General features: G+C 40.7%; 1 protein-coding gene across 5 annotated transcripts; it reads right to left on the bottom strand.

Moving 5' to 3' along the window:
* Positions 1-14,184: 14,184 nt before the first annotated feature.
* On the bottom strand, positions 14,185-35,863 carry LOC147615565 (uncharacterized). Of its 5 annotated transcripts, XR_015262867.1 has the most exons (11): positions 35,662-35,863; positions 35,150-35,343; positions 34,524-35,047; positions 34,373-34,445; positions 15,798-15,878; positions 15,617-15,680; positions 15,336-15,423; positions 15,117-15,219; positions 14,928-15,018; positions 14,680-14,755; positions 14,185-14,635 (listed from the first exon to the last, which is right to left on the bottom strand). XR_015262867.1 is itself a non-coding variant. In XM_086779671.1 (9 exons), exons 2-8 carry the CDS (start codon positions 35,036-35,038, stop codon positions 14,929-14,931), a joined length of 1,014 nt encoding a protein of 337 aa, XP_086635797.1. In that variant the 5' UTR covers positions 35,039-35,047; positions 35,662-35,862; the 3' UTR covers positions 14,185-14,755; position 14,928. The 5 variants fall into 5 exon arrangements, 2 of the variants coding, with proteins under 2 accessions (XP_086635797.1, XP_086635798.1); XR_015262866.1 differs by lacking the exon at positions 35,150-35,343 and having other exon boundaries at positions 34,524-35,118; XR_015262865.1 differs by lacking the exon at positions 35,150-35,343 and having other exon boundaries at positions 35,662-35,862.
* Positions 35,864-72,089: the final 36,226 nt, after the last annotated feature.

Here is a 72,089-nt window from a genome sequence, read left to right on the forward strand (position 1 = left end):
TCAAAATGGAACCAAACCGAATCAAAAAGTAACCAAACTAGGTCCAAATCTAGTCCAAATTCAACCAAACTGACTTGGAAAATTCTAGAATCAGTTTGTTTGGTTAGGAGCTCAATTTTTCCTATAAATAGAAGCCTTCCCTTGTTGAAAAAAATATAGTGTCTTATGCATTGTTACTCTACTCTACCTAAGCCAAGAACTGTGAATTCTTTAATAATTCACTAGTTTTTGACACTTCCCTCTTTCTTCAATCACCATTGGTGGCTCCATCAACATACTAAACCAATTGATTGTTTGGGGGCCTCTACCGTGAATAAAGAATCAAGAAGATAAGTATAGTGAATTTTGATCTTTTCTATAATTTCTCAATGATTCTCTCTTCTCAACCCCTCTCAAGCTTGAGAAGCTTAATTGGTATGGTTTTTGAAATGCTATTGAAGTTAATTAATTAATGATAGTAAAGAATTACATAAAATTCTATTTATATTTAATTCTAATGGTTCTTCTCTCTCTCACTTAAGAAATGGTCTTACTCATGACCCTTTTCAATCCAAATGAAGCTTTTCATAAGGCTTTTCCTTAATCCAAGATTAAGCTATGCTTGAGGCCAAATTAATGGCTTTTTTCTATGCTTTTAGTTTATGTATATCGATGATTCAATCCATTATGGATTGATGATCCAATTAGAGACCATTCTAATTATTTCCTTAATGATGATCCAATTAGAGACCATTCTAATTATTTCCTTAATGATACGCTTATCCCTTAGAAAAAAATTGAGATTTATCAGTCATAGTAGCGGAGCTATGGCAAAATTTTTATAGAAATTACGCATAAAATAATTTCATTCAAAGCATAAAAAGAGGACTTCCTACCATATTCTAGGAACTATCATCCTAGATTAATTAAAAGAATATTATTATGCATGGAGATATGGATGATTTGCATGTAGATGTAGAGGTATGGATGTGAGTGTGAATGTGGAGGTGGATATATGCATGGAGATGTGGATGTATGCATGTAGAAATAGATGTGTAGATGAGGATGTAAATGGAGATGTAGATGGATGCATGTAGATGTAGATGTATAGATGTAGATGGGAATGGAGATATGAATGTATGCATGTAGATGTAGATGTATAGATGTAGATGTGAATGGAGATGTGGATGTATACATGTAGATGTAGATGTATAGATGTAGATGTGGATGTGGAGGTGGATGGATGCATGTAGATGTAGATGTATAGATGTAGATGTGAATGGAGATGTGGATGTATGCATGTAGATGTAAGTGTATAGATGTAGATGTGGATGTAGAGGTGGATGTATGCATGTAGATGCAGATGTATAGATGTGGATGTGAATGTGGAGGTGGATGTATGCATGTAGATGTAGATGTATGGAGGTGAATGTGAATGTGGATGTGGATGTATGCATAGAGATATAGATGTATGCATGTAGATGTGAATGTACGCATATAGATGTGGATGTATGGATGTGAATATACGATATGTGATGTGAGGGAATCTGAAGTGATGAGATGGAAATGATGTGATGGGATGAGTATACATATAAATGGAATATGGAATAAGTAATGTAGATTGATGAGGGATAATGTGGAAAAATGAAAGTTAAAATAGAAATTGTATTGTAAACTATTTGTAAATGCTGTTTGTAAATGATTGTTTTATGTCAAGAATGCTGGGGGGAGCATTTTGACCGTCTTGTGATTAAGGTCGTGATGATAAAGTTGCAACTGCTGACGGGGAGTCAATGAAGGACGTCTCGCGTAGCAAGGTCGGTCGACGTCTTGACCAGCCTCGGTGCGATTAAAATGGTGAGCTTCCGGTACGGTGGATGAGGGGCCAAGGAAGCAGCCTATGAGTGAAGCGCTAGGTCACCTGCGAAGGATCCTAGAGGGTGCTGACCATACGGTGCTCGGGCTCTGGGTCACCTAGGATACCCACGCGTGCGTCGAGGAAGATATTGGAACAAGAGTAGGAGTTGTTTTCTGAAATCGGGCATGGATCTGGTTGATTGACCTTGCTGGTCTTCAATGGATGAGTCCATGGCTCTTTATATGGATCTGTTGGTTGATCTTGCTGATCTTCAATGAGAGTCCATCTTGATAAGTGATTATATTGCCGAGTATTATGGGCTAGGGATTAGGAAACGGCCCCTAAGTGGACAGGTGGTGAGCGTCCTAGTCGCCAATGATGCCATAGATACTCTGATGAAGGAATGATGAGAAAATTAAGAATCAACTGGATAAATTGGAAGATGGTGATCAGTGATACTATGGTTTTATTAAAGGATTGTTTTAAACTGGTTGAATCTGTGAAAAGGCAATTTCATATTGGGTGTGTGAGTGGTGTGACTAGTTTTATTTTTGCATGAACATCCGGCTAGGGGGCCTTGGAACTCTTTTCCTTAGTACCCGGGACAAAACCTAAATTCTTAATTGGATCCCATCACTACAGTGGTTGGGCGGTTGGCTAACCCATGGGATCGGATGGGGTTAGGCTGGACTGATGGATCCATAAATCGAGACTCAAACTTTTGTTTTTACGATAGATAAAATAAATCCCGGACAGTAACTGTTCTATGGATAGGAGTCAACGGCTGTGCCTCTTGAATGGGAAAAAAAGCGTTGATCCCAATGATCCAAGTGCAAGTTTCTTCCTTGATCTGACCAAGTATCTTATAGATGTAATTGATCAGCTCGATCAGAAATGATCTTGACTACGTTAGAGTAAAAAGTTATCCTGGTGGAATCGCCCGTGCTTTCCGGTAAAGGAAGTTTTTCCGGGTTCGGTTTTGGAACAACCGACGGATTAGTCTCTTATCCGGATATCCGTGGGTGAGGCCCCGAGTGTGGGACCCCTGTCTCCCGTGCGAGAAGTGCTACTTCCGCTGCTAGTACCGAATCCGTTGCTCGGTGGGAACAGGGGGATCTTACAATTGCGTTGAGCACCCGGACACTCAATAGTTCCCAGTTTAGACACTAGATATTAGCCATGTGTGGTTGGATGTACCATGAAATTACCATGCCAAGTATCATGGATGCAAGTGCAAGCTCATTGGCCACACTCTTGGGTAGAAGGAGATCTTCCCATAACACCTTTTCCTTGAGTTACATGGCCGATGGGTGTGCCACCTAGATAACCTCAGATAATGCGTGTTGCAATGTGAGACCATAGGTCTCAATTGTGGTTTATATGGTCATAATTGAGTAATGTGGGGTCAGTTGTTTGGTCCATTTGGACCAATTATAGAGGATGGCCAACATAGTCCAATCTATTATACGAGCAACTTTGGATTCTATATATAGACTAGTTCGATAACCTCCTTTGTCATATTGAGATCAATAGCTTATATATACCTTCAGTGCATTGAGTTCCCTTGTATATGCATGACATCCTCTATCTAGAGTCTTCTTAGATTTCCATTAAAGCTCCCTTGTATATGCTTGTATATGCATGGTATCCTTTGTGCATAGTCTACCTTGTATGTGCATGACATCCTCTATAGACAGTCTACTTAGAGTGCGATCAAAGCTCCTTGCCAAAGCGCAAAGAGGTGGATAGATGATGTCATCAGTTTGTAACTTTGGTTTGCAATAGTAATTCAATATTATTCTCCATCCCTCTTGCATCAAGTTCTTTTGTCTTGTGACCAACTTCCTTGGATTATATTTTCTTACATATTGTGCTTGTTTTGGTGGAAGGTTGTACCAGATGGTACACAAAGGTGAACTGCATAGAGTGGGCCAGCACATTGTTTCATACACTGATATATAACTCAAAAATGGCATCCACATCCATTATCATCTCCTTGAATATCTCCATCAAATCTCTCCATATCACTCCACCTCCGTATGATTTTCTCAACTAGCCCATGTGGGCTCATAACATCATATAGCTTGCATCACATGGAATCTACCCATTTTACCATCTTTACATTCACCTCTCTCAAACTACCTTTGAGCTAATATTAAGCCTTCCACACAAATAATGTGGAGAACCTTTGACTCCCCTCAATCAACAAATGGAGACCTCAAATCGCAAACTCATGATGAGAACCCTGCCTCACACCAACAAATGCATAACCATAAATTTCAACAATTATTTCTACTATGAAATAGAGTGGTGAAAGTTAAAATGAAAGAACTTACAGTGGATTATAGCAAAACTTAAACTCCATATTTGATTGAGAAGACAAGCACACTTAATTATGATTAATGGACTCAATGCTAATCACAAAGAAAGTACTAACCACACAAATGAGCATTGGGAGTACATCATTATATAGCTCCATGTAGAAGCATCGAGATCCATAATTAACTCCACCAATCACTCCTTGTTTCTCCCCACCTTTTCCTATAATATCAACCCCATGTGGCTCACCTTTACATATCATTGCGTATGTCATATAGGATCTACCATTTCTACTTTTTATTGTTGAGAAGTGTGCTGCCATAGAGCACATGTAGAGGTAGCGAGTGAGTAAATGAGCATGAAACCATATGGCTAAATTGGACTATCCCACATGCGTAGGACAAGAAAAGATATACTCTACCCATATAAAAGGGGTCATTTTCAAGCAATGAAAGTACAAGCACTTGCACACATCTTAAGTCTCTCTACGAGTCCAAGCTAATCTATCTTGGAACCTAATTGATTTGAGTCTATTGTACACACATATCATCATGTGTGTAATTAGACACCATCCACCTTAGCTTAGTGTGTAATAATTCATCATTAACATGTGATTAGCTTAATTTACATGGATTTAAACATGGTATCAGAGCTTCCCCTCACTCATGACCTTCTCTAGCCCTCCATTACATTAATCTTAGCTTATATTAGCACTAATATCCCAGTAGCTCCACTAATCATATCTTATCCTCTTCTCCCCTCTTTGTGGCTAATTTTGAGCTCTTTATTCTCCCATTTCTCTTCACCATTTCCCAAGAAACTTTAGGGGCCTCTCGATTAGTCCATTTCTAAGCTCTACCTCAAGGGAATTAGTCAGTTTTGCCGCCAGCAGCCCACAAATCATGAAAAAGTGCAAACTGGTCTTTCACATCGTTTGTCATCTGTGCTCACAATTAGGGCAAGCCCTCTTAGATTTGGTTTAGCATACCGTATGAGGACCCTATATAACAAGTTTCATGCCAAATGGTCCACTGGTTAAGTCACAACAAATAAAAAAACCAGTCGCCTAATTTTTGTCAGATTTAGGGATTTTTTGGTATGTTGAGTTGGTTGTTATTCTTGGGCCACTCAATCTCATCAAGGAAAAGAGTTTTATGCAAAAGCCTCATCAAATTTGCATTCTCCAAGCTCAATTAAACACTCCAATTTTTTAACCTACTAATCACTGTATTAGGCACTAATACACTCAATTAAACACTCCAATTTTTTAGCCTACTAATCATTGTATTAGATTCTAATCATGTAATTAACAAGAAATTTACAGTAATTGGGTGTGATTGGAGATAAAATTAAGCAATTAGGGATTTAATTTAGTGTGTTTACACATCAAAAGCACTAATTTTACGTTGGGGCTATCCTCATGAAGCTCTAGGAGCAAAAATTAAAAATTGAAAGCACATGCACTACGTGCAATTCATCTTGTTAAAAGCACCCACATCTACCAAGTTGTACAAGAATAGACACTGCCAATTGAAGCATCATAAGCTCATTGTGTAGTAAGACCTTCTCATTATGGCAACATCAACAAGCATCACTTCGCATGTAGAGTTCAATGGGGAAGGGTTTCACACCTGGGCTACATAAATGAAGTACCTTCTAATGCATAATAAATTGTGGAAAATCATTAAGGAGAATATGCCAGATGAACCAAGTAAAGGGTGGATTGAAAAATATGAGCAATCATTGTCACTTATGGTTTACACTTGGGCGCTAGTCTTATTCATCGCGTTGACTCTAGGAACACGCAAAAGATTCATGGGATACATTGAATCTCGTGTTTGGAGCTAAGGCAAAGAACTAGGAAATTCACTTAAAGATTGAACTCTATGGTCTACATATGAACTTTAATGAGTCTTTAGCTCAATTTGTCAGTAAAATGAAATGCATGATGACCTAGTTAGATGGCATAGATGCTAAGATTAGAGATAAAGATGCAGTTGCAATAATCTTAAAAAGCATGCCAAAGGAATATAATGCACTTGTCACAACCTTGAAGAATTTGCCAGAGCCAACATTTGATGGATGTGTCTCCTCTCTCTTGGAGAAAGAGAATGTGAACACAATGCTGATGCACTAGAAACTATTTAGGGGAGCGGATGCAGCCAGCAACAAGCAGGAACCCCCAACCCCAACAACAATGCGAACACACTTCCACACTAGATGTTACATTTCTTTGGGCATGGAAGAGGTGCAATGCTAATGCACTTTGTGCAATCGTCACCATCATAAGTGTTTATGTTCTAAGTGATTCTGTTCTTACTCTGATTCAACACACAACTAAGGCATTAAACACCTAGATCATAAGTGTTTATGTTCTAAGTGATTCTGTTCTTACTCTGATTCAACATACAACTAAGGCATCAAACACCTGGATCATATTGAGAAATCGATACGAGACCCAAAATCAAAACAAGATTTAGAACCTAGAGAATCAGCTTGCTACTACTGTTGAGAAGTTTACTAAAGGAGAAGGTGTTGAAGCATTTATCACGTGAATCAAAAATCTATGGGATCAAAAATCTCCGAGATTATAAAGACCAGTGAGAAGCTAGCCTAGTGGTACATTCAAATTCTTCCACAAAAGTATGATGGCTTTGTTTTACAACACTAAACACACAGGGGGGCTAGAGTGCCACCTCTATCGTTTAAAGAGTTCAATGCTATGTTGCTTGAGGAGGAGGTGCGATGGGCAGAAGACCCACCGCGATCGGGCATGATGTTACATTTTCAGCCAATTCTAAAGTCAAAGGTGTGATATATTCTGATAATAAGTAGAAGCAACCAAAGAAGTAGAAGTTTTAAGGGATTTTCTATCACTTTGACAAGAAGGGTTACGCTATTAAAGATTATAGAAAGAATCAGACTGACGAGAAGAATGGCACCTTAAAGTTTTCATCAAAGAGAAAGGAGATAGTTAACAATACCGAGCTTGAAGTTTGGTCGCTATTGAAGAGGTATGGTCATCGTCTTAGGCTCCAATTTTTTTATGATTAATGGATTTTGAATTGTGGAGCATCCCGATACATGACCAGTTTAAAAGGGCTCATATAGTTCCCAGAAGCCTCTACGTATAGTTCTCGGAAGCCTCTACAGGAACCCATTAGTGTTGTTATTGGAAATAATGCCAAATGTCTAACTAAAGGGTCTTTAACGATCTCTTTTAAAGCATATCTATAGGTGAAGAGAAAAAGCTAGTAGACATGCTCTATTACTGAAGAAAAAATTCTAGATACTAATGGTAAGTTAGTCGACAAAGGAGTAACTTGCAACAATTTGTATGAGAGTTGAATGCCCTTACAATAGCAAGACTACAGATAAGAGCATGAGTAGTCTTTAGCATGAGTGATGTGATCACATCAGATTTACAATGCTAAAGAAGATTTTTTTTAAAAAAAGAAATAGTAGCTAATTCGCCTGCATTTTCAGAATTGTAGGAACCATGTGAGACGGCTCGCATGATGGGCAGACAACAGCGGAAGGCATTTCCACAAGAGAGTAGAAAATAGAGGAAAAATACTCCTCTAAAGCTGGTACACGTTGATCTTTGCGGTAAGATATCTACTATTGCATTAGGGGGATCATCTTACTTTATGTTGTTCGTCAATGATTACAATAGGAATATGTGGGTTTATTTCCGTCGAGATAAGGCTAAAGCTTTTGGCAAGTTCAAACAGTGGCATAAGCTTGTGGAGAATGAGACAAGAAAGAAGGTGAAAAAGTTTCGTATAGATCATGGAGGAGAATTCCTTTCAACGAAATTTAATAGCTACTACAAGGAGAATGGCAACAAGTGCCAACTCATAATTGCTCACACCTCAGCAAAACACTGTTATAGAATGCCGTAATCAAACCGACGTGTGGAGATGGCTCAATGCATGCTAAAAGAGAAAAGGTTACAAGACACTTTCTAGGCTAAAGCAATAAGCATAAAAGTTTTCATCCTTCTCAATTAGAGCTGCACAACAGATTCTCATAGCATTTGGGATGACTGTGACTACAAACTTGTGTCAATGTTAAGGGATTGACGTCTAGCAGGAATCAGGTGAGATCTTCATATCACAACAGATTCTCATAGCATTTGGGATGACTGTGACTCCAAACCTGTGTCAATGTGCCTATGGAGGTGAATGTGATTTTTTGAAGAAATCTTCAGATTTTCATCTTTCGAATGGTCTTTTTCGGAGCTCCTTTCGGGAAGAGGAGAACCATTCTTCACCATTAGTAGACATCAAAAAATACAAGAAGAGGGTGGGAAAATTAATTTTTCTCACTAACATGAGACTTGATATTCGCTTCATAGTTGGTGTTTTGAGTAGGTTTTCCAACAAGCCACCACGGGAGAGTCATTGGAAGAGCAAGGGATGCAAGTACTTAGGTACATCACAGGTACTCTTTAGTATGACATCACTTACAGTGCACATGACACTATTTATGGGTTACTATGATTCAAATCGGGTAGGAGATTGTGATTCCAGGAAATCAATTTTTGGATATTATTTTTTCTTGGTTTTAGTGCTTTATCTTGGACCAATAAGAGGTAGCCCTACAATGGCACTTTCTTCTGATGAAGCTAAGTACAAAGGTAGCTTGTTTTGCTGCTTGTGAAGTAGTATGGCTGAGGAAGATTTTAGTGGACATGGGAGTTCAAATTGCTGGGGCTATAACCTCACAATGTGACAACTAGAGTTGCATGGCTATTACCAAGAACCCAGTGTTTTATGCTCGAATGAAGCACATTGAGATTTGGTATCATTGTGTGTGTGAGAGAGAGCTGGTTGAGGATGAGATAGCGGAGCTCAAGTATTTTGTGGACTATAATTGCATTGATATCTTCACCAAGGCTCTTGAGAAGGATCAACTCACTTGGCATCTTTATCGACTTGCTGTTGGGCCAAGAACATAATCTGTCTTCAAGTAGACAATGAAAGGGGGTGTTAGTATACACTCAATGGCCGCCTCTCACCATGTATCTCACATCTATGTTTGATGCTGCACCATTATGAGGAGAAGCCATTGGTGCACGTGTCTTTGGTGAGGGAACCCTGGCTTACACACACGATGGGGGTCATTATTGTGACCATTAATGGGTTAGGAGATGGTCATGGATTCAAGCATAGCTGGGTCCCAGTGTAGCACCCCAATGCTGGCCACCCTAGCACGGTTGCGGGGGTGGGAGCCCTCGGCCCGACGGTATGGGTTCATTATGGGCAGAGGGGTTGGTTGGCTATGTTTTGAGGGTGGTGAGACCGTGTCTATGCTGTGTAACTACCTATGTTGTATACATGTCTACCACACCACCTGTTGTGCAGCACTATATATGGATATAGTTATCACAAGCTAAGGTATCCAATTCTTTTAAGTATCCACACCCTCTCTACACTTAGTACTTCCTTCATCTAGAGTCTATCTAGATTGCCATCTAAGCTCTACTTGAGAGCGCATGGGTGGACAACACCATCACAAAGATCTATCTCAGATTTCTAAATTCCCTCTCTATTGCATTGTCTGTTGCATTTTGTTTTGCTATCTGGCTTTTCGTTGTGCTATATTCTTATAGAAATCACCTACATCTCCAGACAACCTTGTGTCTACTCATGGAATTGAGATTGGATTTAAGCATGTCATTCTATACTTGAATAACATGTCTAAAGCATACTGCCCTTTACAAAAGCCAAACCCTATCGTGTGATCTAATCACCTCTAGCCTCGAAAGTATCATAGCTCACCCAAATCTTTCATCTCAAACTTCTCCTTAAGAAGCATATTCACCTGAAGAATGCCATTAAGAAGCATATTCACCCAAATCTTTCAGTTCAAACTTCTCCTTAAGAAGCATATTCACCTCAAGAATGCCACCATCATCATCACCTATGATAATCAAGTCATCTACATAGATGACCACCACCACTAGCACCTAGCACAATCCCCTTGTCAACCTTGGTCACATAAAGTGAGAATGCAGCATTGGATATCTAATAGTGACAAGTTAGTCACCTATCTTGTCTAATCATGCTCTAGGTGCCTACTTTTAAGCTATACAAGGCTTTGTAAAAAAATTGTGTGTGTATGATTCTCATACCTTGGTGGTGGCTGCACCATGTAAACATCCTCTTGTAAGTCACCATATCAAAATGTTATTTTTAGATCTATTAGATGTAAAGACCTCCCTTACCTACATTCATATGGGAACCCATAACTGATGAGTTGAAAGAACATTTTTTTGGATTGTTTTGGGTTTATATTGTAGAAGAGGTTGATGAGTATTTTTTTTTCTAGCTTTTTGAGATTTAAGTTCTGAGCGTTGCCTTGAGCATTAACGTAGCCAAATCGGAGTTATCACCTTCATAGTAGCCTTGGGCTACTAATAACTGCTTCTCTACCCACCATTAGATAGCCTTGGGCTTCTAATGACTTCTTCTCTACCCACCTTTTAATACCATGAAGATATATTGACATTGACTTATGAGGTGATTTTTTTATTTTTTTTTTGTGGGACAGAAGGTTTGGTACCCTTCCTAAAATTTGCTTGCAATGGAGCAATGACAATTGTTGGTTTAGGCACCATATGGATGATGAGGCTTGGGTCTTGTTGGCAGCCAACCAGCCTGTTTGGCCACTACCTAGGTTGCCGCCCAGATTGTCCCGTTTTGTAACAAACTAGGGGTTAAGCTTTCTTGCTTTGTAACAACTTTGTAACGGTTTCTTGCAAACAGGTAGTACCCGAATGGATGTAAGCAGTAAAGGGGATTATGTGGAATAGTGGATTAGAGGATAGAGGGCTGAATGTATAGTGGAGCTCACGAGTTCATGAGCCAAGTGATTGCCACAGTATTGTACTGTGAAAGTCCAAGCTAAATTGAAGAACGTCTCATGGGTTGGTCTCTAACTTGTCTCTGTTCTCTACACTCCATAGTTCTATCTAATCTTTGTCCATTTTGTGTTAATTGCATTCTTGTCTGGATGCTAACTCCTATCCGGAAATATGGACCTAGGAACTAACTGCTTGTAGTTCACGACTAACTTCCCAAGCTTAGGCAAATCGAAAGCTCAACGCGCCAGTGTTGGCTTGTCGCATTAGGTATAGTTGCATTAGTTTCTACTCTTTAGGAGCCAACTAGGTGGTCTGGAACCATGTAAGTGCTGGGTATTGACAGAAAACCGACACTTTTAGTGATCTTGCTTGGGAGTGCTACGCCAAGAAGGGGAGTAGGAAGGTAGAGACTAGTTTTGGGATTAGTTCTGCACAAGAAGCCTATCTGAGTTGCACATAGCATGCATATTCACCTAGAAAATTTCTGACATAGAAAAGCTACTCGAGGTAGATCAAGAGAGGAAGTGTGCACATCCTTGTGTCATGTATGTACACAAGGGAGTCATAGGAGTGCAATGGACAGTGCACGGGGAATGAAGAAAGCTCAAGCAAAGCAATACGGTATCACGGCAGGCAATCCGAGGCCTTGGGAAGTGAAGGGCGACCGCATTGTCCAAGAAGACATCAGGAAGGGATTCCACGCCAAAAAGAACGGTGAAATTAGAAACCTCATAAATCAAGATGGAGAGCAAGAACACCAAGAGCTTCAAAATAGGAGGCAAGAAGATCAAGAAGAAGAAGAACCAGTAGCTGTGGGAAGGATGTCTCTCAAATACCCGAAGTTCAAAGGCAAGAGTGAGGACGATCCAGATACTCACATCTTTGCCTTTGAGACTATCTTCTTGGCCACCCGAGCTCCATTGCCACAAAAGACAGACTACTTTGTGACAGTTCTAGGTAGCAAGGCCACCATCTAGTATGCTCAATATGGTATGGAGTACTTCCAGACGTTTGAGGAATTAAAGAAAGTTTTCCTGAAAAGATTCAAGAGAGATAAGACCATCACGGAAGTACTGGAAAAGCTACAAAGGCTGACTCAAAAGAAGAGACCAATAGAGGATTATGCATTAGAATTCAGAGCACTACTACTGCGTCTGTATCAACCCAACAAACCTGCACCAACCACACTGAGTCAATGGTTCATGAGAGAACTAAGGAAAAAGCTCTAGACGACGGTAGCCTCATATGATTTAGAGATCCTCACCTTTGAATAAGTGGTGGGCAAGAGCAACCAAAGCCAAGGGGATCTTAAAGCAGACAAGCAAAGACCCCAAGAAAGAAAAGAAGGAAAAAAGAAGGAAGAAGAAACTTCCGAGTCGGATTCTGGTGATAACACCTTAGAATCATATTCCAATCATGAGTCGGTCTTGGACGAGGTGTCTCCCCTGTCCATCTCCCCTCGTCCTTGGATTTCCTACTCATGTGTAAGGCCCCTAATAAGGCTACAGCCAAGATGGGTAGCGGAAGGAATGGAGAGAGTGGAGGTGCCCCACATGTCAACATCTCGTGGCCAAGATGATGAAGTATGTAAGGTTGCAAACAAGTGGCATGGTTTCATTGGGTACCTACCTTGATTTTGGGATTTTAAAACCTTGTCCGATGTAGAAAAAACACCTAAAATGAGACTTCCAGCAATTGAGACAAACAACCTCGCACAAGGTTCATTGCCTCTAGCACAAGACTAGTCTTGTCTAGCATGCTACCAACTTTAACAATTATGTAAGGAATTCACTCCAACCAGCAAAACAGTTGACTTATGAGGCTCATCCCACATGGAACCCTCTTTTGGGCAAATACTACTCCTTTGTGGTACTTGAATGTTCCAACTACTAGGAGATTTTTGGTCTTACCTACTAAGACCTTGTGTTCCTCTCACTTATTCAATAGCTGTGGCCTTTTACTCAATGTCGTGGTAGGTTGTATACTAAAACATATTACAAAGAGGGATAAAGTGAAGGTTATATCTTTAAATATCGTCATTATAATATACATTAACAAGGATATGAGAAGTTCTTCATCAACTTGTTATATTAAAACAGGTTCTTTAGAGAGAGAGAGAGAGAGAGAGAGAGAGAGAGAGAATGCACAAAATCAAAACCTTACACAAAATCCTCTGTTTGCTAGCTATCCTTCAACCACCTCAAAGATCATAGGAGTTTGAGCAATCCTTGGAGTAATTTCAACCCTCGACATTGTGATGCAAAAGGCTGCCCATAAGTTGCGCCCTACTCAATGTGACTTGTTGCATTTTTGGCAGTGACGTGAAGCGATTGGAAAGCATTTCATCACAAGGTTGCATTATATCTTGACAAGTAATCTCTCTCATAATCAGCTCAAGTAGCATTGAAAAATTGGATAAGAGTAACAACTCTCGTACACTAGAAAATTGGAGGTGCAGTACATTTGTCTATTTGTCATTTCAACTTAAGGGGAAGACCTCAACTAGGTACAGGAAGAATGAAGGATGCTCAATTACTCCACTCTTACGGATCTTCAAGGTGTTCATCACTTACATTTGAAACGCGTAGAGAATGTGCACCTTCAGAAACTTGTGCATTTCCTCGCGAGACAATGTTCTACACCAGAAAGGGATAAAATATTGCACGGTAAAACTAATGGCAGGGAGAATAAGATGAGATGCAATTACAGCATAAGCAGCAGACAGTTTGCAAATCACAAAACGAACTGACGCAATGTGGATTTTGGATGCAGCCCATATAAAGGGTGCACGGACTATATGCAGCTATTGTTGAATATGAGACGCTTTTGCGTGTATATACAAGATAACTATACGAAAAGTATCCAGAACCAGCTTTTTTTAAGCTACTAAAAGTGAACTGACTTTGAAGGGAAAAAGAAAGATTGTGAGTGAGTTGACAAAAGTAGCTTCAGCCTATTCCAAAGTACATTTAGTGCATGGCTCACCTTTATTACACATGAGCCAGTAGATAATCTGCAAAGAATGCAGTAGTGTTGTAGTCTACTGACGTTTACAAGTAGATAAATGTACAGACAAAGAATGCATTAGTATTGTAGTGTACTGACCTGCAAAATTGCCAGATTGCTGACCTATCACCCCTAGTGCAGACCCAATGACTATTTTCAATATACAACTTATTGATAGAAAGTAACTTTTGAGTTTGCAGAGGACAAGGAAACCTCAAATCAACTGCATACCAGATATGCAGATCTTGTCTGAGTGGTTAGCTCAAGACACCCTACTCAAGAGGTCATGAGTGTAAACAAGGACACCTCCTGGAGGTCTATTATAAGCCAGCCATTTTCCTAAACAAGGCATCAGGTTTTCACCAAGAAAAAAGGGATACAAAATCTAGCCTTTTCTTGCAGGCAAACCATTCTAAAAGAAATCAATGCCTCCTAACGATACTATATATTCCTTTACAGAAGTTTGGCATCTATAATTTGTACAAATAGTGAGTTAGCATGCAGCAACATACTGTACACTTCCTTATGATTGCCACACAATAGTCACTTAGGGATTCTACTCTGCCCGCTTGCAGAAGGACAAAATTGTAGCCAAACCTTACTAAGGTCGAAAAGGATACAAGAGTGAGCTTGACAAGAGTTCATATAAATTGACAGTTGAAAGTGCCCAGGAGAGTTGGTTTTCCACTTCTACGAGTGCAACATGCTTCTCACTTTCATGCCTACAAAAAAATACATGGGAGCATCATATGAACCTTAGATTTTCAACCACTTAACAAAACCCAACCCCCCCCCTCCCCCGTCCCCCCTCCCTCCCTTCACTTCCCTTTCAAAAAAGGTGGCATTCACATGCGCACACAAACATCAAATCCAATAAACATTCTAGATGCATACATCACCATCTGCAAATGCCTGGACCTTCCACTGGAGTCTGGTACAAGGCTTTCTCAGGCACATATTTGGATGTGTGGGCGAAACCCCAGAGCTGGTGAGCAATAAATACAGTACATTAGATATCTAACAATTTTTCAAAAGGAAAGTATCACTAGACGGAAAAAAAAAAACAAGTATATTTGTTATTACTTGTTTGAGAATAGATACCTCCACATGTCTTATTGTAAATTCTTCTGTATGAGCTAAGCAGCAGTTCCCAAAGGTCTCACTATGCCCACTTGATCCATGCAAACTTCCAAAAAAAACACATCAACATATGGCAAGTGTTACAAATGCCCTTAGTACAAGATTAACAATTAAATTCCACCTCCTCTGAATTGGCCCACATAGTAAGTTTGTGGCACTTACAGGTCCCCATCCAGGTGTAAAGCAAAGGCACCTCCCCCTCCGAATGCTAGCATTTCATTTGTACAAAGGAAAAAATATCGATTCAACCCTGGCATTGTACCAACAAAGAGAGTTATGCCCAAAAAGGGCAGAGGTAATTGAAACAATAAACAAGTTAACTTCCCAGTAGCCAGGGACCCACGGAGACACACCGCCACAGACCAACAAGGACAGAAGACGAGGCTTCAGGAAATATCCACTAGATGAGAACAAATATACCAGTGTGTGGTAGGTCGTGTTACCTGTTGGATGGAAAAGGCTAAGTTTAGTGGAGATATTTGTGAACACGAAAGTGTCATTTGTTCCCTGCACAAGATAAAACCCAATGTATGAGCAAGCACAATCTTTTCTTTTGAGTGTATATTTGAAGTTGATTGCAGCTAGCTTTCAATTGCTTTGTATTGAGTTGAGGAGAAGTCCAACCTGAAACTTGGTTTTCATTGTCGGATTCAAGGGTGACAATAACAAGCCACCAAATACAGTGCCTCTGCTATCCTCAACAACCTAAGAACGTGTAGTGATCAGAAATATACCAATGATTATTTCCCAAACTTGACAAAAACCAAAGTGTACTCTTCCATGAGGGTCTACTCACAAAACTTCAAATCATCGACTCCATGAATGGAAGACAATGTGCATCGACTCCATAAATAGCAGAGACAACGTGCTATGACATCCTCTTTCATGTCACTAGTGACTAAGAGTAGGTGCAAATCCATGCATAAAGATATGTCACCTTCATAGACATATCTTCTTAGATAAACCATCAAACTCAGTGCACAACGCACTTGCATGCCACCTATCTGATGACGAGAGAGAGCACCAGATCCAGCAAAAGATTGCCACTTCGATAGCAACCAACACAACCCTTCCACCTCCTTTCACTGGATATGAGTTGTTTATACATGTGATTGTACCTCCATGAGGAGCACACTCAAGTGAGGCAAACAAACCATGCTGAGAAGTAATGTGCTTGCTAGCACCCCTATCAAAGTACCAAACATGTGCATTTGTTCACAGAAGGCAAGCTTGATGGAACAAACTACTCTCTGGAAATTCAAAATCAATGCCATTCTAGACTCTTAAGAGCTTCTAGAAATTGTTCTAGGAATGGATGCAAAACCGTTGGGAACCCCCGACCCCAACAACTGACTGCGCGCGAATACACTTCCATCAGATGCTACACTTCTTCGAGCATAGAAGAGACACAATGCTGATGCACTTTGTGACATCTTCACCAGTGTAACTGATTCTATTCTTACTCTGATTCAACACACAACTAAGGCATCACAGGCCTAGACCATACTAACGAATCAATATGAGACCCGGAATCAAACTAGGATTTAGATCCTAGAGAATCAGCTTGCTCCTATGAAGTTTACTAAAGGAAAAAATGCTAAAGCATTTATCACATGGATCAAAAATCTACGAGATCAAATGGTTGCTGTGAAGATTACAAAGACCATGAAGAACTAGCCCAGACATGTATCCGAATTCTTTCCCAAAAGTACGATGGCTTGGTTATGACACTTGTTAGAGTATCACCTCTATCATTTGAAGAGTTTAGTGTTATATTGCTTGAGGAGATGTGGCTGAAGACCCGCGATGGCAAGAATGCTGCATTGTCGGCCAATGCTAAAGGCAAAGACACAGCATCTTCCGATAACAAGAAGCCACCAAAGAAGAGGAAGTTTGAAGGAAGCTCCTAGTACTGTGACAAGAAGGATCATGCTGTCAAAGACTGTAGAAAGAAGCAAGTTGACGAGAACAACGGCACCTTGAAGTATAGTCACAAGAAACAGATGTTGTCATAGGAAACGGCCGTTTCCACCCTTAAAAACTCGTTTCCCCGTTTCCATTCCTCAAACGTTTCCGTTCCCGTTTCTCGTTTCTGGTGACTATGCCTTGAAGTCTTCATGAAAGAGAAAGGAGTCAGTTAACAATGCCGAGACCGAGCTTGAACTTTGGGTCGCCACTGAAGAGATAAGCTCATCTGCTCAAGCTCCAATTGTTGATGATTCATGGATTTTGGATATTGGAGCAACCCGACACATGACAGTAAAAAGGGTTGATATAGTTCTCTACAAGAACGCATCAGTGTTGTTGTTGGGAATAATGCTAAATGTCCAGCCAAAGGGCTTGGAACCATCTCTTTTGTGGCAGCTACTACAGGTGAAGAGAAGAAGCTGTCAGACATGCTCTATGTACCTCAAATCAAGAGAAACTTGATGTCAATTGCTGCGATGACAGATCGTGGACTTAAAGTGCTCTTCAAGAAAACTGAAGCAAAAATTCTAGATGATGCTAGTAAGTTAGTCGACAAAGGAGTAAGGTGCAACAAACCGTACGAGCTGAGTGCCCTTACAACGACCGCAAATAAGAGCACGTACAGACTTTGCTGTCACCATTTGGCCGCCCAGGTGGTTTTCCCCTATTTCATGCCAAGGTACGGAAAACCAAGGAGCTTTGTGTCGCCCGTATTGAGGCCAAGATTCCCATCATCTACGGAAGGCCAGGCCTCGTGTCACCCGTAGTGTGGCCAGGAAGTGGAACCCATTGTCAAGGATCCCAGTTTAGGCTTCCCACTTAGCTAGGTCCGTGCTCGAGAAGACCTGCTCTTTACAGCTTCCAAGAGTGGGAGATATATCCATTGCATATTGCATGTACACACATCTCTACTTGCTTGAAACTAATTTCATGTGTGCTTGCTATGACGTGTCTAGTTCATAGGCAGGGAACACCACCATGGTCATCGCGAAACACTTTTCGCTATTGAAACATTTAAGTCATGGACGTTTCGTCCAACGTTTCAAAACAGTTGAAAAGTCAAGAAGGAAGAAATAACAACGTTCAATATTGAACATTATTGTAATTTGTGCTTGCGGCTCCAAATTGTCCATGGATACAATCAACAATGCATCGTAGTTTTAAACTTTGTTTGGTTATTCGCTACTGGATTTTGGTACTTTTGTTTTCTTGATTGTAAGTATTAAAGTAAATAAGTTTGAAGGCCCAAATTTGAAATTTCAGATTTGGGCTCCCAAATTGGAAGGAAAGTTTGTACTTTCGCTCTCCAATCGAAGGCCAAAATCTGAAATTTCACATTTTGGAGGGCCCAAATTCAAAACTTGAGATTCGGGCCCCCAAATTTGGAGGGGGAAATTGCACTTTCCCTCTCCAATTGAAGGCCCAAATCTGAAATTTCCCCTAAATTGGAGGGGAATATTTCACTTTTTCTCTCCAATTTAAGGCCCAATTGTGAAATTTCAGATTTGGGTCCCCAACCTTCAGATTTTGTGTATAATCGTTCAAGTCTATCATTTCATTGTCCACCTTCCCGGCATTGAAACGTTTTGTTCAAAAATAAATCATTTCAGCAACGTTTCGTTTCAGCAGTGAAACATCTCTCGGTGACCTTGGATGCCACCCGTGAACCGTGCGAATGCCTTGTCTTTTGACTGAATTTGTCGCATGTGAACAAGTGGTAAGTATCATTTCTAACCTTATTTTTATTTGCAAAGGTTTTATGACCTTAGGAGTTCACACTCATTTTAAATACTGGGCCGCTTGTTGGCCAGTGCCCCAGGCCCAATTCCTTAACTCTTGTCCAACCAGCCTAGTGGGCACCCTCACTCCCTTTCTCATCCACGTGAGGCCATTTAATGGCTTGGGCAGTGCACACCCTATACTTTAGGGCACTACCACGTGGCAAGAGGGGACTAGACCCCTCTCCACCAACTTTTCCTCACAATTGCTCTCTCTCTCTCTCATCTATCTCACAATTTGCAACTAGCACCCCTTTGCTAACTATCTGCAAGTCGACTAGCTTGAGTGTACACTCTGCTACCCGTACAATGTACCTGCTGAACCTACTGTACCAGTAGTACCCAACTGTACCTACCATGTACTTGTTGTGCCAACACTACCCGACCATGTACCTACTGCACCAACAGTACTCGACTGTACGTGTTGTACCAGCAGTACCCGATCGGCCATGTACCTGCTTCACCAACAATATCGACTGTACCTGTTGTACCAAGAGTACCCAACCATGTACTTGTTGTACCAACAATACCCGACTCTGTATCTGTTGTACCTGCTGTAGCCGCCTATTGTACTTGTTGTACCTGATTGTGTACCTACTATATGAAAGTGCACAAAGCGGAAGAAAAAGAGCACTAGAGTGTGCTGAATAGAGAGTGCAAGAGAGAGAGAGAGATATGGAGCAACTATGCTGAATATACTAAAGCAATATAGTGTGATGAGATGTGGAGGCCCGAGATGAATGGCAAGGGCCAAGGGTGGTGGTAGAGATCTAGTTATGGTGTAGTGCATCAGTGAGACCAGAATCTCTAAAGAGTTGCCGAACCCACCGAGGTAGGCCAGCCTTCCTCTCAAAGCGTGAAGAAGAAGAAGATCCAGTTGTAGTAAAGGACGCATCCAACGCTGCCAGGAGAGAGGATGAAGTAAGCATTGGTGGGAGTAATCCTAGAGTCAAAGCAAGACTCGTAGAGGGACTGGGAGCTGTAGAAAACAAGAACTGGTGGCTGTAAAGGAGCAGCTAGCACCGGAGTTGCAATGGCAGCAGGAGGAGGAGGAGAAGTTGGATGTGGAAGAGGTAATAAGATCACTAACATCCACCAGGAATGCATCATCCAGAAGGTCGAAAGATGCACCAGGTGGAGAGGAGTCGATACCAAACAAGCTCTCATCAAACCGAGTATCACGAGAAATGATGATGTCATCAACCTCCGGATCCTAGAAGCGGTACCCTTTGGATCTCAGACTGTAGCCTGTGAAGATCATCCTCTTTGACTTTGGTGCGAGTGTGCTCCTCTTCTGATCTGGGACATGCACATAAGCAACACAACCAAAAACACAGAGATGAGAAACAGAAGGCTTGTGTTCTGTAAAAGCCTCTTTCGGGGTCATCCCCTCAACCACTTTTGTGAGAGAGCAGTTAATGAGATAAACTGAGGTAGCCACAGCTTCACCCCAAAAAGCAAGAGGGAGACCTACATGATGCAACAAAGAATAAGCCATCTCTTTTACGGTCCGGTTCTTCCGTTCCACAACTCCATTCTGCTCAGGAGTGTAAGAAACTATGGTCTGTCTGTGAATGCCGTTTGACGCAAGGAAGTTATCAAACGGTATAAAGTCGCCACCATTATCGGTCCAGAGAAAAGAAACTATACTCCCCAACTGATTTTCCACCATCGCAATCTAAGTCCTAAAACTGGCAAAAGCATTTCACTTGCGAGCCAAAAAACATACCCAAACTTTGCGAGTGAAATCATCCACAAGAAGAAGAAAATATCGAGCCCCTCCAAGAGACTCAACCTCCATGGGTCCAGCAAGATCTGCATGTATAAGCTCCAGTCTTTGGGTTGCTCGATGAGTGGCCTCCTCTGGAAATGCATCTCGATGATGCTTGCCCATCACGCAGGATGAGTAAATGTGTGAAAGAGACCTGCGCAAAACATTGCCTTTGGAACAAGCAAGGGAAGAACCTTGCCATGGGCTGAAAATGGAGCATAATGGTGGGGCAGCCAAGGATGCACATGTTTTACATGCTACTCATGCCACCAAGTATGCTAATAGTGAAAGATCGTCATACAAGCATGGAAATGTTAATGCAAATGAAAGGAGGAAACCCTTGTATAGGCCCCTACTGCATAGGACACATGCCTCCGTGCCACATATTTCACATCATGGTTAAGCAAATGCACCCAATGTTGTCCCGTTGGACAAGGGTAAGAGGAAGCTTAGGCAGGTGACGAGTCTGTTAAGTTTGAAGCCCATCATGGTAAGTACGATGCAAGCAAATCAATGGTTTTCATTGCCCAATTTGATATTGCTTTCAATGACTAGGAGTTTACAGAGACATCAAAGATTCACCATATTAGCATGTTTCTAAAAGGCTTGGCTGCCCATTGGTGGATCACATAAAAACTTTGTAGCAACCCCATCCTCACATAGGAGGAATTCAAAGAGAGGTTTTATGCACAGTTCTTACCTCCCAATGCTGTGGAGAAGATTATGAGCAAATGGGATAAAATGAGAATGAATCTATGAAAACTTATGTCAATAAATTTGTGAACATCTTCTTGGAGGTTTCACTTTTCTTGTTCTTGGGTGAAGCCAAGAAGAAGAGAAAGTTTAAATCGGGGTTGCAACCAGTCAACAAATCTCGTTTGGATACGCATCATAATGCTACTTTGCAAGACTATATCATAGCCACTCTTGCCACTGAGCAACTTGAGCATAAGTTGCAGTGTTTCGGCAAGGGAGACTCTGTAAGTGTTTCGGCAAGGGAGACTCTGTATTTAAGGGCAAAGTAAAGGGCTGGTCCAAATCTGCAAAAAGGTGGACAGCACTCTAAAGGCAATGGAAAAGATGCAAAAGTTGGGGGTAATGCTGAAAGTGTACCGCCAAAGGATAACCCCCATAAAAAGCCTAAAATTGGTTTAACCCCAGAGCAAAGCGAGCAATATGCAAAGGAGGGTAAATACTGCTAGAGCACATGTTTAGGGAATTCCCGCAACATAAGAAGAAGGAAAATGAGAAGCAACCCAAGGTAAATGTGCATGCCGTTCCCAACGTACAAAGGAATAGAAAGTATGATATGTAAAGCATGGGGACAACTCAAAGATTAGCCCGCTCTCTTTATGTTTGATGATTGTGCCAAAGATAATTTCATTTATGTGGAAATGGTGGCCGCTATGGGTATTGAAATAGGGGACATGGAACCCCAAATAGAAGAGAAATGCAAGTAACCCCGCTCATTGGGAAGTTGCGCATACATATCCAAGGTTACCTCCATCATGAGAACTTTTTGGTTGCACCACTCAATGGATGTGATGTATTGCTTGGGAAACCATGGCATCACTACATAGAACCATGTAACGAGTATAGAACCAATAGGATTACTTTTATGCATAAAGGCCGCATGCATGTTATAGATGCTGGCCATGAGGGAGACTCCATCCCAGTTGTATCTCATATCAAGATTAATAAAGCAAGGAAGACGAGTGTTTCAACTTTCCACGTACTTGGTCCTTGCTCGTTATAAGGTTGAATGTAATGATGTATGTGTGGATACTCTCACAAGTGAAAGACTAAAATTTTGAAATGCATACAAGGATTGCTTTGCAGATGCATTACTAAGAAAGCTACCTTCTAAGAGAACCGTGGATCTATTGGATCAAAGAACCACTATACTTAGTGCTATTGCAGTATGGCACCCATGGTGAGAGTGTGTTGTGTAGCATGCGCCAAGCTAGGACCGTGTGAAACAACGAGGACTTCTTTAAACCTAAGTTTAGTAGTGAGTCTTTAGCAACCCTTTACAGCAGCATACATGAATCTGAAAGATGTAGTAGAGATGACACCAGATGGAGTCCCAAATTACCCACTGAAGGGGCCCCCTCCAAGCAGGAGTATTTGCTTTATTTCTTCTTTTGGAGAACGGAATACAAGCTGAAACTGTGTCCACAAGACTGAGTGGACAAACTGACTGACTGACTAACAAATGCGAGGACAAAGCAACCAAACGTCGGGCAGCACTGGGGACAACCCCAGGTGGTAGAGGATACCGGACGAGGACAATGGCATGGCACTCACGAGAGCATGACGCTCTAGCTCGTGGCTCGGTGGGGACGGCCAAGATTGTGAGGTTCGCTCACGGCTGTCATGGTTGGGTGGCGAGTATGCTTGCACCCAAATATGTTTCTTCCACTTTGCCTTGTAGGGTTAGGGTTCGTTGCTTTGTCTTGCTTTTCATGGCTGTTTTGTAGATTTCCCTCACGGAGAGATCTCGTGAGTTGACAGTGGTATCAGAGCCTCTCCGAGAGGAAGATGCGAGCGGGACACCTTCGGGTGAGTTCTTTCAATGTTTCCTGCAGCGTACATGTGTAGGTTTATTGCAAGATAAAGAAAGAGGGAGAGAGAGAAAGCTGGCGGGTGTGCAAGAAAAAGCACCATGGATGCACGTGGTTTTTATGCCGTGGTTGCTGTAAATTTTAAAAAAAACACCATGTTTGCCCGTGATGGCTGCGTGTACACTGTAGAGCTCCTCGGGATTCATGTGACATGAACTGTCCTCGATTTGTTGCTGCGTTGCTTTTGCTCGCGTGACTCTGGGCGGGTTGGTGGCATGGTGGCCGGCCAAGCAACCTTGTGTGACCAGCAGCCAGCCCACGGCTGTGTGGCTGGGCTGCAAGGCGGCCATGTTTAGGCCTGTGGGCGGCCAGCCCAAGGCGCACAAGGCAGACAGGTGGGACGGCCAGCGAGCAACAGGCCAGGCAGCCAGGCGGCGCAAGCAGGCCGAGGTGATGGGCGCAGCCAGATCTGGAGGGGATTCCCCTCTCTCTATGGCGCAGGTAGGCAGTCAGGAAAGCAGGCGAGTTGCTTTCTCAGGCAGCAGGTTTTTTTTTTTTTTAAGCAAGGGTTTTTTAAGAAAACTCACCTGGCCATTAAGGAGGAGGATTTTTTTTTTAGGCAAGGGGGTTTTTTCCTGATCAGTCCAGCAGCGAGTGGGTTCCCACGAACCCTTTCTTCTCTCGAGTTTTTTTCTTTCCCTTGTCTTGCAAAAGTTTGGATCATTCGTCACAGATTTGGGGGTTAAGTTTTGACTTTCATCTCAAGGTGAAACAAGACAAGCTCGTGTACGGAATAAAAGGTGTACTTGCATGACTCGATGCACATGCTTTGTCGTATCCTTGATTTGAACCTGCATGTTAAGAGGTATGCGTTCATACCAGACACATGCTATATATGGAACGATAGTAGAAGCATAGTATTGTATCTTGTTTTGCTCGTATACGCAATTGTTCTTGGTACACACAGGAGTTTCTACTCCAAGAATTTTGTGGACATACACACACGAGTTAGTCATGGACTTGTACCATGCAAGACAGAGACCTAATACCCTACAGATATTGGAATGACCATTGTTTTCATTGTTGGGCTTTGATAGGCAAGACTTATCTACATATGTAGGATTGAGGAATAGTTGACCACACATTGACACTGTGGCTACACAGATATTTGATAGAGGGCATCTAGATTAAATTTTCATGTTGGGATTCATTATCAGATTGCATGACAAGATGGTTATGCGACAATACCCAATATGTACGTTTTCAGCCTTACAGTCCTTAAGGTTTTGATGGTCCTCTACATAGCAGGAGTGTACAGATATTCACGCTATTCCAAGTATACCCACCTATTCTTATACCAAGACTATTGAATCATGGTTATTCAAGAATTTGTATGATGCGCATAAGTTTTTGGAAGCAAGTTTTGGTTTCCAAGATTTTCTAGGTTTAGACAGATGCTTTGACTGGGACGCTGGTCAAGGTTGTTCTTCTTTGTGTACACAGATGTTGTCTAATCCCTGGACCGAGTTATGATCACTAGTCTCGTTTGGAGTTCTTCCTTTCGAGAACTTGTTTCAGTTTGTGGCACATGGTCAGCCATTGGCATTTATTGTTTCTGATAGATCGCAACAGATCCACAAACTGGAGTTTTGTAGTAATCGTAGCACGGGTATGGGGTGTATCATGGTGGTATGGGACGCCATGATCCATCGCATGTTACAGGGCTACGCCAGATTGTCAAGACTTTATTCATACTCTGCGCCTACAAACACAAGGCTATCTCAATATTTTTGAGGAATAGATACTTCTGATACAGATAGTTATGATAGATGCTAGCTTGAAGCATAACCAGGTCTGTTGGAACAGTTGTTCCTTTCATGTCCAAGGTACTAAGAGACTTTCTAAGGTCTGTTTGGGAAGTTAGACTTCCGAGGTGACGGAGGACAGATTGATGATCTTTTCTAGAAGATCGGTTCTTCTCTTGTTTGGGAAGAGACTACTGTTGTGTTCCACTTGGTTCACACTTCAGTAGGTTTTGGGTTTTCCCAGTTTTCTGGTTTTTTCTAGACCCGATTTATAAAGGACATCAAGATGAAAGCATGGTAGTCAAATGGAAGATACTTCTGGTTTCGGGATAACTCTTTAGGACAGTGGTTAGTTTTGTGGTTTTTTCTGCAGATTTATAGAGGACATCAAGATGAAAGCATGGTAGTCAAATGGAAGATACTTCTGGTTTCGGGATAACTCTTTAGGACAGTGGTTGCTTACCTCTGGTACTGGTAGCATTGTCAGCTTCAAGTTACCCAAATGATCCATTTGCTCAGGATTCGGCTTTTGTGACTAGGAATTGACGCTCATGTCACGTTACTTGAGCAAGTCGATCTCTTAGTCAGATTGTCCTTGAGACTATTGGTTTCGACCCATAGAGGGTGTTTCTCTAGTGTTGCGAGTGTGACAACTTCTCCTTGAGTTCTTTTTCTTGAGCTCAAGAGTGAGCTCTTTTGAGGAAGGGGAGTATGTCATGTGCACGCTAGGGGCAAGCAGATTGGCGAGCTAGAGTATGATATGTTGTGGGCGGACATGTGCTTTTTGGTCCGCTATTGATAGCGTGTGCTTTTTCGGCGTTCCTTCCCTATTTATTGGCAAGAGGGGTACCAGTTAGGCACACACCAACGGATGGAGCACAGTAGTGCAAAGCCCGTGGAGCAAGAGCACCATCGCGCAAGAGGCCGACGTCCTTGGGGGACAACCCCAGGTGGTAGAGGATACCGGACGAGGACAATGGCATGGCACTCACGAGAGCATGACGCTCTAGCTCGTGGCTTGGTGGGGACGGCCAAGATTGTGAGGTTCGCTCACTGCTGTCATGGTTGGGTAGCGAGTATGCTTGCACCCAGATATGTTTCTTCCACTTTGCCTTCTAGGGTTAGGGTTCGTTGCTTTGTCTTGCTTTTCATGGCTATTTTGTAGATTTCCCTCACGGAGAGATCTCGGGAGTTGACAATAACTCTGATTCTAATCTGATGATTTTGGGAACTAATGATGGCTTGCCTTTTTATATGGGTTCAAGGGGTTGGTTGGCTGCCAAAACAACTGTCGGCCTGCGGTAATATTGCCACGACTTGTTTATTTAGCATTTAATGCTTGTGTAAAACGTGGCTGGTCTCACACCTGGTCGACTGCTGTGACACCCGGTCGACAGCAATGCATACCTAAGCCCATAAGGACTGCCGACTGGTGGCTAGGGGTATTAGTAATTACCTACCCCTTGCAAGGCTACCCACTTCTTGGGGCTGACACTAGGGTTGGCCCCTGTGATATGAGTGCAACTAATGTCTTAAATGCAGTCTACTCCTATGGATGACATCTACATGCACCTACATGATGATCTCTTGCTGAATTCTCCAAAGTGAGTTAAGAGGACTGACCTGACACTGACCTCTATGACTTGGAGAGACTGACCTACGTAGCTTGTGCTTGACATGTCCCGGATTGGGGCTCACAAAGGGGTCACGGACTCACGGCATACGACAATATTGCACTGTTGATGAGCCAATTTGTCACCGTGTACCACAATGCAGGGGTGCACGTGACATTCCCTCCTACTTACCTTGGCAGCAGGTTCATGGCTTCAAGATAGTCCGCCAATAACTGTGGATACTCGAGGAAGAATTCTTCATCTACTTCATGGGTCCCTCGATCTTTGAACTTTGTATAAAATTGGCGAAGATGTCGTCCAAAACCAATTCAGGACATGATTAGTGTCTTGTTAGGCATCGAAACAGATCCAAGTGGACACGTATGAAGTCGGCCAGGTGTGGAGAGCGTTACTGGTGGTCGGTAACTTTTCAGCACTATTTGTCTAAAGGATCCAGCAATCAGCCAAGTCATTAATGAAGGAGATAGCACAGGCGGAAGCATAAACAGTAAACATATGAGAGAGTGCAAAGGAGATTGAGAGAGTTGGACAAGATCACCTTTTATAACAGCACTAAAGCTTTACAATGGCAATAGCTAGCAACTGAGTGTTGAACTATGTGCAAGGGAAGTGGATGAATGAGTGAATAATGGGGACCTCCTTATATAGTGTAGTAGGAACCTGGCCAACTGCCTCTAGGACTGGCCGACTGGCCTTGGACAAAATAACTAGGAGAAAATAGATAAAATACCAAATAAATGGTAGATCCCCAAAACACTGAGATGCACAAATTCTATCATAGAGTGCAAGAGTCGGAAGAAGATAAGTCAATGAAGATGCAACCATGGACCCTCCAGCACCGCCAACCTATTTCCTTGAAACAAGATGCCACCACAAACAGCAAGGAGCTTTGCTTGGCCACGAATTCCTACACAAGTGTGCAATGAACTCCAAGAATAGATGATGAGTTGTTGGACACACAATGCCCATAATCCCCAACAATGGACGGAACACATCACGTCCCAAAAAGCCTCGAACAATGAACTTGGAACAAATCCAGTTCATAATCTCTATTGTACCAAAGATAACCATATCCTGCCAGATCTCTAATGCTTGGAACTCCGAATCACGGTCCCCATGCACCAGCAGGAGGAGCTGTAATCAGCCCCCTCTCCCGCCCACAAGCCTCTTTTGGCAGGGAGCACATGGGGGGAAACTGCATGTGTACTACAGAAGCACACCATCTAGGGTCTCTTGAGCCAGAAGTGCCCTGGGAGCCCTAGAAGTGGTACTAGAATCTGTATCACTATCATGTGTCGTGTCTTTGCCTTTTCTCTGAGATGAAGCCTTGCCCTTGGTCTTGTCCTTCTTCTTGGACAAACAATCTTTGGACAAATGGCCTCATTTTCCACAAGTAAAGCAGCGACTCCGACCTTTCTTCTCAACTGAGGAAAGTGCTTGGTCAGAACTGTTGACTAACACCCCTATGAGATGAGAACGAACTCCTCCAAAAGTAGGGAGCTAAGATCATCAAAATCCAATTGAATGAATGCGACCTAGCACTGCAAAGATCGAGAAATCACATCATAGTCCGGAGGAAGCTTCGTGAAGATAAGAGCAGCCAACTAAGAAGAGGACAAAGCAACACCCATAGCCAGTAACTGGTCATGGATAACCTTGGCCTTCATGAGAAAAGACTGCATGGAATTGTTTTCAGGAAATAACAAGCCGTAGAGCTGCCCCTGCAAGGTAACTGCCCTCATCGATGAATCACATGCAAAGAGATCTTCCAATCTTGACCATACCTGATGAGCACTAGTGAGAGTTTGCATTGCCAGTGAGACCTCCTCGGTGATGGTCCGCACAAGCACAGAATACGCCTTCAAGTCCCGATTCTCCCAGTCTTGTAATTCCACAGTAAATTCATCCTCCTGATCCTGAGTCCACCACCTAGAGTTTTGAGGACACTCGGGCTTCCTTTCAGTGCCCTGAACAATGTCCCACAAACCCTTGTGGATGAACCAGATCCACATCCTGAAGCTTCCAATGAGCGTAGTTGGGTCCTTTCAACTTGTCATCCTTGTCCGTACAAGGGGGGGGAGCCATATCCACAACAACAAAGAACAAAACTCAGCTCTCAAACACTTTTCTCAAGTGCTTTCTAACGAAGCGAGGCACCAGGAACAATCAGCCCCCTCTCAAACCTAAGAGAGAAGGAGGCTGGACAGCAGCAAAACAGTCCAAGAAACCACCGAGAACCTCCTACCAGAAGGACAGGGACTCGTGGAGGAAGAAGGAAATGTACAGCCACTTGTCTGGCAACTCCACATGCAAGAGAACTCACCAAATCTGAATTTGCAGCCAAAACTCCAACGCTTGCCTCTGTAGAAGAAAACGCAGCCAAAAACCAATCCGGCTTGCCCCTGTAGGAGAAAACGCAGCCAACAAACTGGCCGGCAGCAAGAAGGGCTGGCTGGACCAGAAAACCCAGCCACTGTTTGGGGCTGATCTTCAGCCACCAGGAGGAGATAGGGCAGAAAACGCAAGGCAAAGATGTGACGGCGGGCAGATTTGCAGAGCTTGGAGCAGCTTGGACCTAAACGTATGATACCATGAAGGAGATAGCAAAGGCGGAAGCATAACAGTAAACATATCACAGAGTGCAAAAAGGATATTGAGAGAGTTGGACAAGATCACCTTTTATAACAACAGTAAAGCTTTACAATGGCAATAGCCAGCGACTGAGTGTTGAACTATGTGCAAGGGAAGTGGATGAATGAGTAAATAATGAGGACCTCCTTATATAGTGTAGTAGGGACCTGGCCAACTGCCTCTAGGGCTGGCCGACTGGCCCTGGACAAAATAAATAAGAGAAAATAGATAAAATACCAAATAAATGGTAGATTCCCAAAACACTGAGATGCACAAATTCTAACAATTAAGTGTTCCAAAGGCCTATAAAAGGCATCACACTTCTCATTGTAGATCATCTCCCCCCAAGGTGGGGCAAGTCATAGACCAAGGTCACCACGAAACGTTTCATTGCTGAAACGTTTCACTATCGAAACGATCTATTTTGGAATGAAACGTTTCAAACATGGATAGGTGCACAATGAAACGGTAGATCGAAACGATATATGCATGACAATATGAAAATATATTGCTATAATGTCACCATTGAAGAAAGGAGAGCAAAAGAGACATAAAAGAAGGGAAGTGAAAGGCTTAAAAATATAGAGAGAGCTACACCATAGAAAAAATCACAACTTTTTGTTCCACATGAAACGAAATGGTTTCAGTGATGCGCATGAAAAGTTTCAACACCGAAACTGTCAAAGTTGACAACGCGGAAGCAGTATTGCGTTAGTGAGAAAACGCTAAGGGAGAGAGGATGAGAGAAGACGCTGTCAGAGAAAGGGAGAGAGAGGGTACACAAACGCTAGAGAGGTAGAGAGAGAGAGAGAGAGAGAGAGAGAGAGAGTATTCGAACCAACACAACAGCAATGAATTAGATGAATTTTTACAATGGAGCTAGGGTGCTTATATATCCACAAATGAACTTGGCCAACCTCACTTGAAATGCATGCACAATTTTAACACCCTCTTTGCAGCTCATAGTGGACATAAGTAGGAATACCAAGTCGATGAAGAAGCTACCATGGACACCCAGCAGTAGCCAACCACTAGGTACACCTCGGATTTGCAACCACCAGCTTGTCACCACCAAAAATGCCATCCTGAGCACCAACTGCCTCAAAGAACATTGAACTATAGACCACACTACGTCCAAGAATCCCCATTCATGAACTGTGAACACATCACATCCAAAAAACTCCACAAGATAATGAACTTTGGTACACACCCTGTCCATAATCCCGAAAACAACAATGAATGACTGCAGCACATCCATAGTGTTTTATACACCATGTTGGTTCCTTGCCAGATGCCTAGTGCTTTGAATTCCGACACACAGATCCAAACACCCAAAAATTGAACTCCGACACACGGGTCCAAGTCGTCAAAACGGGAGCACATACTGCCCCTCTCTGCCACTCACATGCCTTTCTCTGGCTGAAGCACGTGGTAGCATCCTTCCACCAAGCTAGAATGCTGGAGCATGTGCCAGTGTAGTCCTCGCCACACCGGCAGAAGCCATATCATCCCTGGTAGTATCACTGTCACTGTCATCCTCGTCAGCTTTGCCTTTGCCTTTGTCATTCGTCGAGCCTTGAGCTTTAGCTTTAGATTTGCAATCCCGAGCCAAATGCCCTCGCTTTCCGCACTTATAACAACGGCTCCTAGACTTCTTATTGGATTCCGATGCAGCATGTGCCGATTCTACATCCTTCGAAACTCGAATCTTGCCTTGGGAAATGAGCACTGCTTCCTCCTCAATGAGAAAAGAGCTGAGATCATCAAATTCCAACTTTTCCTTCGTGACTTGTAAGCATAATGCCCTCGAGACCATCTCGTACTCCTCAGGCAACTTCATAAGAACCAAGGCAGCTAACTGGGTACTAGTTAACGCACTATTCATAGACGATAACTGATCATAAATAACCTTTGCCTTCATTAGAAATGAAGGCATAGAGGTCCGGGCTTCAAACTTGATGGAAACCAACTGGCCGAGAAGGGTTACTGCTCGCATTGTTGAGTCTCGATCAAACATTCCTGCAAGCTTTGACCACATTTCCTTGGCAGTCTTCAAAGTCTGTATGGCAGGGGAAATTCCCTTGGTGAGAGATTCTGCAATCGCCGACATTGCCTTCACATTGTGAGCATCCCAATCCACAAGAGATTTGAGAAACTCCTCCTCCTGAAACGTGTGAACCGATTGCTATCCCTTCGGGGACGTTCCTCCAAGCCATCAACAATGTCCCATAAGCCTTTTCTGCTAAACCATAGCCTCATGATCAAGTTCCAATGCGCATAATTGTCGCCATTCAGTTTGTCGTCCTTGCTCGAACACGAGAGACCCATCTCCTTCGTCAATCCGATCCACCTCTCCAAAAAAAAAAAACGCAACCCAAATCTCATCCAACTTCACGCTGGAAATCAGCAGCACTCCTCCGACTGAAAAACGCGATGAAAACTCTGCTAGATCCGATCAGCCCCCCCTCTTATAGCAAAAACGCTGGTCCAAGGGTGCTTCTCGCGATGAAAACGCAGCAAATCAATTGCTTTCCTGCCGGCTGAAAAACGCAGCCGAGATCTACCTTCTCCTCGCGCTCCGGTCCCCTAGGCGTTGACGTGCCTTGGCTCTGATACCATGTCAAAGTTGACAATGCGGAAGAAGTACTGCGTTAGTGAGAAAACGCTAAGGGAGAGAGGATGAGAGAAGACGCTGGCAGAGAAAGGGAGAGAGAGGGTACACAAATGCTAGAGAGAGGTAGAGAGAGAGAGAGAGAGAGTATTCGAACCAACACAACAGCAATGAATTAGATGAATTTTTACAATGGAGCTAGGGTGCTTATATATCCACAAATGAACTTGGCCGACCTCACTTGAGATGCATGCACAATTTTAACAAACATGAAACGAGTTTCATGGTGACCATGTCATAGACTAGGCATTATGTTTCCTTTTTGCAAAGGCCAAGGGCCACACAATCATGAAACGAGTTTCAAGGCCACAGAAACGAGTTTCATGGTGACCATGTCATAGACTAGGTATTATGTTTCCTTTTTGCAAAGGCCAAGGGCCACACAAACATGAAACGAGTTTCAAGGCCACCAAAATGAGTTTCATGGTGACCATGTCATAGACTAGGTATTATGTTTCCTTTTTGCAAAGGCCAAGGGCCACACAATCATGTACCTTTATGTACTATATGAATATACTAAATACACCGACACGTCTCTCTCTCTCTCTCTCTCTCTCTCTCTCTCTCTCTCTCTCTCTCTCTATATATATATATATATGTTGATTGTTCTTGCATCAAGAGTTCCTATGCAATGCTTAGGGCTGAAATAAGACTATTAGAGCTTCCGCATGTCATGGTTTCAAGGGCAGCGAGATGACTAGTCACAATGGTGATGGTAGCTTGCAAAGTATTAAGACTTTGCTACATCCATACCTGGTACCTGCCCGTAAAAAGGAATTTGCGTGGGATAATTGTGGGCTTCCAGCGGTGGAAGTCGCTGGTTGGTCCTCCATGGTAAGGAAATGAAAGGCTAAAGAGAAGATATAAGGGTGGATGTGAGAGTTTAGGAAAGGAATGCAGATTTTTGGGAGACCTAGGGCGTAGAGATGTTGCACATCAAGTAATGGTGTTACATGCATGTAGTAGCATACTTAAACATTAACTAGAAGCCTGACTAATGCTAATCACATCATGCTACAAAAAATAAAGATGACCCAAGAATGGACCTAATCTATTGTATATTGCCAAAACATGAATATATGCAATGGTGAACTTGGATCTCAACTCAGATCATGACTCCTATCATTCTAGCATTAAGCTACATGCATGAACAAAAGGTTACTAACATTCCCAGGACTTGTGCATGGCTAAGATCTGCACATTGGGGCTGCTGCTTCTGACCCAAGACTCATCGTCATGACAATAGTGAACTGGGATCTCAACTCAGATATTGACTCCTATCATGCTAGCATTAAGCTACATGCATGAACAAAAGGTTACTGACATCCCCACAGTTGTGCATGGCACATTGAGGCTGCTTCTTCTGACCCAACACTCACATCTTACTACTCCTTGCTTGGATTCTGCACATCTGGCATTTTGAATCTCATCTGTTCCTAGCCCCCTATTTATAGTTTTCTTTTAGAGCTCACCAGTATAGTACAAGTGCACATAATGCGAATTTAGCCATTACCTTCTTTACCCTAGAATAATTATGGATTGGGTTACAAGCCAAAGAAACAGACCTTAGGCCCTAAAAATGCACCCGTCTATCATTAACTTTAGGCTTGATACGTGTCCCGTGGTTCCCATTTAAACACATCCTTAAGAGTGATATGGGGATTATTATTCACTTAAATGTAAGCTATGTGAGCCATACAGCTGGATAGTGAGATGCATGTCGACCTATGTGGTCATGCCAAAAAGAAACAACCTATATGAGATCATTTATGCACAGATCTGACCACCATCTGCCATTGTACGGCAGTGCTCTCAGATGGGATTATCAAAAAGGCAGCTGCCTAGCCCAAGCAAATACATTAGCCAGCGTACAGCTGCCATGGCAGCATAATTGAGGGCTCAAGCCACACACGCGAGGAACAATTGGCCGCGACCGGGCCCACTTTTGAAAGCAAAAGGCCATTGGCCATTCCTCGACTGCAGCCGGCCCACTTTCATCAGCAAAAGGCCATTTGGCCAGCTGGCTCATTGGTCAAAAGCACCAAACACAAATTTGAACATTGACCCTATTTGAGGAAACACACCCCTCCCAAAAGAAACCAAAAAAATAGAGACAATAGCTGCACACATATTTTGAAGCAACCTTCAGTCTTTACTGTGGTTCCTACTCTTCCCAGTGTTTCTTTCAGCCCCCAGCATGCATTGCTTAGTGTCAGTGTCCGGCATCAAAGCAATACCCTCTAAAGGATACAGTAGAACAGAGCAGTTGAGCAGCCCTTGGGCACCACAAAGCTTTTGAACCTATGATTCATTGATTGAGCAACACAATACCACAAACATTGACTGAGAAACTCCATGTGATGGTATTTATACTTACCAGCAAGCATGGACCAGAGAGATAAGTGCTCCGTCGATAAAGAGTAAGAAGAGATATCCCATGCTTCCAAGTACTGATCATAACATACTGAATCAGAACAGTAGCATAAGGCACAAACCCTTCTTAAAAACTACATAACATCCAATGCTACCTGTACAGAAGCGCCCACTCACGCCCTCGCACTAGCGTTGGAAGTTGTGCACAGAGAGAACTTCTCAGACTCTCGGACAGGATGGCGGACGTATCTGAAATGCCAGGGAGAGCCATCTCCTGCTTTTCTGAATCAACCTCCTGCAGGTCCTTAGCTGTTATGATCTGCCAATCCTGCTCATCATCCTCGGGCTCAGATTTTCCCACATCAGTGCTAAGGGCTATAGTGCTTCCTTGCTGCAATTGAGAATTTTTGGCTGCAGAATGCCTAGCTCGCCTTCGACTCTTCGCATCAACTAGCCTTGAAGCAGAGACCACAGGCTTCTTGCCAACATCACCATGATCTGTGGCTGAGTCATCCGCACACCGCACACCAGATTCGGAGCATGAGAAAAAAGAACGTAGAAAAGCTGACAGCGATGAAGTATCGGGCCCATGAAGCCGCTCCATCGTGTCTTCCATTGCACGTTTCTCTTTGTCTAGAATTGGATTCGATGTCTGTTTTTTTCTCTTCATGCCTCACATCTGATCACACCAAGCGTAGTTAGAGGATGCCAAGAAGATCACATTCTATGCATTCCCTTCCGGAAGAAAGGCTGAAAAAAAAACAAAACAGAACAGAAGAACCTGGTATATATAATGTGGTGGGTTGCTTAAGAGGTGATTGATATGTCTTTCTACAGACTCTCACTCTCTCTCTCTCTCAATGGTTTTAACTTCTATGTCGGCTCTCCTCTGTAGTGGTTACGTGTCGGACTCCTAATCCATAGTGGTTATGTGTCAGGCTCCTAATCGAAAGATCCTGGGTACAAGCCCATTCCCTGTACTTTGGCGCTAATCATATGTTGTACGCTAAAAAACAAACAGACCTCTCTCTCTCCCTCTCTCTCTCTCTCTCTCTCTCTCTCACACACACACATTATTTTTCCGAAATGCCCTAACATGCAAAAACAGAAAGAAATCCATCCGCATGCACATAAATTTGTTTACTTCGAAATGCCCTAAAATGCAGAGAAACAGAGAGCAATCTCTCACTCTCTCGACCTAACACTTTGCTTTCCGATGAATTTAACAACCCTAAGATAAAGGAATACGAATACGCAACAGCAAGAGGAAGGAAACGGCAACAAGAGACCTACCCGCGCCTGCTTTTCTTTCTACGGACGCAACAGCAGGCAGGCTGCCTCCACAAAGACCTCAGCAGCCCCCGCTCATGTCATCTCATTTCATTTCAACCCTCGTCGCTTCGTTCTTGATCGGGCCTGCATTTCAATGCAACTCACACTCTCTCTCCACAAAAAGACTTGGCAACTTCCCTCGGAGCACTTTCAAAAAGTGTATATTTGACCCGTCCAGAATGGAAGGGTTGTGGCTTAATTATGATATAAAAGTATTAGAGAGAAGCATCGCTTTATCTTCCAAAAAAAAGTAGAGAGAGAGAGAGAGAGAGAGGTAATTAACGTCGGTAGATGGTATTCCTCTCCACTCCTTCACACCAATCAGAGTGGAAGTGTCAAAGGAGACTCTTGAGTGACGATATGGATCGTCAAATGTAGTCTCTCCAATAAGAGTGGAAGTGTCAAAGGAGATGTTGGACGAGATGGATCGTCAAATGTAGTCCATAAAGAAGGACATTAGCATACGCAAAGGTAGTATGCCGATCTAAAGAGATCAACTAAGGAGTTTAATGAAAGTGATATGGTTCGTGTACAACCCAAGAGAAGTTCTCTCTCCTTGGAAAAGTACCAAAATTTGTCACCCAGATACTATGGATCATATGTGATTACGCAATTAGGATTTTATTTTTTTTTTAGTAGAGAGAAAGATGGTATATCTCTCCACTCCTAAGAGGCTTTTATGACACCATAGTGCCCGATCTCCTTTTGTATAATTTTTTAATAGAACTCTCTTTTCTTCTAGAAAAAAAAACATTGAATTTTGTAACTTAATTTCATTACTTTTTATTGGGGCTTATGAAGTGAAGGGTTTCACCGTAGGCATATTGTTTTTGCTTTATTATTATCATAAAGTATGTTATTCATAACAATCTACACAGTTACATCAATTATATAAAATGATTATCTATTGCTATTATTATATTATAAAATAGTCAAAGGATAAATTTTATATAATAAGTAATCACATATATAATATGATTATTATAATTTATGATAAGTATAATGTGAGTTTTGTGATGTACTTGTAGATTATATGGTAGTGATGTGTGTGAACACACTTAAAACTACCGAGGGCACTTTTTCCCTCACTAGGAGGTTTTTTCCCCCGTGCATATGTATACCCTCTTATCTACCCATTTTGGGATGTGTACTTATCTTTTGTATCTGGCACACATTTGTTCATTCTAATCTAGTGAGTTTGTGTGCTCTCAAGCTTCTCTATCTTGTGTGTGTCCATTGTTGCAACCCTAACCCTAATTCCAATAATTGGTATCAGAGTTAACTTACTTGACACTTGATCTAGTAGTTTGCCTCCCTCCACGACCCTGTTTTTCTGTCTCCAATTGAGATACCCTCCTAGGAGAAGAAGGTATATACTTTTAGCATCCGCGGTGCGATTCGGGCACGTTTTAGGCATCGCAAGGTTTCTGCAAACGTTCTGGAGAGGCGTCATTTTGGATTGGTTCTGCTCGATTTTGGGTGATTGGGATGTGTAGCGGCAAAGATTTGGTGTGCATCAGCATCTACAGTGTCTTCAACAACATCGACCATTATACTTTCTCCAATAACACTCTATTCTCTACTGTATGTTAATTTTCATACACTTTGCAGGTGATTTGGTCAGTTGGCAGCCATCCAAGGTTGCATTCAGTAAATACTGAGTACTTGCAGTGTGTTGAAAGATTTTGTATTTGGTAGAAAGTCATGGCTGGCAGTAGTGATGTATTCAACATGTTGTCTGCTAAGGACAAACTTGATGGGACTAACTACCCATTGTGGTCCTATATGATGAGGCATGTATTGGTTGCTAAAGGCCTTTGGAATGTGGTCAATGGTAGTGAAACTCGTCCTATTTCACAACTTTCAGTGCAACCAGGTGTTGCAGGTGCATCTGAAGTAGAATCTTATACAGATAAGGCTCCTTCACATGCACCACCAGTACCTCCCACTACTGCTCAAACGAGATGGGATGGAAGAGATACACAGGCACATGCATTGCTTGCACTTTCTGTGAAACGAAGCATTATTCCTCATATTCAGTCATGTAAGACTTCAAAATAGGCATGGGATGCACTGCTGCATTATATTAGGTGCGCAATGAAGCACGTATTGTATATCTACGCAAATAGTTGGAGGTCTGATCACATGAATGAGGAAGACTCAATGGACAGCTTCTTGACCAATATCAAAGATTTTAAGGAGCAGCTTGCTAGTGTGGATGAGATATATCCTGATAGTACATTGGTACCCACAATTCTCAATACATTGCCGGATTGTTATCAGAGTTTTGGTAGAGTTGTGCTCACTACTATAAATGGGGGCGCATTTACTCTTTCAAAAGTTTTATATGTGGCAAGCATTAAGAAGATCTTGCTGTGTTCTACTGTATCCTTTAGAGGGTATTGCTTTGATGCCGGACACTGACACTAAGCAATGCATGCTGGGGGCTGAAAGAAACACTGGAAAGAGTCGGAACCACAGTAAAGACTGAAGGTTGCTTCAAAATATGTGTGCAGCTATTGTCTCTATTTTTTTGGTTTCTTTTGGGAGGGGTGTGTTTCCTCAAATAGGGTTAATGTTGGAATTTGTGTTTGGTGCTTTTGAACAATGAGCCAGCTGGCCAAATGGCCTTTTGCTGATGAAAGTGGGCCGGCCGCAGTCGAGGAATGGCCAATGGCCTTTTGCTTTCAAAAGTGGGCCCGGTCGTGACCAATTGTTCGTCGCATGTGTGGCTTGAGCCCTCAATTATGCTGCCATGGCAGCTGTACGCTGGCTAATGTATTTGCTTGGGCTAGGCAGCTGCCTTTTTGATAATCCCATCTGAGAGCACTGCCGTACAATGGCAGATGGTGGTCAGATCTATTGAGGGGGGTGAAATTTGTGGATGACAGATGTATAGTTCATGATAGAAATGATGGTTATTCTATCATTGCCTCAGGTACCTTGTTTCATGGCCTATACAAGATGGACATATTTGAGAAGTTGCAGCATGATGCTTGCTCAGTCTCTATGACTCGTGCTATGAGTGATGCAGAATTATGCCATGCGTGATTTGGTCATCTGAATTATGGCAGTTTGTTACGCCTTCAAAGGCATAATATGGTGTCTGAGTTGCCAACTCTTGAGACCCCTACTAGACATGTATGTGAGAGGTGTATTCTTGATAAAATGCATCGGGCATCATTTCCAAAGGATGGATCTATGAGAGTTGTTAAGAAATTACAACTTATACATAGTGATGTATGTGGTCCTATGAGGACACCATCTATTGGAGGATATCTCTACTTCATCACTTTTATTGATGATTACTCCAGATATAGCTGGGTGTATTCATTAAAGCAGAAGTCAGAGGTTTTTATGTGCTTTAGGCACTTTGTATCCATGGTTGAAAATGCATGTGAATGTAAAGTTGGCGCCCTTCGTTCAGATCGAGAGGGGGGGAGTATATGTCTAAGCAATTTCATGCATATATGGCTAGAAAAGGCATAAGGCATCAATATACAGTGCCATACACACCACAACAAAATGGTGTAGTTGAGAGGAAGAACAAATCTCTCATGGAGATGGCACGATGTATGGTGAAAGCCCAAGATTTGCCTCATGTTTTTTAGTTAGAGGTAACTATGTGTTGAACAAATGCCCTACCAAGGTCTTGCAATCTAAAACTCTTTATGAAGCTTTGCATGGTAGAAAGCCTTCTGTGGCTTATTTGTGTGTTTTTGGGTGTCTTGTTTATGCTCTTGTGCCTAAACAAACATCGTAGTAAGCTTGATAATAAGGCAGTTAAATGCATATTTATGGGATACAGTTCAGAAAGTAAGGGATACAGACTCTACCATCTGGTCTCAAAGCAGATTTTAGTAAGAAGAGATGTTTTTTGTCGAAAACTCAGTTCAGCCCATGCTTTCATGCAAAAAACAGCATAATGTATGCTCACACAGGACATGTTTGATTCGCTCATGCCTTTGTTTAATGGAGGGTAACCATATGTAGAGCAATTGAATGCTAAACCACAAGTACTAAAATTCAGCCTTTGTAGGTGCGAAATTGTTGAGAAATATGGTGCCAAAGAGCACAAGGAAAATATGAAGTGAGTGTGAGAAGCCACATCACCAAGTGTGAATTATCCCACATGCAAGAGAAATGCTAAGTTGTACTCTCCTCATATAAAAGGAGGACATATCAAGCAATGGAATACAAACACAATATCTCAAGCCTTTTTATGAGTACAAGTGTCCATCTTGTAACCTAACTAAACTTGAGTCTAAACTTAACTAGCACACACTCATCACAATGAGTCTTGTTCATTTTTATCCACCTTAGATTAGTGGTCATTAGTTGTAGGATTAGTATATGGTTAGATAAATGTCTTGTTATTATAGGAAGTTGTTTAGGAGAGCTCGATCCATGTTTTCAACATGGTATTAGAGCTTAGGTCCAGCTCTCTTAGCTTAGGTTTAGATCATTAGCATTTAATAAGGATTTAGGAGATGATTAGCATTTAATTAGGATTTAGGAGATGATTAGCAATCACTTAGAATTTCTTTAGGTTCTGTTTCTCTTCTCTTTCCATGCTCCATTAGGCTTCATTAGAATTGTAGTGCATTCCCAACAAAGAGAAGAGCTTCAAGATCTACAACTAGATCGTGTGGGCAAGGATCATCAATTGGTCTCCTTTGCATAAAGCCAACACAGTAGCATCAGCTCGAGTAGCAGCAAGCAATAGACATGTTGGGCAGTGCAAGCAACACAAGAGCGTGTCTCCAAGAAAAACTATAGCGCAACCAAAGCAAAGCAGCGCATCAACATTCACGGCAAGGCTGTAGCATAAGCGCAAGCGTAAGCATCCCAGCAAAAGCACAGCAACCCAACAAAAAGGTAAGCAAGAGCTTGAGAAGCAGCATCTTAGTGTTTTTTTGCAAGGCACGCACAGCAAGCACAAGCCAAGCATAGGAAATATCAAGTCACAAAGCAGCGCAAAAGTTCCAGCACACGGCAGGTTGGAAGAAGCACATCAGCAAAATAAAAGGGCGCACGTCAGAGCACTAGTGCCTATCCACCACTTGGCAAAGAGAATGTAGTGTCGGGTTCATCACTATGCAGACCAGAGAAAGGTGGTCACAAAGAAGAGGAGAAACCTCCAGTACAAATAGAGCACAAACTGCAAGAGGGTCAGTCTTCGGTAGAAGTGCACCATCACTTAGCACAACCAGACACATAGAAGAGGCATTAGCAGTAGGAGCAAGAGCGCGCGTATCGCTGTGAGAGAGCTTCGGCAGCGGCCTGAAGCACGAACAGGAAACCTGCAAGGCGTCCACCTCCACACGTTAGGCGGATATTTTATATTGTGAAAAATAAAATTTAAAGGTTAACCTTATCCTCTCTAAGCGGATGTTCACATGGCAATTATTTTGAGCCGTTCATATGGGCCTCATCTTTTCTACTTGGGTGCATCAATACGAGCATCATGGATGCCTTTGACTCCGTCATGGATACCTAAGATTTTTTCATACACATTATGCACTTCCGCATCATCATCAACTTGGGCATCACTAAATCTCACCAAAGTTTTTTTTGTCTAACCATGAGTTGAATATGATTATTGTAATCAGGGCCAAATGAGCACGCTAGTGTGTGTGTGAAAGAGAAGAGTACAACCTTGGTAAAAACGTTGCAACCAAATGAGTATGCAAGCGTAAGTGTGCACAAACAAAGCATAAGTTGCAACAAAAATGAAAGCAACAATGAAGAAGAAAGAAGAGCCGCAAAAGTCCTGCATTAAAAAATCATCTCACTACCCAATTCTTAAACAAAAATTTGTTGTATAAAATTCTTACTTCCTACAAAAAGAGCTTCTAGGACCGATGATGTACCTAAGCTAGAAATTCATCCCTCACCTAAGAGCCAAAGTAACATTAAGGGGGGGAAAGTGCCAAAGTAACACATGGACCAAAGTTGCTCACAGCATATAGAGGAATGTAGAAATAAAAAGTAAAAACAAGACTTTGTAACCAACATTTAACCACCTTAAGTAGCCCAAGATTTGGCACCAAGGGGGGGTGTTGAGAAATATGGTGCTAAACGAGAAGGAAAATATGGAGTGAGTGTGAGAACCCACATCACCAAGTGTGAATTATCCCACATGCAAGAGAAATGCTAAGTTGTACTCTCCATAAAAGGAGGACATTTCAAGCAATGGAATATAAGCACAACATCTCAAGTCTTTTTATGAGTACAAGTTTCCATCTTGTAACCTAACTGAACTTGAGTCTAAACTTAATTAGCACACACTCATCACAATGAGTCTTGTTCATTTTCATCCACCTTAGATTAGTATTGTCATTAGTTGTAGGATTAGTATATGATTAGATAAATATCTTGTTTATTAGAAAGTTGTTTAGGAGAGCTCGATCCATGTTTTTAACAAAAATTAGCCTGTAAATCAACCTTTGATGAGGAAATTATTGAGGATGTAGTGGATGGGGAGAGAGCAGCCATAGAAGAATCTAGGCGTATGCCAAAATGGCTTATGCAGACATTGAGGGATAGCAAGTTGGCAGGTTGATAGGTCCTTTACCTAGCAGAACTCGTGCAGGTACTCATCATGCAGATTATTCTCATGTGGATCATGTTCTCATTTCTACTTTATGTAATGAGGAGGAACCTATTTCCTTTGAGGAAGCACAGGATGATGATCATTGGATGCATGCTATGTAGGATGAGTATAACTCTATACTCAAGAATGACACCTGGCATTTGACAGATCTACCTCATGGCAAGAAGGCCATTGATACTAAGTAGGTTTACAAGTTAAAACGCAAAACAGATGGTAGCATTGATCGCAGACTTGTTGCAAAGGGGTATGCCCAGCAAAAGGGCATTGATTATGATGAGACCTTTGCACACCCACATCTCGTATGACTACCATTAGGTGTCCCGTTGCTTTGGCAACACATCATGGGTGGAATGTACACATCAGTTGGACATTAAGACTACATTCTTGAATGGTGATTTATATGAGGAGGTTTATGTATCATAGCCTCCTGGTTTTGATGTGAAAGGAGAAGAGTCTAAAGTATGCAGGTTGAAAAAGGCCCTTTATGGCCTTAAGCAGGCTCCTAGAACATGGTATGAGAAGATTCATGCATACTTGGTTGCAAATGATTTTTGCAACAGTCCAACAGAGAGTACCCTCTATGTGAAGAGGAGTAAGGACACATTTTTAGTCATCGTTCTATACGTTGATGACATGCTGCTCATCACGGGACCCGATATAAATCAAATTTCGACCTTTAAGACTGTAGTCATCATTTGAGATGTCAGATTTGGGACCCTTGCATTATTATTTGGGGATTTAGTTTATGCAGCGCAATGATGGCATTGTTATGCTGCAGTCTAAATATATACAGAAGCTATTGAAGAGGTTTAATCTTGAAGATTGTAAACCTGTGGGGCTACACCTATGGAGACACCTATGGAGACAGGTACTCGACTTAGTCTTCAAGATGTAGGAGACTCTTTTGATGCTAGTTTGTATCAGTAGGGGTTATTGAATCCCTTCTTTATGTATGCAACACAAGGCCAGATATACAATATGCGGTCTCACAGTTGAGCAAATTTATGCATAGCAAGGTACAAAGCATTGGCAGGCTGTCAAGCGGGTTTTTAGGGCACTCAGTATTTTGGATTGTTTTATCCAAAGGGGGGTAAGTCACAGCTACATGCTTTTAGTGATTCAGATTGGGCTGGATGTTATAACACACGAGTGTTCACTAGTGGGTTTTACTTTTGCCCTGGTGAACATGTATATCATCATGGCTCAGTAAGAAGTAGCCTACAGTGGCCACTACTAGCTGTAAAGCTGAGTACAGGGCAGCTTTTACAACTACAGTTGAGTGTGTGTGGCTCAGACGTCTTAGACTGATTTGGGTGTTGGACAGTCGTTTATAACACTACGATTTTCACTAATAGCTAGAGCACATTAGCAGTTGCGAGGAACCCAGTGTTTCATGCTTGCACTAAGCACATTGAGGTGCATTACCACTTTGTCAGGGAAAGACTCTCTGCAGAGCAGAGATAAGCTTGGTCTATGTGCCTACACATGACAACATGGTATATTTATTTACGAAGGCTCTTCCTCGTGAAAAGTTTGAAGCTTTTTGTAAAGCTTTGGGCTTATTGCCTTTTCAGGATTGATCGACCATACCCTGTACATGTTCACATTATCACTCCACGGGGGATTTGTAGCATTATATGGTAGTGATGTATGTGAACACACTTAGGACCGCCGGAGCACTTTTTCCCTCACTTGGAGGTTTTTCCCCCCGTGCGTATATACACCCTCTTATCTACTCATTTTGGGGTGTGTACTTATTTTTTGTATGGCACACATTTGTTCATTCTAATCTAGTGAGTTTGTATGCTCTCAAGCTTCTCTATCTTGTGTGTGTGTGCATTCTTGCAACCCTGACCATAATTCCAACAGTACTGGTATTATTGTCTATGATATTTGGATATATTTACAATGTAATTATTATTATTTGTGTGTGTTTGTGTGTGTGTGTGTGTGTACGCGCGCGCATGTGAAGATATTTCAATATATACTTCTAAGATGATTACATCTCATACATTCCAAAAAAAGGATAAATGACACATGTATAAGCTTTAAAAGGGCACAACATCATGTAGTAGAGACTTAAAGGTATGTAGCTTTAAAAGGGCACAACAACATGAAGTAGAGACTTAAAGGTATGTAGCTTTAAAAGGGCACAACATCATGTAGTAGAGAAGGTATGTAGCTTATTTATAATAGCTTGTGCAACACTTGCCACCATCTGTAAAATCAATATGTTTCAAAAGGATAAGAGCAACTCATCACCCATGGGCAACACCTCACACCCCTTTGATTGAAAAGTCTAGTAGAACTCAATAATCCTATTGGGCATGCATGCTATAAAGAATTTAAACTTATTCATGTCAAGGTAAATTTTGTTCAAGTTTTGAATCATTCATCCTAAATTTCTTTTGAATAGTTTTACTACTAAAGTTGAAACATTTTTTTAAATAGGACATAATTGCTGAAATATATGAGTTAAGCTTCTTGGTGAAGCCTCAGTTGAGGTGTTTTAAGGTGTTGGGGTAGTGATCGATGAGAAAGAGGAACGTGCATGAGTTAGTGTGAGCATGTGTATTAAAACAAAAGCCAATGGATAATACTACGGAGTACGATCATTAAGCACTCTTTGTTATGGCTTACCCAAACCCTCCTTAAAAACACATCCAACAAGAGATTACCTAGTGAACCGCAAAATTATCGTGAGGATCTTTCCAATGGCCAAGCTCATAACCCTTGAGGTCGCCAAGCTCTACAACTCCTTGAGAAGCAATTCCACCACATCTCCCACGAGCGTTGTCACACCACCACGTTGCACTACGTGTACTCGTCCCTCCTCTAACCTTACATCACTCACACACACTCACTAGCATGCATTAGAGAGAGATTAGCAAGAGCAAGACTCTATTTCACAATGGGAGAGTCCCTGTATTATGATAGATATATGGCCATAAGGGTTCACGCTCGGGCACTTTAGGCTCATAAGAGGCCTAATGCTATTACGATGACTACTCTCATAATATACACATGAAGTACATCACTTGGGACTTCATCCTAACTCACCAACCACACGCTCTTGAAGTGGAAATCACTATAAGTATTCCATAGGACCATTACAGGCGCCCGTCCAGTTGTAGATTTGGACACCATTGCTTCATATCTTAAATAACCTTTTGGTATATCTACCTTGACTCCTTGATATGAGATAATGGTAGTAGATCTTGTTAACCTTAAGAATGAGTTAACATTCCCCCCTCTTGATGCCTCTTGTCCTCGTGATCGCGTTAAAGATCTTTTTGTGGGGAGAATTGACAAGTTGATGGCTTTTGATGTAGAGTGATGTTCAACGGTCCTTGTTCCTCCGGAAGGAATAAGAAAGGTTAGTTAGTAAATGAAAAGGTTAGCGATTAGCATAAATTTCTAATAGGGTGGGGGGATTGGGTTATTTACAAATGATTGCATTTTTTTTATTTTTATGAGCTTTTTTTTGTTTATATTTTTTGCTCACTTAGTTTTTTGGCAATCATTAGCAAAGTTACATGGGATTTTGTATTAGTTGGGAAACTAAGAGATGTTAATAATGGGGGAGAAGAGAAGGAAGGATCCAGAGGAATGTAGAGAAAATCATCAGAGCGAGATTGTGATCCTCAGTTCCTCATCTTATTCATTGAAGCGACATTCTTCGTCTGAATAAATTGGTCTTCAATGAAGTCCCTTCTTGTGGCAGGAGGCAGGATTCTTACCAAATGTTGTTGAATAGGACCTTTTGCTGCATGCTTCTTCCCATGTGCTTTTTTTGCTTTTAGGTATATTTAAAGTGCTCTTATGATGTAGATATGCATGGAATACAAGAATTGAGTTATATAGACTCTTATATTGAGCTGCTCTTGTTGAAGTAGCCACTTGTTGGCGAGGCTTGAAAGAATTACGTCGACTTGCAAAGCTTAGATAGATATCTTCATGAAGGATTATATATCATTGTGTTGTAAAGACTCTAGCTTCATTTGGAGAGGTTTGTAATTTGAAAGAAAATTCCAGGCGATGGGTTGTACCATTGACCAGGCTTTTGCCCACCATGGTCTCCCCATCTAGAGATGTACCTAGAAAGTTATCGATGATGAGGCCTTGGTGCAAATTTCCTCCAATGCATGAGTATGGTATGTACTCATGGAGCAACTGCTACTTAACTTAGCCAAAAGAATGGTAAACTATAATCTTAACAAAGATGTAATGGCTATTGAAGATCGTTGGGAGTTGCTTGTGATATTCTACCATTTTTAGGTATTCCATATGTGTGACTCCCTTGTGTTTTTTTTTCACGCTGCAAGCAACAGGTTCTTGTGACTACTCTCCTTTTTGAGAGAATAGGTTCTTAAGTCTGTCGCATAGCTTCTGCACTCATGTTTCTCATCTCTAGAGGGGTGAAAAGAGCATTGTGAGTTTATCTTTGATGTGCTTATAAGTCTCCATTTTGCAGACGTGGGAATTGATTCTAAAATTTGTGGTTCAAGTGTTGTCGAGGTGGTAGGTACAGCTTCTGGTTTGTTACCATTGGGGTTGATTGAACACACAAGCTCTTGTGTAAATGCTAAATGCACAAGAGGAGCTGCTTGGGCCTCCATTCTTATCAAACTTAGGTGAAGTTGTTTTGGGGTTGTAGTCGGTGGTAAGGCTTTCTTCACTTTGTTCAACTTTGGCAACCATATGAAGGTATTACCATCATAATACCTTTGTTGTTGAAGCACGTTCACAGGCACCCATCTTTGATGAACGTTATAAATTGGTGGTTGATGCCTTTGGTGTTGAGGTTTCTTTCCTTGTGTAGGCTTAGGGGACTTTTTGACGCGCTTGGGAACACAAGCTTTGGTAGTACCCTTGTGCTTGCAGTACCCACACTTATTGACTTGTTGGAGTTATTTGAGGAACTCGCATGGGCTTTTGTGGACGATGTTGTGGAGTACTTTTATTTTTCCTTGGCCTTTGAGTGCTGCATTGAGGAAGGGACTTTGAGTGCTGCATTGAGGAAGGGACTTTGATGATTGAGGCACCCAAATTGGATTGGTGCCTCTGTAGTAGCCTTGGGCTACAAGTAGCTTCTTCTCCACCCACATTTTGATACCATTAAGATACCTTGATTTTGTTTATCATGGTGGAGTTTTCTTTTTGAATGAAGTGAAAGGAGTGGGGCACTCCACATCGGTTTGTGCTGAGATTGCGGTTGTAAGACTCATGGAAGTTGTTGATGAGATGAGGCTCGAGTCTCTTGTGGAGTGGCTTTCAAAGATGAGGGTTTTGAGTATATAGCCATCTCTTGTGGTGAGGGTGGTGGTTGAAGAGGCGTGGGATCCGAGGCTTTTACTTGGAGTTCCTTTTTAGAGGTAGATGATTGCGCTTGGGGAACTTTTCTAGGAATAGCTGTTGATCTCAAGGTTATAGCATTATACTTTGTTGGTGAGGATGGAGCTGAAGGGGTAGATGCTTTATTGGAGTCGGTCATTGATGCCGATGGTAGGTCATTGTGTAGAGGGGCTTTAGTGGAAGAGGCTTGTAACTTTTTACGTTCAACATCATAGAAATCCATTAGGGTTGGATCCTCTTTTTGTGGCAATAGGGTATTGTCAACTTTGTGTCGTTGACCATCATGATGACCTTATCGCGAAACAAAGCATAGTGGTGCTTGGGCAGTAATAGTCCATTTATGCCCAAAGATCAAATTTGCTTCCAACACATACTCAACCATAAAAAACATGCAAGTAAGGAGATTATATACATTCTATAAAGTACCCCAAACATGGCATGTTCAAATCTTGTGTAAATGGAATTCTTTCAGGGATGAGCTGTAAGTGTTGGTTGACCTAACAAATCCCATAATTCAAGGGTCATTAGATTCTGCTCTCATGTTGGATAAAGTTATGCTTGAATTGTGGTGATTTTATCGGAAAGTTCCAATCCAATCATAATTCTTGGGATATTCTCCGTAAGATATGTTGGAAGTTCCAACTCTTCCAAGGCCTTTTTCTCCTAGAATAGCAATTGCACAACACCTGTAGTAGTAGGAGTGTTTAAGGTGACTATTTGCATGGATTGTTCAATTGAATACAACGAGTCATGTATCTAAGTTTCACCAAGGATGATATCACACTCAAGGGAATCTGGGATAACATGGAATCTAAATTCCACATCTCCACCGAGACGATTGTTTAAGTAGCATAGCTAAAGTAGCATAGTTAAAGTAGCATAGCTAAAGTAACCTAGAACTTCAATGTTTTGTCCATTGGCATCTCTTGCAAGACCATTGTCTTTAGGGATGATTTTAGGTTGTCCCAATGACACCCAAGTGTCTATTATCATAACGTTATGTGACTATCTCAAGGGCTAATCAACGCGCATTTGTGCTTAGCATCATTGCCTGTAGTGAAATCCAACCATACCATGATAGAATCTTAAAGAGAAACCATGGATGCTTTAGTTTTTGTTTCAGCTTCAGATCCTGTTTCAATCTCATATTCCCGTTCACTTTCATCCTCTTCTTGGCTTTCAGCTTTTTCAGTAGTACCTAATATGTATAATGGCACACTCGATCCTCTAACAATTATAAGTGAAGTCTGTTTGGAAACTTGTGAATCCTCACATTCCTGTTCTATGGTATTCTTTATGTCTTGGTATAACTCATGTTTAGCTTTTAAAGTTGCAAGTGCTGATGCTATGCTGGCTTCACCCATGAGAGAAAAGTACTTCTCCAAATGTGGATTTGAGAGATTGCTTTAATTTCGTAAGGGATTCATCAAATTCCTCACATGCTTTTTCAATTGCATGATTCATGCAATCTGTCTCTAATGACTCTTTTGTAGAGAGTACATCTTTCTATTGAAAGGGAAAGTGATACTCCTCCGGGTTTTGTATTTTGGTTACTTTTTTAGGATTGGCATTATGAGGTTTAATCACAACCGGTGATCCTCTATGGCACTCAACAATGCTAAGCATACTCCCCTGAGCTTGATTTTTGCGTTCCACATATGTCATGTGATCATGATTTTCAATCTGGGGTGGTTGGGCGGGTTCTAGTTTCTTGATTGGTCTATTTGGTGCACTGAGTGACGAATCATAACTTCTTTGATCCTCACTTATTAGCGACGTACTAAAACTTGTTTCATCTTCTAACTTTCTTTAGTTCGTTATTAGGATTGCATTATGTTTGCCCATGTGACGAGAACAAACTTTCTTTTTTGCTTCTTTGTTCTCTATCTTACCCACCAGGGGCTTTGTGGTTTGAGTGGTAGCCTGTGAGGTGGATGCTTCCGTATCATGTGTAGCTTTTGGCTCATTTGGATTTATGTCCTCAAACAGGCTCCTTTTTCCTATCCTTTAATTCAACCTCGGTGTCGACAGTTTGTTGCCCCTTGTTTTTCTTGGCTTTAGAAGGTTTTGCTTTCTCTTTTGGTTTCTACTTTAAAGCATGTTCTTCTACCCATTTCAAAGTTCTTTCTTTTGCATTCTTTTTTACTGTTTCTCATGCCTTGGCTTGCAAGTGTGTAAGCACATTCCAGGCTACTGTGGACAATTGCCCGTTTTGTACACTTAAGATGTTAAGAGTTGTGGGACAGGTTGCACAGGGAAGCAACTTGCCTTGGGCAATCTTGGAGTATGTGATTGATGCCACATCTTTCACATAGGGGTTGCAAGTTGTTAGTGATTGTGGGCATGGAAGAATTCCAAACTGTGCAATCTACCACCTTGTACGATCCATGACAATAAAAACATTGAAGTGTTTGCTTAACTGCTTCCTAAGCAGTTTCTACCCTTTGGATTGTTTCTGTTTGGTGTACGAGAGATGGAGGTTTTGAGTTAATTGTAGATGAATTGGGTCATTGGGATGTGTCGTGAGATGACTAGTATAGAAAAATAGACGCTTTGTATGCACAATGAGAATTGGGATGGTCATAGTGATTGCACTGGTGGACACAAGGCATTTCGCTCATCACTTAGAGAGGCATTAAGGATGTTTGTTTTTGGAGGAGCTCATCGTCTCCTAGAGATGTCGATTGTAAGTTTTTAAGCAAGACTACATAGAAGTCAAGAAATAAAAATTCCAAGATTAAATTTTATTTAGCCATTTCTTCACTTAGTTTAGATGAGGAACATCTCGTATCATGATCATCCATGTTATCATCTAAACGTATTGCTTCTTTACAACATTGATTAAATGTTTCTGGATTGGACACAATGATCAAGTTGTGTAAGCTGTTATTCTTCATGAAACATGTCTTCAATTAAGAATCGTTTAATTTTTTTAATACCTCACATCGTGAGTCCAAGACTTTTATTGGAAGGATAAAATCTCTAATGGTTTCATTTGGTTTATGCTCAATTGAATAAAGTTATTTCACTGCACTCCATCGATCACCTTGTCTTGAAAAACCGTGGATAAAGGCTATTTTCAAAGTCTTGAAGTTTGTCTTGATTGTCGGCATCAATGTGATGAACCATCGACTAGCCTTTCCCACTAAGCATAGGTTCAACGCATGTACCTTGGTGGGGCAGTTTGGATTTCCAAAGGCTTCGCATCTCTATTCAAATATTTGTATGAATTGAATAGAATTAGTTGTTCAAACATTTGTATGAATTGAATAGGATTAGTTGTTCCATCATATTTGCCCATGATTTTGGGAATCTATATGGTCGTATTTTTGTACGAGTCACTGAGGCCGCATGTGAGTGTTAATGTGGGTAAAGACTCACTTAGTCCTTGCATAACCCCCCTTCTTAGATTAGTCAGTATATCCAAGGTATGGGCATCTAGGGGTTGAAGAGGGTTGGTACCTATAGGATTTGTGGGAACGTTAGGCAAAGGACCAAAGCCTGGTGGGATTGAAGTGACAGGGGGTGTAAATCCCGATGACACACTTGTTGTTGGCATGGAAATTGGTATTGGGAGTTGCAGTTGGGGCATGGATCTCAATGGCTCAAAGATGTCAGCCATTGGGTTTAGTAAGGGTGCCGGCCCACATAGTCCCTCTATCATTGCTATGTCTTGACGTTGCCAATTGCTCCTTTACATTTTCTTAAAAAAAATTTAATGTTTAGGTTTTCTTACAGTCCGTTTACAGCCTCAAGAGGCTTAGCGTACCCTTCATTGGGTTAAATGAGTGTCTGTTTGCCCTAATTAGCTTCGGGGTTACACGCATGTGAACGACCTCTTAGAGATAGCACTATCAATGCACTTTTCTACCTTTCTTTGGTTGAGAGCTTGATGGGCTATGAGCATGGAAAGCCTTGTTGACATCTGTATCCCCAATCTTCTCAACGGCCATAGCAACCCCAATATTTAAAGCTTCCATGGCTTTTGTAGTATCCAATATATCATCACCATTCCCACCTTTATCATCATTTTCATGCCTTCCAATATCTTCAAAATTGTCTTCGGCATCCTCATTGAATAGAGAATCATTCCCTTGGTCCTCTTCATTCCTTTGCTCTGCATCTTCAAAGTCTATAGATAGCATCCCCAACTTCTTTATCATCATCTGTGTCATTTTTGTTGTCAATATCATCACCTTCGTCTTCCTCCTCTGTACTTGGCAGGTCGTCAATGTGAAGATTTTGAAGGTTCTCTTTTTTTGCATCATCTAGTGTTTGCTTTTTTGTGCCATCACTTGCACCACACCACTCTTGCAAGGACGGGTGACCGTCTAAAAGAGCAGAGCACCTTGATTCTAATGCCATCGCTTCCAAATCATCTTTGCATAAAGCAATACATCATCTCTTCTTTAGCAAGCTCTCCTCTAGCACAACTCCACCACAATATATCTCTACAACATAGCTGTGTTCGACAAAACCCTGTGATGAGGCCATCAATAAAACCTTTGTTGATGAATTCTCTATTTTGGCCACTAGAGCCTGAGATTTGCATCATCTAGTGTTTGCTTTTTTGTGCCGCCACTTGCACCATACCACTCTTGCAAGGACGGGTGACCGTCTAAAAGAGGAGAGCACTTTGATTCTAATGCCATCACTTCCAAATCATCTTTGCATAAAGCAATACATCATCTCTTCTTTAGCAAGCTCTCCTCTAGCACAACTCCACCACAATATATCTCTACAACATAGCTGTGTTCACGACAAAACCCTGTGATGAGACCGTTAATAAAGCCTTTGTCGATGAATTCTCCATTTTGGCCACTAGAGCCTGAGATGAATACATTTTTTGTGAGAACCTTATCAATGGCCTCAAACTTAACCTTGCTTATGAAAAGAATAACAGTTGCAATCTCAATTGTTCCAGATGTCCAGGCATCATCTTTTTGTGTGTGGATCACGCCAAATTCATAGTGCACCTTTGTTGACTAGCTAGAAATCCCTTTGATAAGCATTCCAATGGTGATGAAATCAACAAAACACACAAGAATATATTCATATTGTGAGTTGTGTGTTTAAAGCAAGTGTCAACTTGGAGAAAAAATTTGACAAGAGCTGCTCCTTTGTACCATGTAGGTCCATGATTGCCAGTTGAAATGGTACATGCTCTTCACTACAAAAGGCTATAATCTTTGTCATATCAAAACCCACCCCCCTAATTGTCCAAGGAATAGACTCTTGTTGAGATTCAATACCCATAGATGCTCTATATAGGTGATTGAGTAAAGTTACTACACTTTTTGGAAGTGAAGGATTTTTTTGAACGATTGAGAGAGTCCCTAACAAAGGACTGGCTGTAGCTCCTCAATTGATTATACTCATACTCCCCTAGCTTATATGTCTCACACACCTATTCCCAAGTCATCTTTTCCCTTGTCAGATCAAAATAGAAGGCAGTTATTGCATCTTTGAGCACTCGATCTGTTTTTAGCTTCCAAGCCATCTCCTCCATATCCATTCCTTGATGGGTTTGCTTTCCCTTCTTAAGCAATATTCTCTTGGAAGTGCTGTTTGAATGTCGAAAACTTCACTCTTTTGAAGGCCTAAAATGCACCTAAACAACGTTGGGCCTAGCGTGACTGTTCCTGGTGCCTGTTTGTGCTGAATTTACCCACTCTTCAAAGTTGGAAGTTTGGGATTTTAATCAAGACCTTTAGTTTGAGTTTCGCCCTTTGTATTTGGTAGCAAGCTTTTTGCATATAGCCTCATGATCTTAACCCAATTCTGCCATACATCATCATCACATAGAAGCAAGTGTAAATCATTTTTGACAAAATTCTTATGTAGTGTGTGCTCCGTGGTCTCCACAAAGGCCTGCAAAGTTGCTAAGTAAGAAGTTAGCCCCCTTACTATAGATATCACAAAATATTAGGAGGAATCATGCATCTATGGGTTTTCAATCATTTGGAGCTTATGCTCAAACTTGAGTTTAAGCCTCACTTGCCAGTGCTAAACTAGTATATAATGGTGATGCTCGATCTTAGGTTTGAGCTTCACCTTCGTATGCAAATCTAGCACTTGCAAGTGAGGCTCCAACTTAAGTTCGAGCCACAATTAAATATGCAAGTGCTACACCATCACAGAGAGGTGAGGCTTGAAGTTCAATTTCAAACCAAACTATTAAGTTTATGCAGTTTGAGAAGAAGCCTCACATGCATCTTTCTTATGCTACTGCTATACTTGAAACTATAGATCCATAAAAGATATTATGAAAAGTAAAGAAGAAGTAATGTATGTCTATGATTTACCAAGATATAGCAAAGAATCAAAAGAGTACCTTCCAAGACTCGTCCATCTTGGGTTGATTAACACTAGGCAAAGGTTTACTAGGACGACCATTTGCATGCCATTATGCTCGAGCTTGTAGAAGTTGATTGAGGAATGGCTCCTATTGCATTGACTTTGCAACAACAGATAAATTTGCATCCTTGGAAATGTCACGAGAAATCTTGGACGGGCAATTTACAATTATCTTTGATCTCCTGAACCTAAATTGCTGATGCAATTGAGGGGTCACTTTAGCCATATTTAGAGCTTGCAAGCTTTTTGTAGCAGTAATGGAGTGTTGACCAGAGATAACCCAATATTCAATCTTCTTTTGTGAGTTTATCAAGGGGTTGTTTCGTAGCACGATTACAGGGCATCAAAATTGCAAGTATCTCCTCTTGCTTTGGGTCCTCAATAAAGTCTTGGGTCAAAATATGAACCCAATTCTTATTTAACCTTCTATACACATAGTTTGAAGGAGCAGGATAACATTTCATCACATCAATACTGAAGACCTCATTTAGACCAAAGGGATAATATCCCTTCTTTATTTCTAATGAGATTATTGCTTTGCTGCCCTTGTTTGGAGTCTCAACCTCGACGCATCTATCTCCTTTGAACCACTTGCTGGTTTTGTCCTTTGCCTCTTTGAAGAGATTTCTTGAACCTTTGTAGAGTGCTTTGCCTTTCTCTTCCTTGCAAGTGCTTGCTCCTCTTCTTGCACCTGAGAGCCTGCCATGTCTTCAGCTGCTATTGTGCTTACATCAAGGACTTTTGTTTTTTCACCCTCCTTTTTATGTTTTGGAAGAAGTTGCACCAGCATTTCTAGATGCTTCAAGTGCACTCTTCACTATGGCCCTACCTTTTTTCTCCACAATTTTCCTAACTTGAGTGGTTGTTGTCTTCTTTTCAGGTATGGACTTTTTTCGTGAATCCAAAGCCTTCTTTGCATGCCTCACCGCTTTCACAAGGTCCTCCACATTATCCACCCCCGAGTCTTCTTGATTGGAAAAGTCAATGATCTTCAATCCTAGCTTTACAATAGAATTGTCCTTTCCTAGTTTACTGCCAGTCATGTCTGCTAGGTGAAAAGTGTCCAATGATAAGCAAAACTTATTTGCTTCTCCTTTTGGCAATACATTGCATGTGAAGCATGGGTTTGCTCTTGCATCCACATCATCCTTAGCGCCTACCACAATCCCCATATCTCCATATGATGTATCACCTTGAGACAGAAACAAATGGACTCCTTTGAAGTTTGCACTAGCATCGTAGCTATCCACAAACCATTTTACTTCTTCTTTGTTACTCAATTCGAAGATTTTATCCACCTTAATTCTAGGAGTGACACTTTTAGCTTGAGTTGTTGTTTTGAGAGCATCCAGAGTAAAGATTGGTGCACCATGTGGTTGCGAGGTAGCGGGCGCTTTGCTAGCTTCCATTCCTGTGAAGCACAAAAAAAAGTTTCAAAACCTTAGAAAAAAATGGATTTAAATGCTACATATCAAATCAAAACCTATCAAACTTAAGAAAATGCATGCTACAATTATTAATGCTTCACTTAGTTTTCTTGAATAGCGGGGGCCTCACTTGCATTTACTTAATCCATACAGAAGCTCGACTTAAGCTGGGAGCCTAGATCCAAGTTGTGCACTCATATGCTAGGGGTACGCTAGTATAGAGAGGCAAGGCTCAAACTCAAGTTTGAGCCTTAAGGCAAAGTTCCATGTATGGGAGGCTTGAACTTAAGCTAGAGTCTAGATCCAAGTTGTGCACTCATATGCTAGGGGTAGACTAGTATATTGGAGCCTTAAGGCCAAGTTCCATATAGGGGAAACTCGAACTTAAGCTAGAGCCTAGATCCAAGTTGTGCACTCATATGACAGGGGTACACCAGCATATAGAGACAAGGCTCAAGCTCAAGTTCGAGCCTTAAGGCCAAGTTTTATGTAGGAGAGGCTCGAACTTAAGCTGGAGCCTAGATCCAAGTTGTGCACTCATATGCTAGGGATACGCTAGCATAGATAGGCAAGGCTCGAACTCAAGTTGGAGCCTTAAGGCCAAGTTTCATGTAAAGTTAAGCATGGAGAATGAGCATTAACACATAAGTTCCATGTAGGGGAGGTTCGATCTTAAGGTGGGGTCTATATCCAAGTTGTGCACTCAGATGCTAGGGGTGCACTAGCATGGAGAGCAAAGGCTCAAACTCAAGTTTGAGCCTTGAGGCCGGAGTACACTAGCATGGAGAACAAAGGCTCAATCTGAAGTTCGAGCCTTAAGGCCGGTGTACACTAGCATCGAGAGCAAAGGCTCCAACTCAAGTTCGAGCCTTAAGGTCGGTGTACACTAGCATGGAGAACAAAGGCTCAATCTGAAGATAGAGCCTTAAGACTGGGGTGCACTAGCATGGAGAGCAAAGGCTCAATCTGAAGTTCGAGCCTTAAGGCTGGGGTATACTAGCATGGAGAACGAAGGCTCGATCTGAAGTTCGAGCCTTAAGGCCGGGGTGCACTAGCATGGAGAGCAAAGGCTTAAACTCAAGTTCGAGCCTTAAGGCCGGGGTACACTAGCATGGAGAACAAAGGCTCAATTTGAAGTTCGAGCCTTAAGGCTGGGGTGCACTAGCATGGAGAGCAAAGGCTTAAACTTGACGAAGAAAGATAAGCAAAACTGATGCAGCTCAAGGAGAATCCGCCAGGTGCCAACATGATGCAGGCAAAAGACATGCAATTAGAAGTGCAGGATATCCTAGCAGTAAAATAAGGGCTAAGGCAAACAAATCTAAGGTGATGATAACTCCGATTGATGGTTGACTCACCAAAAAGCCACAAAAAGGCAGCTGCTGCTGGACCGCTTCGTCGGCCCTCGCCCATCGTACCGGAAGTGTACCATTTTAACTGTACCGAGGCTGGTCAAGTCCTCGGTAGGCTTTGCCGTGGGTGACGTCCCTTGATGACTCCCCGCCAGTTGTTCCAACAAACCTCCTTTAGAAAAACATAAGCCAAATGCTTCCTCCAGCATTCTGGCGTAAAACAGAGTTTCCAATGCAAGTGAGATTCCAGTTTGAGATTGGTTCCAAAGACCCTTTTTCTAATAATTCTGAGTTTCATAAAATGAGGATCCTTGATCTCTCATTGAGGGTAATCTACCCGTCATTTTATCCTTTTATCCAACTAGATTCTTGGTGAGATTTGTCACGAAAAAACTAGATTAGTTCTGGTAGTCTATTCTTTGGATTTAGTAATTGGAATTGATCACGAAGTTTTTGTCTGATTCAGATCGAGAGAAGGACAATTAGGCTTTCTGTCCGACCTCACGTAGTCTAACTAAATTCATTCAGTTTAGTTCTACCAGGATTACTTTCAACCAAACATCTAGTTTTTGGGTGAATATCCATTTAGTGATTTTACCAATTCAATTATCCAAGATTTTCTTTTTCCCACATAAATTCTCAACCTTAATTCATTAGGTAGAATTATGATGGGAAATTCATCTTTTGACATTAGAATTTAATTAAAATCCATCTTTTCTCAATTATCATGGAAATTCGTCTTTTAACTAAAATATCAATACCTATTTTTTTGAATAAATTGAAATCCTTCTTTTTCTCATTTCAATGAGTGCAATCCAATTATCATGGGAATTTCTCTTTTCCCTAAATTAAATCTTTTAAAATTCTTCTTAAAAGTTACATAAAAATAACCATTAATTTCTTTAAGCTAAAAATTCCACTTTTCTCATCTAAACATTTGAATTCCAATATAGTAGGAATTCCTCTTTTATCGATTAAACTTATCTATGCAAAAAGATAAATTTAATTAAATTTTCTCTTAAAATTTAAATAAAAATCTTCATTATTTCCTTTGCACTAGGAATTACACTTTCTTCATTTAATTAATTAGATTCCAATATGGTGGGAATTCCTCTTTCATCATAAAAATTTATCTATACAAAAAGATAAATTTAACTATATTTTCTCTTAAAAATTAAATAAAAATCTTCATTAATTCCTTTGCACTAGGAATTATACTTTCCTTATTTAAATATTTGAATTTCAATATGGTGGGAATTCCTCTTTCATCATAAAATTTTATCTTTACAAAAAGATAAATTTAACTAAAATCTTTCATAAATTATACATTATTTTAGCATTCCAAATTTATTCTCTAAATCATTGGAATACATAAATTTCTAATGTCTTGGGGATTACTCTTTTAACATAAAAATAAATTATCCAAAATTTCTATTTTCCTAATTTACTAATTATGCATAATCATAAAAATAAACTTCTTCATGATTACAATGAGAATCATTCAATTAATCTAGGACGATAATTCCTAGAACATGGTAGGAAGTCCTCTTTTCATATTACGAATGAAAATGTTTTATGTGTTTATTTTACAAAAATTTTACCATAGCTCCGCTCTGCTATTACTGATAATTCTCAATTTAATTGAGAGAATAAAGTTTAATATGATTAGTATGATTAGAATGACCACTAATTGGATCATTATCCAATTTTGGATTGCTTCATAATTTCTCTATGAAATAAATATAAAAAAGCATTAAAAAGCCATTATTTTGGCCTCCAATTAGACAAGCATAAAAATTACTTTTGGATTAGAGAAATGCTTCATGAGAAGCTTCATTTGGATTGAGAATAGGTCATAGGAATGACCTTTCTTTTGGGGGAGAGAGAGAAATGCTTAAAAACCATTATATTAAGCATAAATGGAAATTTATGCGTTTCTTTATTACAATACATTAAAACATTTCAATAATATTCAAAAGCCATTCAAATTAAAGCTTCTCAAGCTTGAGAAGAAAGAAACATTTAGAAATTATAGAAAAAAGACCATAATCCACTCTTTACCTCCTAAAATGCTTGATTCTTTAGTCACTGTAGAGGCCCCCAACCAATCAATTGGTTTGGTATGTCATAGGAGTCACCAAGGAAGATTGAAGAGAGAGAGAAGCTCCAATCTCTTCAATTTTGTAGAGGTTTTTAGAGGATAATAGAAACTAAGCTTAGTTTAGAGTAATACCGACATAGTTTAGTTCACAGATAATAACAAAGGAATGAGGGTCTATTTATAGGAGAGGGAGGCCACTAACTGAGTGCAACTGAGTTTTGGAATTTTCCAGCTTTAGTTTGGTTGAATTTGGACAAGTTTGGTTCCCTTTTTGATTTGGTTTGATTTAGGAGAGAGGAGAGATAAAAATATCCTATTATTTTTGAGTTTTAAACTCATCCAAGCATGTGAAATAGGTGCCTCCTTGAAGGTCTCCCTTTTCCTTACACATGTGTCAAAAATGAATGATTACTCCAAAATATCTCATTTTTTATTAATACACCATAATTTTTAACTAATAAACCTAGTACTTGGTCAACTCTTCATCTTATGTGGGTATTTACTCATTTTTGGGTATTTTCTTTTATTCTTTGGATTTATCTTGTCCCAACACTTGGATTAATCTTATTGGTCCATAGGAACCTTAATTGGACCATAATCAAAAAAATTTCAAAAATCCGGACCCTTAGGCTAAGGTCTTCTGATTCAATTTTAATTAATTCCAATTGCACCTTAGAAAATCTATTTTGCTTTTCTGTTTCAAGGAAACATTTTTTTTGATATTTGAAGAATTTATTTATCCAAAAATATCCCAATTTTGATTTACCACTCTCTAGAATTTTTTTATCTCACTAGGCAAAACAAGGAAAAATGATAATTTCTTGTATTCAAAATCATAGAATGATTACAAGGGATTGAAGTAGAGGCTTATTTGATATTCAGGCTGAGGAGGAGTCTTACAACCTCTCCCACTTGAAAAACGCGAGATGTCCTCATCTCGCAAAGTAAGGGTAATCCTTCGCCAACTCTTCTTCTTTCTCCCAGGTGGCGTCTTCTAGAGGGAAGAACTTCCACTTTACTAAGAATTCTCTAAGGACTATGCTTCTGAGAATCTTCTCATGAACGTCAAGGATTTCCTCAAGTTGGAGTACCATCTGGCGTTGAGTCGGAGAGATCAATTGCTCATCTCATCAAGCACGTGATTCGGGCTAGATACATACTTCTTAATCAAACTGACATGAAATACATCATGTACCTTGAGATGGGGAGGCAGAAGAAGTTTGTAGGCTAGATTGCCCACTTTCTTATACGGCCCACAGTATTTGGGAGAGAGCTTTTTGTACTTTTCTAAGGATAAGGAACTTCCTTTTGGTCGTACATTTGAATGAAGACCATATCTGATTCTTCAAACTCTCTCTCAGATCTCTTTTTATTTGCATACTGCTTTTGCCTGTCTTGGGCTGTCTTATCTTTACGGATTGATTGCATTTGCTGGTCCATGTCATCAAGCATTTGTTTGGATATTTTGACTCTGATCAGTGGGTCAAACCAAGTCAACGGTGTAAGGCAATCTTGTCCATACAAAGCTTTGAAAGGACTCATCCCAATGCTCCGATGATAAGAAGCATTGTAAGCAAATTCGACCAGATGCAAATGACTTAACCAGTTCTTGGGTTCCCTGCTACTACAGCATGACCGAAGGATATCTTCAATTACTTGATTCACCCTTTTCATCTGGCCATCTGTTTCGGGGTGGTAGGCTGTGCTGAGATCCAAGAAAGTTCCTACTGCTTCAAAGAATGCAGTCCAAAATTTCGATGTGAATTTGGGATCTCGGTCACTTACTATCCTCCTGGGTAAACCATGCACTCTGAAGATCTCCTTAAGGAAAACTCTGGCAACATCCACTGCATTTCACTAGAATCAGATGATAGGCAACTTTGGTTAGCCTGTCAACTACCACAAAAATGGAGTTGTAACCTGATTGCACTGAAGGTAATCCAATGACAAAGTCCATAATGATGCATTTCCACTTCATCTGTGGAATGTCTAGAGGTTGCAGTTTCCCTGGCATCTTGACTCTCTTTGCCTTGACTCTTTGGCACATTAAGCATTTCCTTACATGATCAAGTACATTCTTTTTGAGTCTTGGCCAGAAGAAGCTTTTCTTCATAGACATATAGGTTTTCATAAACCCTGGATGTCCAGCTATCAATCATGGGATTCTCTAGAATTCTTCCCTTTATTTTCGTATCATTGGGGATACATAGCCGATTATTATAATACATGCATCCTTCATTCAGTTTGTATCCAAGAACTCGACTCATTTCCTGAGGAGTCTTGCTTTCCTGCATCAGAAGGGTAAAAATAGGGGTAAAGAATTTGTCTTGCATGATTTTCTCCTTTGTTTCATTGATCAATGGATTTGACACCACTGTAATTGCAAGCAAGGAGGCTTTTCTGCTAAGCGCATCTACAACAACCACATTTTCTTTCCCCGATTGTTGATACTTTATTTTAAAATCAAATTCTTGCAAGGTCTGCATCCATCTCCTTTGACGCATGTTGAGATCCCTTTGGGTGAAGATCCACTTCAGACTTTTATGATCTGTCATCATCAAGGTGAATCTTTGTCCCAAAAGATAATGTCTCCATAACTTCAGAGCATACACTACTGAGAGTAACTCCAAGTCATGGACGGCATAATTCCTCTCATGTGTTCTGAGTTTTCTGGATTCATAGGCCACTGCATGATCTTCCTGCATTAGAGCACCGCCTAAGGCAAATCCACTGGCATTAGTAACTACCTCAAAGGGTTTGGTAAAATCTGGCAATTTAAGGATAGGGTTGGATATACTAAGGCTATCTTCAGGTTATCAAAGGCACTCTGACACATTGCAGTCCACTGAAAAAGTGTACTTTTCTTGAGAAGGTTAGTTAAAGGAGATGCTATCTGAGCATACCTAGGTATAAAGATCCTATACCATTCGGTTAACCCTAGGAATCCTCTGACTTCCTTTACTGACTTAGGTTCTGGCCATTCAACTACTGCTTGGATGTTTGCGGGGTTAGGAGAAATCCCATCCTTTGACACTATGAGCCCCAAGTATTCCACCTGGTCTACAGAGAAGGAACACTTGCTCTTCTTTGCAAAGAGTTGGTGTTTCCTTAGGATTTTCAGGACTTTGCGCACATCATCTTGTAAGATTCCTCCCCAGTCTCTCAGGATGTCCAGTATCTTCCCCTGTAGTCAAATCCCTCTTCAGAAATATAAAAGATCTTGTTTTTGCCTGTTTTGGTCTAGAGAGAGAAAATATTCTACAGAGAGGTTATTCAGATTTTGAATATTTTTGGATAGAAAAATTTCTCACCTTATTAAAATAAGTTCCCCTGAAACAGAAGTTCAAAAAGATTTCCAGAAGGTGCATTAGAAATCAAGTATAATCTGTTCAAGATGCCTTACCCTACGGGTCCAGATTTTTGAAAAATTTTAAATTAAAGTTTTGAGGGACCAATCAGATTCATCCAAATGTGTAGAGAAGATAAATAGAAGAAATAAAGAAAATCCCCCCAAAAATGAGTAAATACTCGCATAAGATGAAGAGTTGACTACTAAGGACAAGGTTAATAGTTAAAAAAGCGAGATATTTAGAAGAAATGATGCATTTTTGACACCTTAGTATGGGGGAATTTTCCTCATGAAGGAGGTGCCTATTTCACATGCTTGAATGAGTTTTAAACTCCCAAATAATGAGATATTTTTATCTCTCCTCTCTCCTGCTTCAACTAGATCCCCAAAAAGTGAGAAAAACTGACCTAAAAATGGTCAAAAATTGACCAAACTGATCCAGAAAATTCTAGAATCAGTTTTCTTGGTTAAGAGCTCACTTTTTCCTACAAATAGAAGCCTCCCTCTTTGTTGAAGCTTAATAGTGTTTTTTGCACTGTTACCATGCTTCTCCCAAGATCCAAAAACTGTGAATTTACTCATAATTCAGTAGTTTTTGACCTTCCCTCTTCTAAAGATTGGTGGCCACTCTTGTCTCAAACAAGAGTAGAACCCAAAAAAAATATGATGTTATGCCTCATTGAAAAAAGGCATTCCCCTCTCTTCTTTAGTAAATCCAACCATTCTTTATCCTAGATGAATGATTAATGGATAAAATCAAGTTTTTCATAATGTTTCTCTTAAATAAGTAGAAAATATTTACATTAGAATGATTTAAATACTCTTGGAGAACTTCTAATTAATTTTAGAGAGTTAAAAATTGAAAAATGGTCAGCCATACAAAGGAGGTAATGGTAAATTTTTTTAAAAATTTAGAAATAAGTATTATCTTTTATTATTCTAAAAGTGTAATCCTTATGGTTTCTATATTCTAAAAGTGTCATTTTCATGCATAGAAGATGCATTTTGGTTTCTATATTCTAAAAGTGTCATTTTCATGCATAGAAGATGCATTTTGATTATTTGCATAAAAGAATATTTTTTTATTATAAAAGTGTTACTTTTATCATAAATGATTTTTAAAAGTGTGATTTTCATCATAAATGATTTTTATGCATAAATGGATGCATAAAAGAAATTCTTTTATATTAAAAGAGTGACTTTCATCATAAATGATTTGTATGCATAAAAGATAAATTTTTTATATTAAAAGTGTGATTCTCATCATAAATGATTTTTATGCATAAATGGATGCATACAAGAAATTCTTTTATATTAAAAGTGTGATTTTCATCATAAATGATTTGTATACATAAATAGATGCATAAAAGAAAGTTTTTATTTTAAAAGAGTTATTTTCATTGGATTTAGTTTTTATGCACGGGAAGATGCATAAGAGAAATCCTTTTATTCTAAAAGTGTAATTCCTACTAAATTGGATTTATGCATAGAAAGCTGCATAAAGAAATTTATTTTATTCCAAAAGAGTTATTCTTATCAATTTTGATTTTATGCATAGAAAGATGCATAAAGAATTTTATTTTTATTCCAAAAGAGTTATTTTTATCTATTTTGATTTTATGCATAGAAAGATGCATAAAGAATTTTATTTTTAATTCAAAAGAGTAATTTTCATCAATTTTGATTTTATGCATAAATATATGCATAAAGAATTTTATTTTTATTTCAAAAGAGTTATTTTTATCAATTTTGATTTTATGCATAGAAAGATGCATAAAGAATTTTATTTTTAATTCAAAAGAGTTATTTTCATCAATTTTGATTTTATGCATAAATAGATGCATAAAGAATTTTATTTTTGTTCTAAAAGAGTTATTCTTATCAATTTTATTTTTTTTTGCATAGAAAGATGCATAAAAGATTAATTTTTATTTTGAAAGTATTATTTTCATTGAAATTGAATTTATGCATAGATAGATGCATAAAAGATTTATTTTTATTTTGAAAGTGTTATTCTCATTAAAATGGAATTTATGTATAGTAAAATGCATAAAATGTTTATTTTTAATTCGAAAGTGTTATTTTCCTTAAAATTGAATCTATGCATAAAAGGATTTTTATAAAAGTGTTATTCCTACTAAAGTTGTCTTTATGCCTAATTAGATGCGTAAAGAATCTTTATATAAAAAAAATAAAATTCTCTTACATTCTATAAATAGATGTGATGAGATGTGATAGGAATCAGATAGATGTAAATGGATGGATGGAAGTGATATGAATCAGATAAATGTAAATAGATGAATGGATGTGATGTCCTGTGAATTAGGATGTGAATGAATAGTATAAGATGTGAAAGAATGTGATCGCATGTGAATCGCGATATGAATGAATGATAAGGGATGTGAATGAATGACGGCATGTGAATCGGATAAATGGATGATGTGGTTGATGTGTGAATGATGTAGATCAATGTAGGTGGATGTACGTAGATGTGGATGTGGATGTGGATGTGGATGTGGATGTATGAATGTGAATGTGAATGTGAATGTGGATGTATGAATGTGAATGGGGATGTGGATGTATGAATGTGGATGTGGATATGGATGTGAAAATGGATGTATAGATGTGAAAATGGATGTATGGATGTGAAAATGGATGTGTGGATGTATGAATGTAGATATGGATGTGGATATATGAAGGTGAATATGAATGTGAATGTGAATGTGGATGTAGATGTGGATGTATGAATATGGATGTGGATGTATGGATGTGGATATGGATGTGTATGTATGAGTGCGGATGTGGAAGTGGAAGTGGATGTATGAATGTGGATATGGAAATGGATGTGTGGATGTATGAATGTAGATGTGGATGTGGATGTATGAATGTAGATGTGGATGTGGATATATGAATGTGAATGTGGATGTGGATGTATGAACGTGGATGTGGATGTATGGATGTGTATGTATGAATGCGGATGTGGAATTGGATGTATGATGTGGATGTATGAATGTGGATGTGTATGTAGAATAATGAATGCGAATGTGTATGTGAAATGATGTGTCGTCGATATGAGTGAATGGATGAGATGTGATGACATGTGAATTGGGATGTGAATATATGATATGTGATGTGAATGAATCTGAGGTGATGAGATGGAAAATGATGTGATTGGATGAGAATGAGTACACATATGAATGGAATGTGGAATAAGTAATGTGGGATAAGTAATGTGGAATAAGTAATGTGGAATAAGTAATGTGGACTGATGAGGGATAATGTGGAAAGACAAGAGTTCAATATAGAAATTGTATTTGTGACGTATTTGTAAATGACTGTTTTATGTCAAGAATGCTGGGGAAGCATTTTGACCATCTTGTGATTAAGGTCGTGGAGACCTAACTGATAAAGTTGCAATTGCTATGATGGAGAGTCAATGGAGGACGTCTTGCGTAGCAAGGTCGGTCGAGGTCTTGACCAGCCTCGGTTCGATTTAAATGGTGAGCTTCCGGTACAGTGGATGAGGGACCAAGGAAGCGGCCTATGAGTGAAGCGCAAGGTGACCTATGAAGGATCCTAGAGGGTGCTGACCATACGGTGCTCGGGCTCTGGGTTGCCAAAGATACCCACACGTGCATCGTGGAAGATATTGGAACAAGGAGTAAGAGTTATTTTCTGAAACCGGGCATGGATCTGGTTGATTGACCTTGCTGGTCCTCAACGGATGAGTCCATGGCTCTTTTATATGGATCTGTTGGTTGATCTTGCTGATCTTCAATGGAGATTCTATCTTGATTTTTATAAGTGAATATATTGTCGGGTACTATGAGCTAGGGACTATTGAAAAGGCCCCTGTGAGTGAACAAGTGGTGAGCGTTCTGGTTACCAATGATGCCATAGATACTTCGAAGAAGGAATGATTGGAAATTAAGATTCAACCAGATACTTTGAAAGAATATGATCGGTGACACTATGGTTTCATTAAATGATTGCTTAAAGATAGTTGAATCTGGGAAAAAGGCAATTTCATATTGGGTGTGTAAGTGGTGTGGCTGGTGTTAAATTTGCTTGAAATTCTGGCTAGGGGGCATGGGAACTCTTTTCCCTAGTACCCGGGACAAAACCTAACCAAACTCTTAATTGGATCCCATCACTACAGTGGTTGCCTATGGGACTGGATGGGGTTAGGCTAGACTGATGGATCCGTAAATTGAGACTCAATTTCTGTTTAGTTCGATACATGAAGTAAATCCCGGATAAAAATTGTTCTATGGAAAAGAATCAACGACTGTGCTTCTCAATGAGGAAAAAAGCGTTGGTCTCTATGATCCAAGTACAGTCTTTTTCTCGGATCTAACTATGGGACTTACGGGTTCGGTCAGATCAATTCAGTTAGTTAAGGCTTTTGACTACGTTAAGGAAAAGTTATCCTGGTGGAATCGCCCGTGCCTTTCTGGGCAAAGGAAGTTTTTTCGGGTTCGGTTTTGGAAAAATCGATGAATTAGTCTCTTGTCCGGATATCTGTGGGCAAGGCCCCGAGTGTGGGACCCTGCCCCGCACAAGAAGTGCTACTTTCGCTGCTAGCACCCCAGAATTCGTTGCGCAGTGGGGTCAGGGATCTTACACATCTTCATGGTCTACAGCATTCTTCGAGTATACTAAGATATCATCAAAGAAGACAAGAACAAAATCATCCAAGTATTCTCTGGAGAATATCTTGCATAAGACGATTGAATGTCGTCGAGGCATTAGTTAATCCAAACGGCATGACTGTGAACTCATAATGCCCATAGCGAGTATTGAATGCTGTCTTTGGGATGTCTTGCTCCTTGATTCTGATCTGGTAGTACCCGGATTTGAGATCTATCTTTGTAAACATTTGGGTACCACTTAACTGATCCAGAAGTTCATCAATCCTAGGAATAGGATACTTATTCTTAATTGTTAACTGATTCGGTCCTCTATAGTCAATACAGAGTCTTAACATTCCATCTTTCTTCTTTTGAAAGAGAACGGGCGCACCCCAAGGTGAGACACTGGGTCTGAGGAATCCCTGCTCTAACAGTTGTCTTAACTGCTCCTTAAGTTCTATGGTTCAGGGACTGGCATTTTGTATGCACGCTGGGCTACTGGCTGAGCTCCAAGGGTTAATTTGATCTCATGATCTACTTCACGAGACGGAGGCATCTCAGTCAGCTCTTGAGGAAATACATCTGCATACTCACTTAACCACTCTGGTTCTTTCGCCTTGCATTTTATCTCTACGGTTTCATTTTAACGACATACATAGCTTGCCTTTTTCTGAGTCCTTTTAATAATTTGGAAGTCTTGACTAATTGCATCACTGGGGATCCGAAAATTCCAATTCCTTGAACTTTATTCCCCTGAAGGTCTAGGAAAGAGATGGTTCCTTTGTGACAATGAATGTCAGCCTGATTCTTTTGGAGCCAATCCATTCTAAGGATTCCGTCATATATTCCCAGGGGTAGGACTCTGAACTAGCACTCTATTATGTTCCCATCTAAGCTAAACTGAATAAGGTCGGTCTTAAGGTGAGTGAAAAGAATCTTCCCACTGGCTAATTCCACTTGCATAGATTTCCCTGATTTTTGATTTAGGACTAATTTACGTAGACATCCTGGGGAAATAAAAGAATAAGTACTGCCTGAATCAATCAAAAGCTTGAATTTATTACCCTAGTACTCTGGTGGAGTCTGGAGGACTGAGAATTGATGATTATTCCCCTAATGCTCAATTGCTGCATATATCTGTCCTTTCTCTTCCTCCACTTCCTCAGCTATGGTGACTACTCTAGCTACTGGAGTCTGAGGTGGAACTCTCTCTCTTTGGTTATTCCAATTCTGGGAGGGAGTTCGGAGACTGCTTTACATGGAAGCTGCAGGAGGCTGAGCTGGCACTCTTCTGGGGTTACCCTGATTTTAGCACTGGGGGACACTGATTAGATTGATATGAAGGAGTCTGTCTCAGAACTCTAGGACCCTGGCTTCCTTGGCCCATAGAAGGAGATGGGCAATCCTTGAGCTGGCTGACATCTGAAGCATCTATTCTTGCTTCGAAGGTCTTCCCTTTGCATTCTGGAGAGAGCCGAAGTTCGTGAGAATGTACTTCGAGGGAAAGGTCTTCATTTCTGAAGCTTCCCGTCTCCACATTCTGGTTAGGACCTTGGTGTCTCTTTGGAGGCGGAAAGTTGGAAGAACTTCCTGGTGTCTGAAATCTCTTGAAGGATGAGGGCTTTGGCGGGACTTTTACGATGAAGGCTTTGGCAAAGTCCTTCACCATTCTAACAGCTTCTGCCATGGACACTGGCTTGGTATTTTTGAATAAACCTGGCCATGAGTTGCTCTTCATCTAGAGGTGGTGAATATTTGAGTAGAAGAGCAAAGGCTTGGTGATATTCCTCGTCGATGGTTTTGCTCCCCTGCTTTAGCTCTAAGAATTCATTCATTTTGGTTTTCAAAAATCTAGGGGGACAAAATCTCTTTCTCAAATAGGTTTTAAGGTCATTCTAGGACTGAGTATTTCTGTCCAGACCCGGTTGGTGTCACAGTGGTTCCTCCATACCACCCTAGCTGTTTCCACTATTTTCAGCCTGGCAAGAGCCATTTTGCTCCGCTCATTGTAGCCTGTAATATCAAAATATTCTTCCATGGCTTCCACCCATTTCTCCATAGCCTCGTCGAGGTTCTCACCTTCTCCTTTGAAGGGTCCTGGATGAGTCCTATGAAAAGCCTTGCGAACATCAGGGTCAAGCTCATCATCTTTAGAGAGAGGGTCTAGCTGACGGCCACGGTTTCCTCGTCTCATGATTCTGCTAAAAATTATATATTATTAAATTTTTATTTTGATATCATCCATGAGATCCTAAGACTTAAGAGGTTCGGAAAACAATTTCTTAAACAAGACAATGATCTTATTGGAGATCTATGACATATGTCTGATAACAAGTTTTTCTTTAACAGTTCATCTATAAACAATCACTTATACAACAGGGAATTTTTCTCCAGAAAACATTTCTTTATTTATATAAAAGTTACAATATGTACATAGAGCAGCTCGGCTCCAGAATTCAAAATCTCCTCGGGAGATGCATAAGACGATGGTACTGAGCCATAGCCATGCCCTGATACAAACGTTCACTTATTACTGAGACAAGGGAGCTATTATCTTCTCCTTAGGAATGAAGCAACTAAGGAGTCTGTAGACTTGGCATGAAAGTTTAAAATTACGAGGCGTTGAATGATATAGAATGACACCATGTACCATTTTTAGCTTTAATAGAATCATTGCCAATGAGAGGTTCTACCTCAGGCGTGGACATACTGCCCTGCAAACCACTTATGCTATCGTCTCTCCGCTAGGTCAGGAAAATATAAATCCTTGAAATGACGTGCGAGTTTTGCTCGGCTTGTTTGAGACTTGCTCGGCTTGTTCGAGTTGAAGCAGAAGAGATGAGATGCTCGAAGGCGAACGCAGTCATATCTTGAGACTGGGTGAGGTCGGGAATACCAGATAAATAGGGAACTTCCATCTATAAAAACAATTTCTTTGATTAAAAATTCTTCATTAAAGAAGCTTACGGAATGAAAATACATTATGAAAAAATGCTTTTTTTGAGTTTTTATTATCAAATTTTGATCAGAATTTGTTTATCCCTACTAGCTTTTAACAATGCTCTGATACCAGCTGTGAGGTCCTTGCCTACTCCGCTACCGTCGACGGAAGCGACGTCGGCCTCCCGCAGACGGGGCGGGGGGCCTGCACACTCAGGGCCTCACCCGCAGATGTCCGAGACGAGAGGCTAGCCTGGGAGGCGGTCCCTCCGAGGCCGGGCCTGAAAGACTTCCCTCGCGCGAAAAACACGGGTGATTCTGCCAGGAAGGTAAAAAATCTTTTTATTAGGAGATTACTCTAATGAGTCAAATCTTGACCAAATTAAACTGATCTGACCAAGCTTGAAGTCACATGGTCAGATTAAGAAGAGACTTGCACTTGGTCCATGGAATCACCACTTTTTTCCTCATTTTCGAGGCACAGCCCGATGATCCCTTTCCACAAAACAAGGTCTTCTCAAGATTTAAACTGATTAACGTAACTAATCGTATCTAGTTGTTTCTCATGAATCCTCCGATCTAGCCTAACCCCATCCAGCCCATGGGTTAGCCAACCACCCAACCATTGAGTTGGTGGGATTCCTTTATAGAGATTTGATTGGGTTTTTGCTCGGGTACCGAGGAAAAGAGTTCCTAGGCCCCCTAGCCGGTGATTTATACAAAAATTAAATAGGCACACCACATACACACCTAATATGAAATTGCCATTTATAACAGATTCGACTGGCGTTAAGACAATCCTTGAATAAAATCATAATATTTTCGATCATCATTTTCCAAAATTCCAAGTCCATTGTATTACAAAAATGCATCATCTGAACTCTCCGTTGAAGACTAGCTAGCCAACCAACGAGATCCAGTATCAAATTTTTGTTCCCAAAAACCTTTCCTTTTTGTCCCCATCAAATATCTTCCTACGCCTGGGTGTCCTAGCAACCGCAAACCCATGCATCGCCTGGTCAGAACCCTCTAGGATCCTCCTTAGGTGTCTTAGCACTTCACTCAGGGACCGCTTTGTCGGCCCTTGCCCCAATGTACTACACCAAAAGCGCACCATTTTAACTGTACCGAGGCTAGTCAAGACCTCGGTAGGCTTTGCCGCGGGCGATGTCCCTTGATGACTCCCCGCCAGCTGTTCCAACAAACCTCCTTTAGAAAAACATAAGCTAAATGCTTCCTCCAGCATTCTGGTGTAAAACAGTCCTTTGAATGAAAAACAGAGTTTCCAATGCAAGTGAGATTCCAGTTTGAGATTGGTTCCAAAGACCCTTTTTCCAATAATTCTGAGTTTCATAAAATGAGGATCCTTGATCTCTCATGAGGGTAATCTACCCGTCATTTTATCCATTTATCCAACTAGATTCTTGGTGAGATTGGTCAGGGAAAAGCTAGATTAGTTCTGGTAGTCTATTCTTTGGATTTAGTAACTGGAATTGGTCAACTCACGAAGTTTTTGTCTGATTCAGATCGAGAGAAGGACAATTAGGCTTTCTGTCCGACCTCACGTAGTCTAATTAAATTCATTCAGTTTAGTTCTATCAAGATTACTTTCAACTAAACATCTAGTTTTTGGGTAAATATCCATTTAGTGATTTTACCAATTCAATTATCCAAGATTTTCTTTTTCCCACATAAATTCTCAACCTTAATTCATTAGGTAGAATTATGATGGAAATTCATCTTTTGACATTAGAATTTAATTCAAATCCATCTTTTCTCAATTATCATGGAAATTCATCTTTTAACTGCTTACACTCTAGGCCAACTTCGGGTATGTCCTGTGTCTATTCAGAGCCTCAATGACATTCCTTCTTCTTTCAGTCAACATTGGTTGATGAATAAACATATTCTCATTTTGGCTAAGGTCGAGAACCCTCAGGTACACAAAGTATAGGTGCTTGCATGCAAGATATGGCTTCCTCTTTTCAATCCTTCCCATGAAATTTGGACAAGTGGATGGCCTTTGATATGTATATCATAAACACCAACTTCTATGCCTTCCCCAAAAGTTTCTATAGTGAAAACCTCATGTTGTTTAGAATCAATCACCATTTCTTGCATTACCCTTGCTTTCATTTCAAGAGCTCTTTTAATTCTTGTTATTTCTTGCTCTGAGATGTTAGGCCTGTATCTCATGCGTCACCCCTCTCAAGATGTGACATTTGCTGCTGTTGTTTCCTCCTTTTTTGAATCTCCCAGCT

This window comes from Cibotium barometz, chromosome 40, assembly GCF_041138505.1.
Source record: "Cibotium barometz isolate CiBa-2024 chromosome 40, ASM4113850v1, whole genome shotgun sequence".
Classification (NCBI taxonomy): Eukaryota; Viridiplantae; Streptophyta; class Polypodiopsida; order Cyatheales; family Cibotiaceae; genus Cibotium; species Cibotium barometz.

Excerpts from the sequence above, each read along its gene's own strand:
- LOC147615565 (XM_086779671.1), bottom strand. The coding sequence starts at position 35,038 with ATGAAGAGAAAAAAACAGACATCGAATCCAATTCTAGACAAAGAGAAA. Across the intron at positions 15,681-15,797 it reads CAATGAAAACCAAGTTTCAG|GGAACAAATGACACTTTCGT; the intron begins GTTGGACTTCTC and ends TATCTTGTGCAG. Across the intron at positions 15,424-15,616 it reads TAGCCTTTTCCATCCAACAG|GGTTGAATCGATATTTTTTC; the intron begins GTAACACGACCT and ends GTACAATGCCAG.